The sequence below is a fragment of the Phaethon aethereus genome, assembly GCF_964289735.1.
Source record: "Phaethon aethereus genome assembly, chromosome: 2".
Classification (NCBI taxonomy): domain Eukaryota; kingdom Metazoa; phylum Chordata; class Aves; order Phaethontiformes; family Phaethontidae; genus Phaethon; species Phaethon aethereus.
The window spans coordinates 15,534,972-15,607,060 of record NC_138582.1 but is presented as its reverse complement, the minus strand read 5'-3'; the positions used below and the strand labels follow the sequence as shown (position 1 = coordinate 15,607,060).

Here is a 72,089-nt window from a genome sequence, read left to right as displayed (position 1 = left end):
GAGTGTTTCAATGAGACATGAGCTGGCGAATTCACTTTTAAGTTTTCATTAACTAATTTCATGTGACCTTGGCAACAAAATACCTGTTAAATAATTTCATATGACTATGATGATCAACGCAGAACCAAGATTTGCAGACAGTGAGCTGGTAGAAATTGCTGGACCTAAGGTGGAAACAAAGACGCTCATTCTTCTAGGGGAAAAAAAGGGATACTACTGTGCCATCCCTCTGGTTTTGCAATAAACTTTTCCATTTGTGCTGTGCTGTTTGTGTCCTCTGCACTGGTGATGAGTTAAATTCAACAGACAACAACAACAACATCCTGAACATTTCAAGCAATATTTTATTTTGGTTTAAGTCTATTGAAGTAGATAGTATTAAAGGTGAATGGACGGAAACGAGCGTAATATGCTGAAGAATCAACTCCTTTGAAAGCAGTGATGGAACAGAAATTGCCATTAGAATTACTTCAGTAGCAGGCTGGAAGGAGCGTTGCAGAGACACACAGAACAAACGGAGAGCTCATTACAGGCTGACTGCAGTGAGCCAAGAAGATAGGCTGGTTGGGTATTTCCAGCTCCTGAACTTTAGTCATTCAGGGTACCAGAAGAGTGACTTTTCTGAAGTTGTGTCTATTTTGGTAATGGATCAGAAAGCTAAGCCAAATTATCAGATCTTAGTAGGAAGAAAGTCCACAACCAAATCCCCATTACATCCGCTCAGCCAATGAACCACTTGATGCAATCTGCCTTCACAAAGAAGTGACACCACTTCTGCTATACCGCTTCAACTAGAACAGTTATGACTACTTGATTTGGCTTTGCATCAGTAGTTTCTCATTGTGTCTGTGTTCACAGCCACCCACACATTGCTACTTCCAAAAAGACAGTAGCAACAGAGACAATCTATCTAGTCTCGGGGCTGTTTCGAAGACTGGAGTAGTGAGGAACTGATAGGCACTGCCCAGACAGAATTTGTCTTGGGGTCTTGGCCATGAGAAATGTCATAACGCCATAATACAGGTTTGGGTGATCTATAAGTAAAAAATTTGCATTTTGGCATCTATCCTAGTCACTTTACTGGTCATTTGGGAAAGGATATAGATTAGAATCACCAACTCATTCCTTAGTTAATTCCTTTTCACAGAAGCTGTTGTTTCTCAGCTCATGTATAAAGTAAGCTTTCAGGCTAGAACTTGTTTCAGTTTCACCCTGCTACATTTCTCAGGGCTAAGCTAGGGACTGCAGGGAGTCCAGCAATAGCTTTCTTTCAGCGGTGAGAATAAGAGAAGCTTTGGCACCAACACATCCATCAAAACAGAATTCAGTGATGACAAACATAAAGGGATCCATTATCTGCTTTCCTGTATGTATTACAGACCTTGGACCTCCCTGGTTTTCAAGATCAGAGAGACTAAAATATGTGGCAGGATATGAGGCCGTAAGTACTACTCAAATTCTCCGTGTAGCACTGAAGTAGGGCTGAGGCAGTACCGAATTTTAAGCCAGCTTCCTGGGCAGGTGTGCTTTTCACCCTGGCTAAAGGACATAACATTTGCTTAACTCCTGACAATTGTGGAATGCATTGCTAACCTCACCACAGCCTGCCACAAATGCGAACGGCAACCTACGGCAGCATGACAAACCTTCCTCCGTGTCTAGCTTACAGCCTTCTTCTCCTTCCAGCCACACGCAGCCTGGCAATCATTCAGTCCCTTACTGTCCCTCACCTGCTTTTTGTGAAAACAATATAATTTCCATTACTGGCATCCAAAACCCAACGTTATAAATATAAAAATCAGACGGCTATTCCCTCTTTCTTTATGGGATTTTCCAAGATTGTCTTGGATATATTTAGTATTCATGTGTAATGAGTCAGAGTGTCCACCTGTGGTCTCCATAAACCGATTTTGTAAATAGCATTGACTGATGTGACTCAAAAAAAAAAAAAAGAAAAAGGCCAGTTTCTGTTTTCCAGTTTTAGTCTGAATTCAAACACTGTTTGCAGTTCCAAGAACTCTGTGGGTTTCGTGCTCTGGGTCAGTGGGTGGGGAATACTGGAAAAGGCACACTCCATCCTGTACCCTCGTTCCGGTGGGCTGTAGGTCTGCAGAAAGATGACTTTATTTTATAGCACAGCAAACCACCTTTTCATTTAGAAACTGTTTAATATGCAACCTGTAGATGAGGCCCTGGCATACATACTTTCCTGTGTCCATTCCTCACTTGGAAGTTGTTATTGAAAAACATTGAATTTTGATCCAGTACAAATGAATGCACAAAATGAGCTGTGGCCTGGTTTTTACAGGTGAAAGGATGTAAGTCTCACTGACTTTTCAGTATCACTTTGAAGAATAAGGGACAACAACTTGACTTCAGTGTTGTGTTATCTAAGTTCAATTTAGCCTCGTGCTAATGGAGGTGGCCACACTGTGAAGTGACACCTGAATTGCTCAGTTTGGACTGGAGTCACGGGAGTGTGGTGTGGAGCCCTTTGGGGCTGTAGTACTTGTCCTCAGTCTTCAGACAGCTGAACTGTGGGTCTGAAATGCTCCTGTGTGAATTGAGAGGGAACTTCCAGGCCTTTTTGGTGTAAGGGAGAAGCTTTGGGCAGACAGTAAAAGACTACGAGCAAAGAAGAGGAGGCAGCTTGTGTCCTGTTAATAACTGAAGAATCGTGTTAGCTGAAGCTTAGGTTAACGCCTCCGGCAGATCAATATCTCAAGTTAAAAGCACCATCATGCATAATGTAGGGTTATAATATAGATTTGGGTTTAAAGACAACTATAAAAGGATAACTTAAATCACCTCTGCAATGTGGAAAAGGACCTTCTCCAGAAAAAATATACCTGAAATGGGAACCTGGGTTCTATTTTAAAATCTGGCATTTCTTAAGACATTCTTAAGGCTTTTCTGAAGTTCTTGCCTTAAGAACTGGTTTCATCTGCATCCTTTGTAATCTTTGCACAAAATGAGTAACTAGACAGCTGTCCTATAGTTGCCAAAGGACAGTAGAAAACCAGTTCAGATTAAGGTATTAAAAGGACACGTTTAATTGCATAGGTACATGCATTAGAAGGCTGTAAATGTTCAAAAATACCCGAGGAAATAAAGTAAGAGGATATGCTTGTTGAGTGCTTAAATAGTCTGTTGACACTAGTGGAAGTTTTGGCAAAAGCTAAAGGCTGGCTGGCCCCTTATTAAACAGAACTGAATGAAATAATTGCTGATTATGGCAAGATCAGCTGTGTTTCTTCTAGGTTTTACATGAAATGTGTCGTGTTTGGGGTTTAGAAAGAGAACCCTAACTCACAGCACGTGCAGCAAAAGATCCATTAAGACTCACAGAGCTTTTGAACGTGCTCTGAGTTGCAACCTTAATAACACTGCTTCATTTTCCTTCACCAAAACTTTATGAAATTTACAGTTAGCATGTTTCCATTATGAAAGTCAGGAAACGTGATACCTTGAAGGATTTTTACATTAATGCTTTAGAAACACTCGAACCTGGAGCTCAAAGCAAACTTCAAGGCTTGCAAAACCACTTAGGTTGCAATGTAGAATACAATAAAAGGCAATAGTCTGCATGAGACTCTGCCAACTGAAACAACCAAGCACCACCCAGATCGATTAGGACATGATTCTGCCAGGTGCCAACGAGTCTTGTGAGTCACTGTGTGCTCTCAGCTCTTTGAAATCAACAGAACCAAGTCAAAAGACACTCAGTACTTACTGAGATCAGGTTTCTAACAAATCAGTGAAAGAGTCTTTTCTGCTATATGCTTTGAATAGAAGAAACTCAAACCACCCACTCTCAGACATCAAAATTAATAAAATTGCCAAGGAACCAGCATTTCTCATACCACTATGAATGCAAAGCAAGCAGCTGAACTAGCAGATAACATGAGGCATGTTAATTTGGCATTACAGCAGTATTTGATAGCGAGGCGATGGCTTCTATCAGCTTGATAGAACTTCTTATGATAGAACTTCTATCAGCTTTTCCATTATAAGCCACCATAAAAATCTACTGAAAGCAGATATTTGGTGTGTGGTTTCTGAGCCTCAGAATCATTCTAAAATTTGCATTTGATGAAGTGGTTCCCACTGAAAAGAAATCTAATCAGTTATTATTATGGCGTTCTAGATAAAAATTCAACTGCAGTTTAGGAGAATTAATTTGTGCATTTATTGCCTAGCAAACTTCTGTCCTTAACATTAATTCCAATGTTTATTATTCCATGACTGTAAGAAAGACCTTCCTTATTTTAAAAATAACCTGCAAAGGAGTAGAGTAATTGCTCATTCTTTATGAGTACGTGCTAAGTGCTCCTGATGTAGATACATGTGTCTGACAATTTGCTGCTAGTGTTAAAATACGCACTGGAAATAAAATATAATAACTGACTCAAGCCAAGTATGTCTCCTCTGTGGGAATGAAATCTTCTGCCTATTGTACTTCGTGCTTTTTGGTGCCTGTGATGCTATGTAAAGATTATTTTTATTTCCTGGCATAGCACAAATTTTCAGCAGGATTCTTATTTGGATACGAACCCCAGTAGGTTGGGCACTTTCCAAACGGGAAAGGCAGTTCAGCTTTTGTTTCAATGCTGTCACAAGCTAAAAAGGGACGACTCAGAAATCACTGAAATCGAGCCAGGTCCCCTTGGGCATCAAGCAAAGCCAGTCACCCCTAGAAACACAGCAGCTATGACAACAGTGCCAGCGACATGACACAGACCAAGGGGCAGGAAGCACAGGAGAAAGCACCATAGGCAATTAAAGCAACCAGAACTTTAAGGTATTTACCCAGTTTGTAATATAGCCAAAAGCCAGGATAGATGCTGCTATTCTTGTGACAAGCGTCATCCGATATTTTACGGCACGAGCGGTCAGGACTCAGAGCCTCAGTGCTGGGATTTACCTGCAGGAGATCACCCCAGCAGGGCTTGAGTGACTCAGGGTGAAGAATGTCATCTTCTGAATCACAGTGCCACTTCCTGTGGCACTTTTTGTTTTTCCTCCAGGATTCCCCTGGCTGCCTGATACTAGGTAGACTGTAAGATCTGTGGAAAGCTGAATAGATCTAAGGTCTCGGACCAAGTTTGTGCCCGGTGCAATACAGTCAGCATTGCTGACTTTGCCTCCAGGTTGAAGCTGAACCATTTAATTTCCTGTAGTCCTTATAAAGGTAGGAATGGTCGGTCTAATTTTAAAATATGCCCTTGTTTTTGTTAAGTGTTGCCTAGCCTTCCGGTTCTATAGTCATTTAAGGAGCAGTCAGTGTTTCCATGACAAACTCCTCTTTCAGGGGTTTATCATTGCAATAAAAACATATCCTTATTGCAGAAATATACTCTCTGCACAAATTCTCTGGTGAAAGAAGGTGAGTTTAACTGTCAAAAAGTGCTATACCAGAGCAGGACAAAAGGAAAAGGACTAAAGGTTGGATTCTGAAAAGAATGTCAAATGCATGGTTTTAAGCATCTGAGGAATTTCATTGAGTTCCAGAGCTTTGTTTACATTTTTAATAAGCAAGCACGGGGACCAGAGTAATTAATATTTATTAAAAACAATTAATAAATAACATAAATAAATAAGCAGACACCACACATATGCCTAGCATTCATGCAAGTAAGAGCCACGTCTGCCCATAGAAGAAGGAAGGTCACAATCCTAATAGAGAAAATAGTGCCATCTCAGTTGTGTAATGAATTTCAGTTGTGCTTCGTACCCTCAGCTCTTGTTCAATATAACTATAAGAAACTCAAGCTGTTAAAAAAGAGGATTGTCTCCTACCCTCTGAAGGAGATAGGTTTGATAATGCGATGTCTTACGCATCTTCCTTCTACCTGCTGATAATACCTACCTTACATAGGTACAATAGGAAAAATTAATATATATTACAGTTATTGGAATAAGACTAATGTGTGAAAGAGAGGAACTGAATGATGCTTCTGTAGATAACCAATTCTTCTGCTGAGGCTAGAACTCTAATCCAGCATTTCAGTGGTAGAAATTGTGCATTTTCTCATTAACATGCTCACAAAATGGTATCTCTTTTGTCAGAAGGATTTCCTAACACAACCACATCTGCATGATCCTGTGATGCAGGTAGAAGCAGATTTAAAATGAAGCCTGAAACTACTGTCCTCTGATACACAGAGCTACTTACTAGCATAAGTTTTACTGTGTATATAGTATATTAAAGGAAGAGCTGAAACTCTTACTTATTAAGAGGATAGTTGCAATCCTAATTATATATCTAATGAATATAATAAAATATTGATTTTTTTCTACTGGCTACAAAAATTATATAAGACATATATACTACAAAAATTTAAGCATAACAGATGCTCAGTATTACTTCAAGATGAAACTAAGAGATGGAATACAGAACAGACAGTGAAAAAATATTTCCTGAATTTTAACATCATAACTATAGACCTTGCAAGAACTAGAGATCCAGAGAAATTGATAGAAAAGCAAAGGGAAGCCAATGAAGAAAGAAAGATCCATAGACATTTTGAACATATTTGTAGAGTTTATGCCTCTTCATTTAATTCTTTACTGCAGTTACCACAAAACCACATCAAATATTCAAAGAAACTGCCATACCCAACAGACTTAGTGAGCTGTAGGCCAAAAGCGTATGCCTGTGGAAATCAAAGAAAAAGGTTTTTGACGAGCAAGTGTACCAACATTTTATCATCTCCTCTCCTATTAAATTGAGCTGTAAGTAAGATTGCTATTGTAAGATAAACAATAGCAATCATACCTAAAACAAAAATCCCACTTTCAACAGCATCCATTAAACCACATTTTGACAATTATTTTCTTTTTTTTCTGTGCAGTCTGTCTTAACTATAGAAATATCAGAATACGAACACCCACAGCATTTTAAAATACTACAGCGCACTTTAATTACCCATCCAGATGGTTTTAATATTCACTTCCTGAGTAAAATGAGGTGAAGCGACTGCAGACAGACCTGCTCCTTTCAGCCCTCCTCATAATGCTGCACCTATCAGCTCTCATGCTTCAGTCTCATTCCACAAATTATTTTTTAAAAGTGCTCATATTTAGTGTAAAATCACTCTATAATGTGGAAAAACTGTTACATAATACGGCATGCTGAAACTTACCTTTCTTTTCTTTTTTTTTTCCACCAAGGGAGATGATCCAGTTCTTCATATACTGGAATGGCAGCCTTCTGGGAAAAGTAAAGAGTTTTCACCAGCTCAGCTCCTGACCAAACTGCTCTACAAGTTCAATTTTAGCAGGCTTTGATCAAACTTATGGAAACCTTACTGAAACAATATTTTTCATATGTTTGGCCTGCAAGGTCTGAATTACCACAAAAGTTAGTCGTAATAGTTACTGGCAAATAATTTTGAATAAACTTATAAAAGACCCATAGTATTAAAAAAAAAAAAGGAAAAATAAAAGAACATAACAGAGGTAGCTCTGCTAACTGTTAATGGAAGTACAACTGTTGGGGACAGGGTATGAAGAAGCTCGCTGGGCGCACAGACTATGGTGCTGTGTTTTAACTGTATCAGGATTGACTCATATTTTTTGTTTAACATGTAAGCTTGAGAGGCTGAAGAGTATCAAATTGAAAACAAATTTATCTAAACCTGCTCTTCTTTCCTATCGGACTCACAGATCACTGGACAGTCTACTAGAGGTATCCAGGGAAGTGAGAGTCATCTGAGAAATTTTTATAGGAGCTCTCCAAGATAGAGAGAGATGCCTTAATAGCTAATAAATTTTTTCAGCTCATCTTCTTTTTGGCTAAGGGAAAACAGAAAGTAAGAGCAAAACAGATAATAGAGCTGACAGGAAGGGTTGTTCAAGGCTGAACATATCAACCCGTCCTTGACAGTCTGTGAAATCAGCCAGCTGTGATAGTGGACCAATGATTAAAAAGTATTATTGCCCTCAATTCGGTGGAATAAAAATGTTGGAGGCTTTCCACCTGCACTTCCTAAGGGGATTTCACTTCAGAGACAACTTCACTTTAAATGCTGGCTTGGTAAAAGAAGTCAGGCAGAGATTTTATGCATGTCGTACTTACTACATGCACTGGAAGCAGTGCTACCTCTCCTGCCATGGTATATGTTTCTCCAAGTAAGGAAACCACCTGCTTTCCTCTTGTACCAAACATGCTCGCTGAAGGGACTAAAGACACAATTTGTAAGAGTTGCTTTGAAGTGTAAGGCATCTGGGTAAAGCCTCATCCCTTTTACACAGCAAAAGTTCAATAGCTGGAGTGTTCTGTCCATGTTCTGCGCCCAGTCCCAGGAGTGGAGGTATCCCCAAAATAACACAGACGTGTGCTTATCTTGCGGAAATAACAAATAAACCACCTGAGGATACTCCAGTGAACAAAAAAAACCCCCTCCTAACAGTTTTCCCTAAGGAGGTACTAAGCTGTTTCTTTAATACTCAAACATATCAAAACGGTACTTAGGCACATCTAGTCTGAAAACGCTGTCAAGTGCCACGCTGCTTCAGACACAGAAATATTTTACAGTAATGTCTTCTCACAACTCAAGTCGCTTTTAACCAGTAGTTTACAGCTGCAGACAACAGGAACTCACATGCCTTTGGGCACTTGCGTCAAAAAGCTTTTATTGAGAAGGGGTCAACACACTCAGAGCCAGCAAAGCACTGCTGGTGCAGGAAACTTTGGCATATTTCGTCAGCGTGTTACAATGAACAAGGGCCATTTGGGGAGGGCTGTGCCTTAACAGTTCAGCTGCATCTGTTCACCTCCACTGGCACCGCAATACACAAAACGTAAGAAAAGGATTCTTTGTTGAAAAGGAAAATAAATTAGGGCTGAAAACTTGTAATATATTGTTACTATTTGATTAATCTTAGGGGTAGACATCCGTATGAAAGAGAATCCATAGGAAAGGGGCAATCTGCCATAAAAGCCTATTTGATAACTAAGCAAAACACAAAGGTCTGGGTCTGCTTGTGTCATGCAGCAGGTCAGTGACAAAACCAAAAACAAGGTGTAGGTTTGCCAAGCCTCAGCTCAGCAGCCTGGTGCAAGATCGAAACCATTAAAAAGGTGTCTATCATATTTAGTCTTCTTTACGGTGAAGTTGTTTTTTAAAACCTCTTCATAATTTGTTTTGTGGGCTGGAGGTGTTATCTTCCTATTGATTTTAAAATATCTGCCAGTTTTCTTACAATTCTGCTCTGCTCAAGTACAAAGGCTGAATTTCTGCTTACAGCCCACACATTATTTGCTTTCTCCTTCCTATGCCTTAGAGTTTATACTAGCCTTTGATTTAGGGACTTGAAAAATGACAAGTACATGTGACTGGATGAACTGATCCGTTAAGTGCAGTAATGCTGTATTGGTAGCCCACAGTCCATTCACATCACTGACCCTTTCAGATAATTGGATTCAGTGGAAGTTTTTCTACACTGGTTATCGCTTACCAAAGAAAGAGCATTAAGAGATTGCAACACCGGCAAAATCAAGCTTTCAGAAGTTAAGAAATAACATATTTGCATTTGCCCACATAGCCTAAATTTTGACACTTTGTGTTCAGGCTAGGCGTGAAATGGAGAAGGGCAGGCGTGCAATGTTGCAGAATGAAGGACACATGGGAAACCCCAGGTTTGATACTTCCTAATTTCAAAGGGTTGATTTTGTAAGCAGATCTTAACTGCATATGAATCAGGGCCCTGGGGAAGAAAGAGTCCTTGACGAAGGTAACTGAAGATCGTAGCAGAACACACAAACACTGGGGTGAATTGGGGTTGGCCAGATAGACAAATATCTGGCATTTCCCCACTTCAGTGGACTTGATTTTCCACGTAAAAAAAAGAAGTGTGAGTTTCAAGTGTGTGTTGCTAGTTTATTTTTTAAAGAAAGGCTACTCTGTTCACGTGCAGCCACATCTTCATCATCAATGGGACATCAGTGCTGACTGCTTGTGGTAGCTACGCAGAAGCCAGCTGCCGGAGAAACCAGAACACTCTCAGCTACCAGCCACACACACCTTCTTGCCCATGGAGAAAACTGGTGGAAGAAGGCTGGAGAGGGCTCCCAGAGCGGGGCAAAGGAGGGAGACTCTCCCAGCCCCCTTTCCCCAGAGAGCAGCTCCAGCATCCCCAAAACCTCTCCTCCTGTGCTGGCTGCAGCGGAGCTACCGGCACACCGGCGCCAGCTTCCCTGAGCTCTGGCAGGAGGGGTGGGAAACATCTCTGGAAAAATAATTTTGCGAGACAAAAGAAATATATTTTTTTCTACACTAAGAGCTCCCTCTTTTTTGTCCTGCCCCATACATACAAGCACACTCCTCACACAGCCGTATTTCAAAGCCCTGTTGGAAGCACTGAAGATGTTAAAATTTCTCAGGATGACGTAACAAGAACCTTTTAGGCTGAAATGGGTCAGGGCTGCCAGGCGGGCTGCCACCCCAATGATTAAAGCAATGTAAGATACAGCCTTCCACAGAGCACCAGGTGGGAGAAAAATGTCCTCCTGCATTTCCTCCTTTCCTGCAGTGCATACCCAGTATGGGGTGCCTGTTGCTGGTCCAGATTATCCCAATAAAAGTGCTACCGCTGACTTCAGGATGAGAGGAACACTCGGCAGGTTTCTTATCTGGTCTCCCTGAATGAATCAGAATTTCAAACGCACAAAGCAAATGCCGAGTGTCTGCCACAGCTGTTACAGGAAGAAAAAAAGAATAATGTCACGTAATAGCACATTTCTCTCTCAAGAAGCTTTGATGCCAGGAAACAAAATACCGAAGTACAACTGTTTTTCTAACTTGTTCATCTTTGGGGGTTGCCAGAGGAAGGTCTTTTTTGCCTCCCAGACCACCACAAAGTTGAGGCACGGGGAACAAGTGATCATCCACATGACTCTTCTGTGAAAGTTCTGTATTTTCCAAATGGCCATTTACAGTTACATGTTTATTCATTTTTCCAGTCAGTGAGCATTACAAAAATAAAGGACAGAAAACCAGAGGTTATGCTAATAGTTCCCAAGTGACTATCAAAAGCATGCAGTTTCAGTCTCTGATGCAGATGATAGTAGATTTTCTCAGGAAGCTAAGGGAAGGCACAGCCTGGCTTTGTGAAATTGCATAGAAGATGATAATTTGTAAAATTTGTATCTATAAAGCCACATCAACAATTGATTTTTAGGTCACTCTTTGAATTATTGGTAACATTAATCACATTCTCCAACAGACACCAACTGTAATAGCTGCAGTGAGGTAGTGAGGAATTTTCCATCAGAGCTCAAAAGCCCTTAGGTGAGCAAATACACCTATGACTTAAAAAAAATTCTTTCAGTTGAAGAAACAGTACCAAATTTCTGATCTTCTGACAGTCAGACATACTCTGTAGCTGAGATCTGACATGTAGACTTTTCCTTTTTTATTAGATATTCTGTCTTAAGAAAAAATCAAGTCAAATTAGTAAAATTCTGTTTACTTGACTAAATACTGAGAATGATGGCCCATTTTACTGCTCTCCAGCATCATTCACTGAATCATCCAATATGTAGCCTTGCTCCAGCAGTGGTGGAATAAATTATACCTTGCTTCCTCGCTGAGATGTTGATAATAGATTAGCTGTTCATCAACATTAAATGTAGTGACCCTTCCTTGTGATTTCTCCTTTTTGCAAACCTCAGAAACTTCTGAACGAAATCTAATACAGATTGATGAGCCATGCCAAAATGAAAGCACTCATGGACACAAAGTTGTATTGTTGGGCAAAAGCACAGAATTGTCTTCAATAGAAACTTTTCTGCATGTCTCACTATCATATTGTCCTGTGAGTTCACCCTGTATTTTTTCTGCTTTCCAAAGCAAGTGAAAAACAATCACTTAGAATGGAAGGACCTTTGATATGTCCATTCTTATGTTCTTCTATATATACCTGTTGGCATTGTGAGTTTTTGTCATTCTGTTGAAGTGAACCTGATGAAGAGGTGGACTGGGCTCTTCATATTTAAGCACTTGATTTTCCATGCTATATGTTCACAAAGGATTTAGTACAAAACTCAGGGAAGTTAATGCGAGTTTTTCTATTTTTCCATCACAGATCTTTAACTTTTCATTGTCTTTCTGAACGTTCACCTGCAAAACTGCTTCCTTGCAGTCATGTTTTTTCATTCATTTGCATTCAAGACCCACTGGAGAAGCCCATTCCAGTTCTGTAGCTTCCCTATATTTTTCTCTTTACCCTTTTTCCTCCCTTCCACCAAAAGGTAGCTTGGGATATTCTCTTTTGCTCCCATCTCTGTCCCAATTGCACCATGCATCCTTCCTAAACTCTTGTCACATGCCTGTCTGGTGGGACTAAAAGAGCTACCTGGCTTTCTTATTCTCATTCAGGGTGGAATTTGTTCCCCCACATATAGGTACGAAGTCAAATACTTTGTGGAAATCTATTAGAATCAACTCTCCACTCTGCAGAGTTATGAGATTCCACAGCCGAAGGAAAAATACAGGCACAACTTCTTCTGGACCTGAACTGTTTTGGGGAACAACTGCATAAGCAATACTGTGGCATCATGCCTAAACTCCTTAGCTTTGCTGGACCTAAATTGACTCACATGGGATCATCTTAGCTCTCTCTGCAACCACCGCACTGGTTGATCTGCAGACCAAATTGTCTTCCCATGCATAATGGAAAGATGACTCTGCTTTATCAGGCAAACTGGCTGTCTCATCTAAAAGGTCATTCAGGCAAAATGTAGAGGTTTTGTTGCAAATATCTGAACTCAGTTTTTTTCCCAAGAGGGACATTAAGGAGCATCAAATGAGAACAATCAAGGTCACTAAGGACAGCCAAGCAACATCTCAACCACCTTCCTACATGAAAGACAGTGGTAAGACTAAAGTCTCCAAGTTAAATAGCTGTGGAGTTTGTCAAGAGCACTATATGCTGCAACAAGCTAAAACAGTGGGCCTCAGGACTCTTATTTAATGGAAAGCAAACCAAGAAACATGTGTTGCTGTGTGCTGAAAAATTTCACTGGTAGGAAGTGTAACACTTCAGGTTGAAAGATACTCTCTAACTCTGATATACCATGTCATAAATTGGCTTTTAGGATGTTGGATGTAGAACTAGTTGGTGTTTAGGCCTAGAATCGATTGAAAGTTATAAATACTTCAAATGCAATTGTTTATTTAGACAGGCACACATATTAAATATACTTTACTAAATACGCATTGCAGAAGATCCAACAGGTTACAAAATGAGGGTAACTAGCCACTGGAACAGGGTAGTTGTGTTTTCATTCGAAGTAGTTAAATAAAGATGATGCATCTTCCCATCACCACCAGCAGCTGTGAGCAGGAATTGTTCAGTGAAATTCCAAGGCTTATGTTACGTAGGAGGCCAGCTGGGATCATGGTAATGAACCCTTCTGGTTTTAAAAGCTCTGAATACTATATGTAATCCCTGTAATTAATCTAGCTCCATAGGCTTTTGTTTACGAGTCAGTTATTTTGGCTGTCTGTATCAGGAGAAATAACTAGTTGCAGCCAGTCAGGGTTTATTGAAAGTAGGGAATTACTATTTGGAGTGAAGTCTGTTTCTAAAAAGCCTGCTGTATAAGCCTATGCTCTTTGGAAACACCAAAGCTGATCTCTATGACACATCCTATTTGCCGAAAGTTTACGGTAGATTGACTCATGCAGTTTTATGTTGTGCTCTGTTTAAAATACTATTTTTTTTTGGTTGAGGGTAGCTGTTACAGTGGTTACCTTTTGGTTTGATGGTTTGTTTTTATAGGGCAGAGAAAGTTTACCCAAATTACGAGCAGTTGCCAGTACTGCCTGAAGAAAAATGTCATCCTGACATTGATTTCTTTGGGGAATGAATCATGCAGCTATATAACTTTTAGCAGTGCTGTCTGTCTAGATTTGTGATCTTTTTTCTTTCTTTTACTACAAAGTTTGTCACTTGAAACAATGCGTGCTGTCTCGTTTTAAGCATATTTATAGTTTTCCCTCTGTTTACTAACAGTTCTGTGTGTCACTCGTGTCTGGCATATGCATCATCAGTAGTTCCATTTCAGTATAGAAACCCATAATTTCACTTTATATTTTGTCCATATGCATCATTTTTGTGGCTATGTTTTATCCATGATGGGACATTACAAGGAGGCCTTCTTAATGATAGAAACCATAATGTGTCCCAAATATAGCACAGTATGGATAATTGCAGACAGGAGTTTAGGGGTATTTTTGGTTTTGACAATTAATGACTGCCTGCATGAAAGTTTTAATGCATTGCATCACATAAAAAACCACCAACAGAAAACCAATGGCACATTCCTTTGGAGACTTCCCTTGAGCTCAGCTAATCCAAAGAAAATCAAAACGGCCAAATCTTTAAATCAGCACAAACAGAAAACCTAAGTGATGAATACAGCTTTATGGATTTCTTCAGACCAGATCCTGCTCACACGAAGGAGGAAAGGGCTGAGGAATCCCAGGAGCAGCAAAATCAAAGCAGCAGATGTTTCTAGTCTGGTTCTAATCCCATGTAATTAGAATAACAGATAAACCATAACTTCTCATTTTCTCATCCCTGTTTTCTTTTTAGGACTGCTCGATTCCTTTGTTTCCTAGCTCTGTTACTGCGTGTCCCTGTTACTATTTATTAAGTGCTGGTTGATGCAGATCTTTGGAGGTATAAAGCCATCACGTTTGCCATGATGTTTAGGGGCTCTAGTCAATAAATCTCAGCTCTTGCCTTTTGCCTCCTTGGAAAAGGGCAGCTCAGCATTCAGTTTGTGCCTCCATCACCCTCCTGACCACAGCATGGAGAAACACTCGCTGAACGTGCCTGTCCGTATGGCATAGCATGACGGTGGGTACGGTCATCACATCTGAGGGAGTCGGCACTGAGGACACACTGGTATCTGCACACAGGGAAAACTCGCAATTACTGACTCATTCCCCACCACAGACCATCCTTAAAGGAAAACACATGCTATCTGTGACTCTCTTCCTAATGCTAACAGGCAGTAATTCACTTCCAGATCGATCAAGTCTAAAAATTTAAAGCAAAAAAAGTTATCGAAAAGAGGCCAGTTCCAGCTGAGGAACTGGCATAGGCAGCATTGAGCAGGATGCCAGTCTAAATCCACTTCCAGTGCTCCTCTGTACCCTTGTGAAATTGTCTTCCCAACTCTGTGAGCAGGCACCGCGCCATCCTACCACATGGGTACTACGGTGGGCAGCCGAGCGATCATGCGCACACACTGACTGCGGGCAAGAACGGCACGAATCCAAGCCTAGGGATGCGGATGCAATAGCATGGCTGGAACCTCTGCACAGATTCAACAGTTAATGGACCGTGTCAACAGCATGAATCTGGAATCACCTCCGAGATCAGCCAAACAGCCTCCTCCACTGTGTGAAGTCATTCTTGTCACCAAGAGATCAGGACATATATTCCGCAAGAAAAGAAGAGGGAGGAGAGGAAGGAGAAGAGCAACTGGAGATTTCTTAATGATGGGTTGTGCATTCAAGCTCTGTCTGCCCTTTGCATAGTCCTTATTCTTTTGATTAGGTCATTGGTCTTTGGGAGGAAAACATCTGATCTGTGATGCAGCACTCTGGATGTTTTGCATGGCAAATCTCCTCTGTGCTATAAAGCCAAGGACCAGTTAATATTAGAGGTGATGTCTTGCCATTAACCCAGCTGCTTACAAGTTCAGGTTTGTTCTTAATTGCTTCTGTCTGGTTATGGCCCAAGGGGTAAGACCTCTCTACCACAGCACAGGACAAAAACCTGCCAGGATCTGCTGTTTCCTCCCAGCACATGCTGCTCTGACCAAACTGCACAAACCTAGCAGATTGTGGCAATTTCCTGTCCTTTAGACTGAAAGTGACTGTGAATCCCATAATGAGGTTGGACTCTCCAAAGCCCTTGGAGAAATGACAATGCTACATAATGTTTTACTGACAGTGTTGGACATAGTCCGATGCTGTCCTTGGAACTGATTTAATGTTACTTCTAAACTCATAAATTCTCTTGAACGCTGTCATAAAAGCCCACACATTAAACAAAACCACGCACCAACTTTTGGTGATGAGAAATACTGTGCTGATTTATGACCCTTTCTTCTATATCTATACTTATATTGCTGCAGCCAGAGAGCAGGCAGATTAAAAAGCAAAGCACCCAGGCAGGTGCCACTTCTATGTGGGGGTGAGACAAACAAAAACTTGAAGCTTGGGGGAATCCTGCCTTGAGGAAAAATGCTGAAAACTCAGTGGTTCCCAACAGTTCACATCAACAGCGAAGTAATTACTATTCAGAAATCTTTTTATAAACCCTGCAGCTCATTTTTTTCCTTGCCAGGGGTGGCTCAGCAGTAGTTCCAAGTGATGTGAATTACTCCAAATGGTAGAAGTCACAGCAGTTCTTTTATGCAGTCTGTGCTACTGCTGTACTTTATATGTTAAACTACTATTAAACTAAAACCCAGCCATAATGACACCACATTGTATATCTAAGCAAGTATCCACAATTTAGAGACATGCATATGAAGTGGGGACTGGAATCCAGCCTTCCAGTTCCCAAATCATAGGGCAAAAGCTCCAGAGGTACTAAGAGTAACAGGAATTGAGTAGAAGAATATCTTAATTTTTTCATCTTTCTTCATTACACAAAACTTGAAGTTGTAAAAAGTCTAATTCATTAGCAAGTTAAAAAGAAAAAAACCAAAACAGCCTTCTGAATATGGACCGAGTAAAGGGTTTTTTCCTTTGGTTTTGTTAGGCTGTCAAGCAGAAAATACACCACCACCATCACCCTCTCTCCCCTAGAAAACAGTCTGGCAGACAAAAACTAGGAAGGTGGGAGAATGAGGTTCAAAACTTTCTTTTTCTTGCCAGAAAGACACCCACGCAGGCATGAAACCAACATTTCGAGATGCATTACACAACACTGTGCATCCCCAAACACCAGGGAAGCAACTCAAGAGGTAAGATAGAGTTCACTGAGCAGGGAAGATGTCTTGAAACACATTTGGTACCAGGGTCCAGGCAGTGACTAAGGCCGGGAGCTCTGAGAGCAGCAGCTCAGCCCCTTTGAAGCAGTGAGCAGACACTGTCAGCGCTGATGGTGTTCGAAAAAAAAGAAAGGTCTGGAATGCCTTTTTTAGACTATGCACATATTATCACATACCTATGGGCTAGGAGGGAGGTCTTCAAGCTTCCTCTGGTTTCCTGTGGATCCTTCCTTGTTCATTGTGTTTCCCCCTAACTTCCTCACACCCTTGACTTCCCTTTTTGCTGGATGAGCTCATAAATCTTCCAGGGCAGGTAGCTGCCTCCTGGTTTGTTGGGGTTTCTTTTGCAAAGTGCTGCAGAAAGTGCCAAAAGCTGTTTGGCTCTGGCGCGGTTTAGAAACTGTGCAGCAAAGTTTGAACTAAAGAAAACCAAAAAAAGGAGAAACTAAGTAATTATAAATCTACACAATCTATAAATATGCATGTCCAACCAGAAGGTCAAGCAGGTAATGCAAGGCAAAGCAGCCAAATGCTAGGACCAGAAGACTAAGATCCTGTAGGACTGATAGAGCTTGTACTTTGAAGTTTTGTCATTGCTCTGCACAATAAACAGGTTTCATATAAAATCCACAGGGCAGCACATTACCTAGGTACCACTTACTCATGTGCATGTTTCATCCTGGGCACAAGCTTAGCGTCTGCTATCTCTTTTGACTATGTCTCCCACCCATCACATGGCTTTCTCTGGAGCACCCCACACACTTCACCACTTCATGGAAGGGTTATGAGCATGTTGGCAAGCAAAGCTCAGCTTTGCACTAATACAAGGCTTTGTACCAGGCTCTGTCAGTCTGTGCTTCAAGGTCAGTGACTTTTCTGTTCTCTTAAAAAATGTTAAAGAGAGCAGGATCAACCTTTTTAGGTTTGTCATGGCAGGCAGTTTGCCTGTTCTCTCGGGGCAACTCGTGCACAACTTGGCTGCTAATCTCTACTATAAACTTAGAAAGCAAACTTGAAAGACTGCATGCCAGTTCTATTTCAGTTCACAGCAGTGTGTTTAGGTCTGTTTCTAAATATAAATACTTTCATTAGCCATGCAATCCTCTGTTTAATTGCTTACATGATTTATTTTTTTTCCAGAGAGCAGCCTCAGACCAAGATGGGAAGGACATAGCTGGGCAGGACAGGTATGACTCCAGGCAGAACATTACATTCGGGCCCTGTTTCTGCAGTCCAAAATAACAGCTCTCCAAAGAGCTTCAGGGATGTTCAAATTCCAGAGCCAGAACTAAGCTCTGTGCCTCAAGACACGATGTGATATCTAGGAAGGGAGTCAAGGAGAACTCTAAAAGACAGAAATGCCTGAGATAAGAATGTAAAAATCTGAGGCTGGGTACATGCCCATAATCTCTCATGTGTAAACAAACAGTTAAATTTGTGTCAAGGAGCAGCATGTTCAGTTTTCTGAAGATGACATGTTTCCCAGAAGGAATTACATAAATATTTATGAAAATGAAAAAGGAAATATTTTCCCAGGGTAGGACACTGTTCAGCACTGCATCAGGTCAGCAGAAGCCGGGGTTTATTTTGTCAGTCTTCCCCTGGAACTGAATCATTGCCCTCTTGTTTGCAAAAATCTGTTCTGACACAGGAAGAGGCTGCACTTAGATAAACACAGTTACAAACCACACTGAGTATTTCACTTTCTATCGCATCTTTGAATGCATATGTGAATGCCTTACTTTTTTGGACAGCTTCTCCAAGAGATTGTATGGAATAGGTGTCTGTCTCAGGCCTCTCAGGAAGGCACCTTCAAGTAGAATTAAAAGCCTGCAGATTATCTGTCAGAGAATTATTCACAATGAAAGTATTCACAATAAAAGTGCTTATAACACATTGACTGTGAAGCAGTAAATTCTTGCAAACTGCAAAAGTTAGAAATGCAAAGTTGTAATGCAGTGCTACCTGAGTGAGTAGAAGTTACACACAAGTGAGGTCCCACAAAGAACGGGCTGCAGTGTTCAATACCTCACCTTATAAAGTGTCCAGCAGCTCTCTGAGCCTGTGGTCTGAAACCCAAGCTCCTTCTGAGATTTTGGCGCTGACCAGTTCTGCTCCCTGGGCACCAGCAATCTCCAAATCCCTCCTGCTTCACAGCAGACATTTCCAGCGGGAATCTGGGTCAGCTCTTCTGTTTGGGGCTAAAAGCTGAGGGGGATAGGACTGGGAAAGGAGAGGTCGGAGTATCCCAAGAAGGGGTAGTAAGCTCTAAAGCAGACCTAGGGTTCTCCTGGAGCACCATCCCTGTGTCAGACCAGGGGATGTTCACATCCCACTCTCAAGGTACCCAACTCAACGGAGAGTCAAACTCAGTAGCAGGAAACCAGGGAGATCATAGTTGATAAGGGAACATACATTTCTACACTGCTGAGGCTGATGAAGCCCCTCAAATATCCAACAAGGATTACCTAAAAATCATTAGAGTCCTACAAGGTCTGTTTACTGATCATAGAAGCAAGGAGATTTTGTCCTTGGTTTGGTTCTTTTTGTCAGTTATTTGCAGGCATATTAAGGTCTAGTCATTGTTTATATCTTACTCAGAGGAACAACAACTGGTGCAGACTGTGTTTACAGGCTCGAGTAGTCATTGCATGGTGTCAAAACCAAAAATGACGTTTTACAAAATAGCCCTAGGATTACTTTCCTCCCTACAAACCACATGTTACTGCTTTTCCATCCTCTCTAAGCTTTGCCACCATGATTGATGTATGACAGGCTGAAACACTCCAAATCGCCATGATCTCTGACACCAGGAGAACTGAAAACATGTAGGATCCCAAAGCAGAGAAATATTGTACTTTTTTCTTTTTTTTTACTTCAGATGGCCCCAGATTTATTCAGTATAGTAAGATACAGAAGAGGAAGGTTCTCTTTAATACTAAATTTGGGTTAGAAAGGATGCCAGCGGACTCTCAGCACTCCTGGTTGAATCAGCCCATGGTTATAAGCAGGACATATTAACCTGGAGTCCAACCACAACTACAAATTATTAAAATTGGCTGTAGATCTGGCTACCTTTTGACAAACACTACTTCAGGATGTTGAAACAGTCTATTGACATTTAACTACTAACATCTGAAGAATAAGCGAGTGAAAGTAACACAAACTAACAAGGAAGTACTTGGACGCACTACACAAAGGCTACCTGACTGCTGCTCAGCAAAAAGCAACAAAATCTTTTGTGTCTTCTCAGAGTTTCCTTGTAATGCCCTAGGAAATGTTTGCTTTATGTCTTTTACGTCTGGACAACACTGCTTAGTTTGTTTTTCTCTTTTTCCTACAGACATTTCTCTAAGCCCAATTCAGTGAGAATTAACATGCACAATAGGCAACGTGCCTCATTAAATCTTCATCAGCAATGAAGCTGCTTGAAGATTTTTCAGTGCAACTGGTTTGATAAATACCGATTTGCCAAAACCCGATGTTTTTGTGCTAGTATATCACTTTTGATAGATTGCCTGTTAAGGCAGGTTTCCTAGCTCCAGGACAGGATTTCTGGTCCAACATACAGGAAGACATAAGTGATTAGCAGACAGCCTTGTAATAAGGCAATATAACCTTAAGGCTCTAGTGCAAACACTGGTTTGAATTAGGCAGAGAAAGAATTTGAATCTGGATCTACATTTTAAGTAAGTGCCTTCATTACCAAGCTCTTGGATATATTACACTTAATTTCTCACTTTGTGTTTAGGGTTTTTGTGACTTTCATGGAGGCGAAAAAAAAAGTAGCGTCTTGATTTATTTTCTAATATGGAATGAGAACATTTGAAAATGATCACAGCAATTGTAGCATTGGAAAAATGTTCCCTGCTTAGTCCTGGTCAACGACTGAAGTGGTTAAACAAATGGCTTCCTCTCTCACTTATACTTACCCCTCTTTATCCCTTATAAATAACAAAGAAGTCACTGTAAGTCTCTTAGTACTGTGGAACAGATAGCATCATTCACATCACTTTGGCAACATTTCCCAAAATGCCTCCTCCAAAGCTAAGTGCACTAGCTTCCCACTCCTACGCTCTCTATTCTTGCTCTTACATTGACCTTCTGCTCACAAAATGGAAAGTGAAGAGAAGAAAAAGATAAATAAAAAAGATTTACAGTGTACAAGTCAGAGGCACAGTGCCTAACGCAAATCACAGAGGAACAAGTTTATTCCTGGTACAACTTTATCCATCTATAATCCCGGCTTTCTCTTTCCTCTCCCTCTGGCTGTGGTGTATCTGTTATCAAGGCCACATTTGAAGGTGCTCGATAAAATTCTTTAGGACAGAGATGACTATTTATTTCTGAAAAGTACTGTATACAGTTTAACAAAAAAGAAAAGTATTTTGAAAAGTGGAGCAGTCTATGACCGGGCTAGAAAGAAAGAAGAGTGTCTTGACCCCTCTTGGGACTTTGGCCAACATTTCATGCCAGAACAAAGCTTGAAATCAAAGCCTTTCTTCAGCCTTTAAGAGAAGGTATTCACTTTTTACATCAGTGCTGATACTCTTTGCATCTACCGAAAGGCTAAAACACCGTAGGGCTAAGGAACTAATACGCTCTTAAAAAATGAGGAAAGCATCTAAAAAACTATTATCATAGGAAATACATTTTTTGCCTAGAATGGAAAGCAAACGTGTGCTCTCACATGGTAGGCAGTTCAAAAGCATAGTTCAGCTCTTCAAGTAGCTGTGTCCTTCATTGTGTAAGAAACCAGAAGTTAACAAAATTACTGGAAAGATTACAGATACTCATCTCCCCTTTCTGTTCTGATGAGCTACCTCGAATGGTCTGTGGTCTCTGGTTACTGTGCTCTCATTAAGAGAAAGCTAAGGTTTTTTTCTAGGAAGGGTTTCCACACAGGTGGATATCTGTCACAGCTCCTTCCAAGAGCATATATAGCGGTTTTGCACACTACCTGTTCCTCCATCCAGGAGGCCTCCTAGACCTGGTTTCAAAGTCCCAGCATCCAACTGAAAATCTGAGAGCTACCTGATGCAGATAGGAACCAGCAGCTTCCTGGACAACCCAAAGATGATGTTGTACTGGCGCCGATGCTATACCACTGTCCTGATGTATGGTCTCTCCCATTTAACAAGGAGAAGAGAAAGGCAGTATGGGAGGAGGTATTACAGTCATTCAAGCACGTCCTACTCTGTGGCTTCAGTCCTGAAGTCTGCCCTTCTGTACTGTGTCTACCAACATCATCTGGGCTTGGACCAACCATTGTGGAGCAACCTGTAAGCACAAAACCATCATTTGTGTGTTTCTGGCTCAAACACCCATTGACAACATCAACTTTTCATTCCCTGTTCTGGGGGTTACAGGTACATGGCACCCAAAAGGTGTGAAATAGCACCAGCAACTTCCACCCACAGCAGACTGGCAGCTTGTCCGCTGTCACAAACAGTCTCCTTGGAGAAAAGCTTTTGTGGAAAAGTCTCTCTACATGTTATATGGAGTCTGCATTACTCTTCCAGCACACAACCAGCCACAAGTATCCTATAACTAATTAGTACTCACTTGGATACAATACCAAAGTCTTTTGTCTCTTGGGTAGGTGAAAAGCTGAGCATGAAGAGTCAGTGCTGCAAGAAAAAAAAAAATTACAAAAGAGATATCCCCATATATTGAAGAAGTTTTCCATGGCAAAAGCAGCTAAACATCTCACAGATAGGAGATAAATTTGAATAAACAGCTGTCAGTGTTAAATAAATATCCTGGATAATGTGCAGGACAGAAATAACTACAGCATCGTCAAACTCCTTTTCTTCACTTTATTTAGCTGTTCTTGCATGTAGCTCCCAATCTTTGCACTGCTTCAGTGAGTGGAGAATTTATTTTTGAATCAGCTGCATTTGTTAAGACTGCAACAACGAAAGGCATTTCCTGAGAAGCTGCAAGGATGAGCAGCAAGAAAGAACAACAGCTAAAGAAATACGGGACCCTAGCAGTGCTTTTTATCTTCCAAGTTCAGATTTTTGGTTTTGATGTTGACAATCGACCTACAACAGATGTCTGCTCGACACACACAATTTTGCCTGGACCAAAAGGTGAGGAATATCAGGTTGCTAATGCTGAGACCAGTACTGATAAAGGCTGATTTTTAAAAATAGAGACATGGAGGGCTTGGGGCATGGGCTGGGGATGTGAATTATTGCGGACTGTACAAACATCTAGAAAGTGGAACTGTGATGGGGGAGAATGATGAAGCAAGGAGATTTGAATTTGCTTTGCTTTTGTCTCAGGAACACTGTCTCATAGTCTCATATAATTTAGACATGTCCTTTTGCATCTTTCTCCAGCCGCATAAATCTTCTCTTACTTGTATTCATCACACAACCAGTACAGCTAGCAGACATAAATTGACTGACTTTGTCTAAAAGTAAGCACCCACTGTGAACCGTTAAGGGTTCACTTTGCATCTATAGGTAGGGAGAGACACAATATTTAAAATGACTGAACTGTCATTATTTTCAAATGCTTACTTGTAAACACAGCTCTGCTGCATTCATCAGACATGACCAGAAGCTCCCGTTGAATTAAACAGGACCTTCACTACAGATCTCGACAAGAACTAGATCACCTCTGGCACGTGCAGCTCTTTTATCTTTAAAACACTTTGCAAATATCTGAAACCAAATTTTCTGCATTAACTTACTTTTTGTGTAATGCAACTAATGTCAATGGAATTGCCTGGAGGGTACCTCAGCCAAAAATTAGGTCCATGACGTACAAGTCTGTCTTGCAGTGACAGATCTAAAATATATATCCCACACCACAGTGATTGCAGTTCGAACTATTGCTTTCTTTTTAGTAATTCATTGTATTTTTCTATAGGCTACAGATTGAGAGAAAAAAAGGCAACTGATTTAAATTTTAAGCAGAAAAAAGATTATCAAGTCAAAAGCACCGCTACAGACTCATTTGTTTTTATGACGGGTTATTCAAATGCACGTTGCTTAAAGGACCATTTTTAATCAGCAAGTTAATATCTTTATGATTACAACCCAAGCTTAAACTTTTGCTGCCACAACATAAATGCAGAGAGATGTAATGATCCCCGAGGGAGCTAGTGGGAGTTTGTTTGGTTAGTATCTGAATAATGGCAGGCTGGAGAACAAAGTTTGACAGCATTGTGTTTAACAAGTCACAAGGCTAATGAGGTGGTCTGGTGGCAACACAAGATTAGCTGGGACTCCAGCTGGTTTCTGTGGTCTAGCTTGTATAGGGAGCATTTAAAGGTTAGATATTACGGTTCTTTGCAAGTGTGATACTGAGAAAGTCAGGATTTAGTCATTACCAGTCCTGCTGCCTCTTGGCTGACACCAAGACACAAGAGGAGCCAAACAGTATATTGGCAGGATCCTCACTTCTTTTTCAAAATTAGATTACCATGCCTAAGATCTGTGATTGGTAAAAGCAGTATTGAGCAAATCACCTCCAAATTACTGGCTCGCATCCACTGCGGGTCATCAGATACATTTTGCAGTCTATGTGCTATGATCCTGTAGCCTCATTTCAGTTCCTACCAGAGCTGAGCTCATCCAGGGCAGTTACAAGCAGCTCTCAATGGCACTGACTGCCAGTCAGCTAGGCAACTAAAGGCTGAGCAGGCTGGGTGTGCGAACTACCCTGTTACTCCTCAGGCATCCCTCGTAGTCAAGGATGGAACATGCTGACCTAATATGGCAGAAGAGTCTGTCCCGCTGCCAGTTTTCCTCTATCCATCTTGTGTCTACAGACCCAGAGCACACGATCCCCAGCCTATGACCACACCACAGCCATAGGCAACACTTCGCTGCTCAAACTTTAACCCTGGCAACGGACAATTGACTTTTGTTGCTGTAAGTTTTATTTTCTGTGCTGTGTTGTGCCTCTTTGTCCACCATTCTCCTGAAAATGGTTTTGACCCACCTCGCACAAGTTTCACCCCCTCAGCCCCACCTGCTCAGCATCTTTGGCTATGGTAGAACACAGTGGTGCTCCCACAAGATGGAGGTGCTGAGCTCACACAGTACATTGTCCAGCTTTTTCTACCACCACAGGCCATATTCCCATTGTGGCAACTTCCTCCTTCCACATGAACATGGGAGTGTCTAATGGGACAGAGCACCTCGACGTGCAAGGAATTAGAAGGCACTCAGTAGCTGTAAGACTTTCTACACGGTCCCACCTCACCCATCCCAGTGCAAGGCACAAATTGCCCTCTAGGCTAGATCCTGTCTGTGGGCTACAAGTGGGATGGTCCCTGGTGCTATGCAGCAGCAATACCGCTGTTCCCATCACACAGCACAAAGGAGAGCAGGAAGCTGAGGGATACGTGAGGTTGTCTGGAGAGCCTTAGAACTTACAACCCTTTATTTCTTTCACTATTGGAGGTTGCCTTACTCACTTCATCATCTAGACATTCACAGTTGCTACAGGAGCAAGCACCCGACCTCTCCGCATGTTCACCCTGAAAATCACCTGTTCAAAAAGGCTCATTAGTGTTGAGAAAATTGGTCACTTCTTGTACAAGCCACATGTAACTTTTCCAAGTTAGTTTGTACAAGCCAAATTCTTCCCCTTCAGAAATATACTCTTTGTTATGCTCATACCTGAGAAGTCACAAGAGAAGTATGATATGAGTGATGGGATGAAAAGAAAGGGTAATTCCAGGCTGATTATCAGGAAAGTCTTCAAACCAGTTGTGACAGTCCCATCAGCTCCCAAAAAGCATGAGGCAAAACCAGAGGCCTTTGTGTATAACACAAAGAGCTCGAAAATACTCTGGAAGGATGCAGTCTCCCAGGAACAGAGGAATGCAGTAAACGCCCTGTAAGCCTTTTGCGCTTTCTGTTGCAGTGACAGAAGTCAGTCTGAATTAAACTGCTCAGCATTAGGAACGAAGAGGAGTTTAAGTCTGACCTCTGGTGGCTGCAGTCCCCTCCATCTATCTACTGCTTTTCCATTGCTGGTGCAAGCAAATGAAAGTTGAAGCCTGCGTGTAAAGAATTATGCAAAGAAATTTACTCAGTAGGCACTCCAGTGAAAGGAACAAAAAGAATAAGATAAAAGCAAAAGCTGGCACTCCTGTCCCAGTTTCCTTTTCTTGGCAATGTTCAGGTCTCTTCTCAAAAAGGGGATGCTTTTTTATGAACATAGTCCTAGTGCAATGGCTGTCTTGTTCTGCCTTCTTGAAAAAGCAAGTACACCTTCTTGAAGTACACAGCAAGCTGGCTTATGTAGCAGTTAAAAATAGAAATGTGGGAGGCATTTCTAGGACCCTTATTGAAATATCCTGGGAAACCAAAAATGAAAAAAAACCCTTTGCTTTGGATCGAAACAGATTTTCAGTATTTGTAACTAGTGATTTTTGGTGTTTGACCTGAGATGTTTAGGAACAACTTGGTCTTAGCTGGACTGCTTTGGCACAGGACCTCTGAAAACTGACGTTAGGTAACGCTTATCCATAGCTGAGTAACTAGGGCCATAAAAGCCAAGTTCTGTATTCCATCGACTTCTTGGGTCCAAACAGAACCAGATCAAGCACAAACAAAACAACGAATTTCCCAGGGCAGCCAAGTGCTTGGCCTAGCAAAATTAGTCACGGCCCTGGCGCTTACTTCCCACCCTTCCAAGCCTGGAAGCAGGCTGGCTGTTGCAGCTGCTGAGAGAGGAGCTGGGACCATGGGGAGGCAGCAGTCAGTGCAGGGAGAGCAAGCGCACCACTTGTTGGTCCATGCCCTGCGCTCGCCCTTCTGCCCCATCTTCTAGCCTGCTCTCTCCTGGAGACCGCAAAGTTTTGTTTAACCTGCAAAGGAAGTTCCAAGTGGGCTGTTGACATAGGTGAGATGGGATCTGACCTGGTCTGAGTAAATCAATAAGCAACAACATGAGGGCAGAAATAAGCAGAGGGCCCAAAATTTTGACTCCTAAATTCCCATTAAAAGCTTGAGCAAGGGGAGAAGCTGACTTCGTACAGATCTCTGGGAGCTCAGTGCTTCAGAAGACTGGCTCTAGGTTTTGCTATCTGTCCCAGGTCCCAGCTCATTTCTTTTGAAATCCAGACACAGGAACTTCAAAGGTCTGAGTCAGATCCAGGTTGAGAAACTGGAACGAGATGAAATCTGAAGAATACCGGGAGTTTCCCATACCAATTTAGATGTAAAGTGTTTCCTTATCATTATTTCTGACAAATGATGCTTACAAACTCTATGACATTGGCTGGCGCCTCAAAATAGCATTTACTGTGGTCTCCAGTATAGCTGTCCGTCTCTCAGCTTTAATTTCACTTAGGCAATTGTACTCCTGGAAAATCTCAGACTCTGTCAGAAACCAGATATGCTGTTATCCACATTTCCTTACAAAAATATAAAATGCCTTACCACATCCTATAGCCTGTTCAAACCTATAACTAAACTTCCCTCATAGTGCCTCACATTTGATCCGAAAAACCCTTTAATTTCAACACATAATTCTATTTTTCATGTGTTTTAGACTTTCTCATTTTAGCTTATGTTAGGTTTCTGAAGTTTATCAGCCTGAGCTACAAAGCAGGTATGTGGGGACTTAAATACATAAATTCAAAAGAGATTGAATCTGTATTTCTTACCAATGTCTGTCTAATTCCTCACTAAAGTCACTGTAATCCATGGGTCTCTGAGATCATGTCAGAATGGCATGGGAATAGACTGGGAAAATTAAATTGGGAAGACCAAATGAAAAGAGAATCAGGACTAATTTAAATTAATTCAGTGTTATTAAAGAAATAGTGTATGTCCCAGTCATGCACAAATGGCCACACTTTTAAATAATACAGGTCAGCAGAGCTTCACTGAGCCTACTGAAGGCTTGGGTCTGGCTCATGCAATGCAATAGGAGAAGAGGGTATTTCTGCTGAAGCCAATGGACGTTTATAAGAGGAAAGTGGAAAAGCAAGCAGAGAATCCAGTTTATCCTTGAAGATTCTTTCCATTTCACCAGGGAAGGTGACTGGGCCCCTTTTGTCTAATTTGGACCTGGATGAAAAAAGACGACATGTCCAAGAACTTATGAGCAAAATGCTTCATTTCTGACGGTGGAATCTGTGGAGCCCTGGCATGTTCCTGCAGGGCACCTGGCAGAGTGGCTATGGGTGCAGTTGCACACTACAGCTGCACTTGTCAGGTTTTTTGCCAAAAGGGGAAGCCCAACATCTTCTTCATCTCCCACTCTGACCATGTGGTCCTTCCCTCACCTTGTGCTGGCTCAGCTGTTTACTCATCAGACTTTCCACTGAGCTGATTCAGCTCACTTACTAAAAACGGGTATTTGCCTTATTGATATTCCTCTGCTTAGGGAGTTGAAATCTTTCAACACAGGGTCAGAAGAGTGGCCAACATCAGGCAGAAAGGAGGGAGGCGTGCAGGTCAGTGCTGGGGGCTGAAAGAGGGGGAGGACAGGGAACAAGGACATCATGTCAGATAGGCAGAAGTCAAGAAATCCTGTCCTCACTAGCCATATATAGCTTGAAAGCAAGAATCCCCACTGCTATGGGAAATTTGCTAAGGAACTAAAAAACACTGAAAGTGAAATTAGAGGAAATCTTGAGGCTTTCGTAGCTATGATGTGCTCGTACACTGGAAAGCCAAACTAGGCTGTATTTGCTTATTTCTTGGAGTCTGTGACTCCCTCTGGTGACAAAACCTCTCAATAGAGATTGTGCATGAGCAAGTGCTGCAAAGGTTCACCGCGCTCAGGGTCACTCAGTGTCCGTAGGCTGCAGAGCTAATCCTGTGGCTCTCTGCAAGGCTCTTCCAGGAGCGCAAGGCATTCAGTTGCTCCCGGAGGAGTCTCAAGGCTTCAGAATTATGCACGTGTTCTTACCCCATTAATTTAACACCCAGGACAGGCAGAATCACCTGTACTGTTCACACCCTGTCTGTGGAGGTGGGAGGGTCCCTATGCCAACTCAGGTGGAACTATGGGCACGAAACACGGAGCTCAGCATGTGTCATGCATGATCAGAAGATAAAACCACGTTAAGAGATTACATACGAAAGCCTTTGTGGTGGGACATTACCTATGCCCAGGAATGCTAAATGCATCCAAGGCAAGCAGTGCAAAGCATCCAGTCACGTGCATACTAATCAAGATTAACCATCCTTCCTCCCCTCACAGCAAATCAGTCGTGCCCCCAGGGCTTCTCAAGGACTTTTCGGCTGGTGGTGGGCTTTTCTCGGTTCAGAGTATCTGATGTAGGAGGACAACTGTACTGGAGCTCAGCATAAGTGGTGTTTCTATCATTTGAAAGGGTAGGAGGAGTGTGGAGGAAGGTATACCTGCAAAAGAGAGGTTGACAGAGCATTAACATTTCTGTAGTATTTTTGGCCAGGAGACAGGAACTGGAGCTGACCTGAGGCCATGACTTGCCAGCACACCTGGCGAAGTATCTTAGTAAAATCCTGCGTGGACCTGGGGAGTCTCTCAGCAGAGGTCTGAGTGAAAAGGCTACCTGCTCACAGGGAAACACATGCCCAAGCCCAGCTAGGAGTCTCCTCCCGGCTTTAGCCATTAGGCAGCCTGCAGACGTGCTCTCACCCTGATGCTGGGTTGCCTCTATAGGTAAGAGTGGGCTCTGTAATGCCCAGGGATTACACCCTGATTCTCCAAGAACCAGGGTCAGCCCTTGATCACAAGAGTTGGAGAGTCACTAAACATATGTGAACAATTTAACCTGAAAACTTCATCCATTTGTGAATACAAACCAGATAAATTGCCTACAAAAGATTCAGCAGGGAAATCTAAGTCATTTGAAGGTCAGTAAATTCTTACTGATTAAATTCTTACCAAATGTAACCTCTCAACATTGTGTTATTTAAGTGAAATTCCTAAAAATGCAGAGCCCCTTTCAACTGCCTAAAAATTCTGCTGATTATTAGACCTTCAGCATTTTCCTGACTTGTTTATAGAAGGAAGGACTGGGGTTCCCTCTCAATTACAATTAAAATTTTCTAATGGTTACAAAAGTCATTTACTGCTTATGGTTTCTGCTTTCCTTCTGTCTTGCACAGTCCCAAGCTGGAAGAATCTAGTAATTTATTGTTCCATGTGTTTACTTTAATAGTCTGGTATTTTAAATCTGTGACACAAAAGAAGTGAATCAGCTTGAGGGAATACTAACAAGGTTGAGAAATGGCTTTGCTTCAGCTACTGTCTCAAGTGTTTCACCCATGTTTCAAATGCCAGTGCAGTGCATTATCTGATGTCCTTGCAACCACAGTTTTAAGGTGACAATCTGCTAATTAGGATAAAACTTAACCTGACGCTCTCCCAAGTGTAAAGCAGTACAAAGGAGAGGTTAACCTCTAGGTACAGACATATGAGGTCAGGGATCAGACAGGGGGAAGGACTGTAAGAAAACTCATGTTGCACAAAGCACAGTAGTACAAAATTCAAAACCCCAGTCCAGAGTACTGCCAGGATTTAGATTCAGTTTTCTGGCAGATTGAAAAAAAAGTGGCTAATACAGTGGGATGGCCTGTCCACATGAAGTCCCACAGGAAAGGGAAAGATGGTCATTATAAATTAGAAACAAAGCCACCTCAATCCCTGCCCAAAACAGTCAACCAACCTCCCATAATCCTTCCTACCTCGTTGCAAATCATAGCGGGACCACAAGGGGGGAGCATAACCCAAGAGTTCACGTTTCTTGCCAAAATTTGAGATAGCTGCACACAACACCTAAAGGAGGACGCAATGCATTTATAATTATAACATCATATTATCAAACACTGGGCTTAATCCAGTCTTAAATTAACAATGAGATGGTACCGCTAATTAATACTCTTTGCTTCTACCCTTGCTTTGTAATGGCCTACCCATTCTCAGCTGCAATATGGGGAGAAAAGCAGGATTTCCCTCCCTTACAGATAGGCAAATTATTATCCTTCCCATTTTCCTAGGTAGGGAAACTAAGGCAGACTGTGGGAGGCTGCTTTCCACCAAGATGAAACAGGTGATAGATCTTACTTCCCTCTCCCTTAGGCTTTTGGAGGGCTTGAGCAAAAATTGTGCCTACATAAGGTGTTAGCAATAAAAGTGGAGACGCTCCCTAATCTCTCAAAATCTTCAGAACAAACTTTCCCACAACTTCTACCCCTTTCATCTGTTGTCTCTCAGTCTGATGGACCATACAGGGCAACATAGCTTCATCTCCAGCAGCCCTGTGTGTGACAAATTTGCTCCAAGGTCTCTCAGAGAAAAATCATTGCAGTTTTTAGTGGCTTAAAATGTTGAAACTGAGATTAGAAGAAAACACCTTCAGAAAACAATCACAGCTTCTCCACTGGTGTCGTGGTTTAGCCCCAGCCGGCAACCAAGCACCACGCAGCCACTCGCTCACTCCCCCACGGTGGGATGGGAGAGAGAATCGGAAGAGTAAAAATGAGGAAATTCATGGTTTGAGATAAAAACAGTTTAATAAGTAAAGCAAAAGCCACGCACACAAGCAAAGCAAAACAAGGAACTCATTCACTCCTCCCCACGGACAGGCAGGTGCTCAGCCATCTCCAGGGAAGCAGGGCTCCATCAGACGTCATAGTTTCTTGGGAAGACAGACGCCATCACTCCAAACATCCCTCCACTCCTTCCTCCTTCTTCGTCCCAGCTTTATATGCCGAGCATGACGTTATGTGGTATGGAATATCCCTTTGGCCAGCCTGGGTCAGCTGTCCTGGCTGTGCCCCCTCCCAGCTTCCCATATACCCCCAGCCTTCTCGCTGGCAGCCCAGCACGAGAAGCTGGACTGTCCTTGACCACTTAGCAACAACTCAAAACATCAACACGTTATCAACATTTTCTCATCCCAAATCCAAAACATAGCCTCACACTAGCTTCTGTGAAGAAAATTAACTCTAGCCCAGCTGAAACCAGGACAACTGGTATATTGACTTTCTTTTCTGGGCTCTAGATTAACTGTCTAAACAGTGTTTCTTACCTCCCCAAAAAAAGAAAAAAAAAAGCATCCTTCTCACACAGAGGTCTTCCTTCTGCAGAAAACAAGTCTCTCTAGAGCCTTTAACCTAATGGAGCAGTCTGCAAGCCATAGGGCATGTAACTAGCTGGCCTGAGAGAGGTAATGTGAACTGCCAGGGTGAAGGGTGATCTCCTGGTTTGGAAGGTCAGCAGGAATCTGGTTTGCTCTCCTGTGTGACACATGCCAAAGCAACTTCCTCAGCAGTTTCTACACCAGACTCAGAGTTACAGTGTATCTTACACAAAGGAATTCATTGCATGGGGAAAGGTTGGATGTGAAACATTTCTTCACACATTTCTTCCCCCATATGGGTTTGCACACCATGATCAGATCCGCTCTTAACCTACTCCTGGAATTTCATTTCACAAGCCCTTTGTCAGCCTCTGGGAATCTCTTCTGAATTTCTGAACTACTGAGAAGTGACTTTTACAGTTTTCTCAAGGGTTTCATAGATGGGTTTGGAAAGTTTGGTTTCTTGGTTTCTCGATTGTAAGTGTTGTTAGCACTGAGGTCAACAGCAAAATTAAACTGTACATTCTCTGGCTCTTCTGTCTGATGATCTCTAGATAGGAACTCCATACAAGCAGGCATCCTTCCATCAGCTCCAGGCTCAGACTCACAGCTTCAACTGGATATTTAAGGAGCTTGGCTTTTGCAAATATATAATGACTTTTCCAGTATTTTTTAAGAACCAGTGAAAATAAAGATGTTTAAAATTTCTATTGCTGGCTGTTTATAACCTTTTCCCTTCCTACTTTGTCCTGTAGAGGCTGGTATTAAAAACAAAGCACCTGAGTGAGCCAGCACACACACCCCATCACGTTTCCTCCTTGATCCTCCCTCCAGCAAATGCTTCCTCCCTTTAACGCAGACAGAAGTTCAGCCCTTTATCTTCCTCAGCTTGGACCACTGACCACCACCCCCAAAGGGCACGCTGACTGACAGGGTGGGTGCCCTCCACAAGAGAGTCCCAACACTGGAGGTTTTTTTGGTATACAGTACTCAGCCCAGTCCATGTAACTGAATGGAAAGGAGCCAAACAGCTAATATATTTTATATGCTGCAATTAATCTGCACCACTTCTCATCTCTCATCACCCCACAGAACAGCCCATGATATGCTGCCTATGGCTACAGAAGTAGGAGAACATAAATCAGAAATGAGTGGGCAGTATTTTTCAGAAAATGAGAATATGATCCAATGAAACAATCAGTCTGAAAGCAACCATGGGAAGCTACTTTCTCCCTCAGCACGTAATTAAATCATTGACCTCTTTGCCACAGGGTATTACAGAGGCCAAAAAAAAAAAAAGGGTTTAAAAGGCACAGGACTAATCTGTGCAGGGAAGAATCACTAGTGGCTATTCATGAGTAGTCTGGAGGCAGCGCTTGGCTCAGGCAAGCCTTTTAAACCACTGCTCATGGGAGGCTGGAAGTGGCTGCCCAGGTCACAGTCAGCACACCCAGTTCCCTGAGCACCTTCTGCCGGGGCTGGAGGCACCATCCTCAGTGAGACAGGTTATTGGTCTTGTCACATTATGCTCTTCTGTCCTCACTTCTCTTTTGCTGACATCCAGACAGACTTCTCTCCCTTGGCTCTCCGTGTGCTGAACTGCAGCCTCTCCTCCTGCTCTGGGCTGCAGGCACAGGCATGACTGGCTGCCACTCAAACGTGAGAACCTGGCTTGGCCAAGAGACTGTGGCACTGCTTCCCACCGCGCAGCAAGGCTCATTGCAGACAAGGGTAGGGAGCAGGGGGAGAGGCTTTGGAAAGCTGCCCGTATTCAGTGCCGGTCATTTGGCGCAGGGGGGTGCAGGGGTCGGCGTCCCCCCGGCTAGCATTTGTCTGAAAAAAAAAAAAAGAGGAATGATGTTCTTGGGATTTGGTTCAAAACTAAGAATTAGAAGACAAGAAAATCAACCGTAGTTGTGCCTCAAATTCCCTGCATAACATCAAGTGAAATTGAATGCTACCGAAGGAAGGAGATAATATTTCTTTCCTACTAATTGCTGTCTTGTTCTTTCACACTGTAAGCTGCTCAGTGACTGTCTCTTAATAGTAAGAGTAGTTATGCAGTACTATACAGGAACCTGTATAATAGGGTCTTGATCTCATCTGGAGAACTCTCTGCACTACTGTAATAAATGCAATGATTTTACCTCTTACATACTCCGTGTATGACATGTTCAAAATAAAGCATTGGAGTAATTGCAAAACACATTTGTTATATCAACATATAAATGTCACCTGTAAAAAACTGAAGGCAAGACTCCTGCTATACTAAGTGCTACGGTCTATGTTAAGATCTATTTCAACATATTTACATTCTTCTCATTCCAAAAGCATCTGCATACTTTGAACAGAGAGTCACTACGAACAGAGTCACTAGGAACAATTAATAAATTCCTATTGTCTCTCCTGGCAGTTCTCCTGCGTGTGTACAGGTTTCCCAACAGAGAAAGACTGGATTGTTTATTTGCATTATGGCCAACAGGGCTTAAAGGGTAGGAACAGAAGTTGGTGTTATGTAATTCTTACGTTGGAACAGCCTCTCCAAAAGGTAAAGTTTTTAGCTCTTCCTCATGATGGTCAGATTCACTAGATCTTCTCTGGAAATTTAACCCAAGGCTACTGTACCTGCAATATGAAATAAAAATAAATCAGTAGAAAACAAACTGTGAACTTTACTTTCTGAGGACGTGTAGTTGCACTTACTGTACTGAGAGAAATGTACCATGACGCTTTCTTTTCTGTTTTTTGGAAGGAGATGAAGGTGAAAAAGGAGATAGAGGAGAAGTGGGCAAACAAGGGAAGGTTGGCCCAAGAGGACCAAAAGGTATTTATGACAGTTTGTTGGCCATTACTGGTATGTGAATATCATTACACACAACTGTACTGGTGCATACGATCGGTGATGTTTAATGCTTTTCATTCCTGTTGCACCAGTGGATTTCACAATCCTGTCAAACATTAATCAGTGAACCTAACAATACTCAGAGAGCTTGATGCAATGCCTACCGATATGTAAGACAGCTATGTATAGCAATAAATTTAAACAGTCATGTAATAAAACAGTACATTTACTGCTGCTCTCCCAGTAGATCCAGAAGACCCAGATCATATGTGTAATCATTACCCAGATCATATATATAATCAGAAAGATTACTGTTCTTTTAATGAAATGATGCTTTAGTTGAAACTGAATTTTGAGTTACTTCTAGTGATCAGGACACTCAGCAAAATTTGGTCTCAGTTGTCCCTACTTTGCAGAAAAGCAAACTGAGGCATACACTGAGAAACCAAGTTCCTCTGCTCAAACGGCACCTGAGCTGAGAACAAGGAGTCACAGATGTTTCAGGACTTGGCCCTATTAAACATATCCCATACCCACACAGAGTGGGAGCTGGGCAGAGCATTTGGAAGCACCAGATGTGATGGGCTCAGCCTTGTTTACAGACATTAACTCAAAAGCTTAATTTATCATTAGAGGTTAATGGTAATGCATATCCATGGTTTTTCTTCCTTGATGGTGATTTAAGACTAATCAGGAAAGTTTTGACTTTTATAGAAACTTTAAAATCACCCTGTTGTTATTGTTATAATAGAAAACCTTTTCCATTTTTAAATGCATTCATATGACTTTGCTTCTTACCTTAAAAAGATCAAGTAAGATACAAGGGAATCAAGTAACCAACCATTTATGAAGCATCTTAGTGATGTTAAATCCAGTGTGCAAACTAAGAGTCTCTAAATTGGGCTGTCATCATTAGCCAGCTATTTAGAACTTAAACTATTAATCAATTAAAAAGGCATCTGTTATTTTGGTGCTATGAGGACTGGGAAAGCATATACAGCAAAACTAGTAGCTCCCTATTTGCAGTCCTGCTTTGAGAAGGATTCCCTGCAAGGCCGCAAGGACTTTACCTCAAGGAAGATGGAAAGGCTTTTGTTTGGGGTAGAAAAAAAAACAAACAAACCCCAAATAAAACCTGTTGTTGGCCTGATTTGGCTGTGAAGTAATATCATATTTGAATAGTCACTAGCAGTTTTAGTTTGTATTTTCTGTAAGAAGACAGGACGTTTCTGGACATTTGAACAGGCAGTTCTACTAAGGTGCCTTGCAATGCCCTACTGTTGTAGCCTACAGCAGCAGAGTTCTGTGCTGTCCTCCTCCAACCATGCTCAGGGCTCCACTCATTTCAAATTTGCCACACGTACGGACTGGCCACACTCAGGAAAAATAGCAGCAGTAGAGACCTAACTAATGCCTTGGGAAAGAAATGACAGAAAACATCCATACTCTTTTCCTCCTTATTTCTTCTCTTAGGAAACAAAGGACCTGTGGGGGATGCTGGTGACCAGGGAATGCTTGGGAAAATTGGTCCAATTGGTGGAAAGGGTAAGCTCTGGTCTGGGAATTTTCTTGTTTTTTCCCTCAAGGTAAATATGTGTTTTGTGACAGATCCAGGTATGGAGTAATATCAAATAACAGCTGTGACCAATGCTCTCCAAGTGAAGTTATGCATAAAGACTGGTGACAAGAGCTACCTGAATAACTTACGTTTTATTTCCCATGTGCAATATATCAGACTTACTTGGCTAAAATAATTTGCTTTATGAGTTAAGAAATCAATTCTCTTCGATGTTAAAAGAGGAAGGGAGAAATCTGCCCCTCACTAAGTAAATCCTCTGAGAGCTCTGAAAGAGAAAGCCAAATTTGGGCCTCTGCTTTGGATGCTGAAGGCCTAAATCTATATTCTGCTCCTGCTCAGGATGCCACATCTTGTCACCTGCACTGCTGTGGCAGATGTGAGGAAGCGATGCACAGGGTAGCTCGGTAAGGAAACCGTTTTAGGCATTTTAAGAAAACACTCACATACCCAGGGACAACTGCTCCTTGCAAATCAAGGTAGACTCCAAGTCTGCCTGGACAATAATTTCATGAAATTATGCTCTAGTTGCCTGAGAAGAGGCTCAGACATTCCTTTCTGGTATTCCTAAAGAGCTACTTAAGAAGGAATATAACTTCTGCCACAAGGAGACCTGCCTTGAAAGCTGAGCTGGGACTCCACCATCCCCAGGGGAAGTCTGTGGTCTCTAACCAGCGCATCGACCCAGGCATGCAGGTGAATGGGTGGAGCAACCTCTCCAGGGATCTTCTGAAGCCAATGTTTTTTCATAAACCTTTGATGGCCACTAGCCAGCCTCAGTATCAGAGAAGAACAAAAGAATTTGTCCCAAGGGACTAATTTTCAGAAGTACCTAGACACAGATAGCTATCTCCTAAGATGTCTTCAATCACCAAAGGAGACTAGAATTTAAGAAACCCACAAATTGCTTCTCTTTATCTCTAAGTAAACCAATGCTCTGAACCTTTAAATCAAGCTGTCCCTCACCCTGAATGTACAATTTATTGTCCCCTTCTAGTTTTTCTCATTTTCTTTCTTTATTTGCAGAAGCAAAGGTCACTAAGTCACTGTTTAAATCTGCCATTAAACATTCAAGTTCTTAATGAAGCAACCCTGAACTTTCAGCTTATAAGTGTGCAGTGTCAAGCAAGGCTAATTAAAATGACAGCCAGCTCCTAATTTCTTTAAGAAAACATAACCACATAATGGAAAAAGCACATCAAAACATGGCCATCAATAAGGTAGAGCAAGCATTAGTATTTTTTGACCTCTGAAGGTTTTAATTCATAAAAGAAGAGCTGACATGAATTTCAGATGAAGTCCAGCTGTTCCTGATCCAAAGTACAGCTAAGATTTTTTAAAAAGCTCATCACCTCCACTTACATAGTAGCACAGCATTTGGAGAAGTATTTCTATCATTTTTATGATTTACAGAAGAAGAGGAAAGCAGTTCGATGAAAATAAATCACGTTTCCATGAACTATATCTGAAATGACACATTGCTCCTTGCTGACCTCATTTCGTGCAGGTGCTAACTGCTGCCCGCACACGTCATCTGTTGCGCCCCTGAATTCAGTGGCTTATGCACATGAGCCTCGTCTGGTGCCTCATCCTGACATGGAGCTACTGAACCCAGGGAAGGGCTCTGTCCTGCAAGGCAACGAGAAAACCCTGGTCTCAACTCTTGCAGATTTCTTGAGTGCTTTCAGCCGTTCAGTATCGTAGTGCAGTTTGTATTTAAAGTAAGTGGTACCAGGAACCAGCAGCACACAAGATGCCTGTGTTATCAGTGAGTTAGCTATTAAAGGGTTCTCCTTATTTCCATACACCAGAATTAATCACGGTTTGTTTGACTTGGCACATCTACCAGTACAGTACATCAGGGCTTCCTATCAGAAGCACACCGTTAATATATTATGAAACAGTTTTTTCAAATATGCTCCCCTGACATGTGCACTGTCTGAGATCTGAGAATATATTTTCCTCTTTATTCAGGTGACAAAGGAGCCAAAGGCTTATCAGGGATGTCTGGAAAAAAGGGGAAAGCAGGTATGCTATGCACCTTTCTCTGCCGAATGCCTTTGATTTCAGGGTTGGTTTGTCTGGAGTTTCACAAAATTTTGAGGACCATGGACAAACTTGAGAACAGGTGAAATGAACAGGAAGAGACTGCAAAAGCTTCGTTTAGCAAAATGAAGGCTGGGTATGGCCAACATACCCAAAATATGGAGAAGTTACCTAAATTAATGGGCAATGTTTGAGATCATAAAAATTAACACAGGCCAGGAGTATATTTATACTAGAAAGTAGGAGAAGGTTTCTGAATACAAAAGGAATTAAGTCCTTTGAGAGTTTCCTAACAGGAGCATGAGGACAAAAAACATAAGCGATTTTAGATAGAGCATAATCTGTTGTCAAATGAATGCAAGCAGCTACTTACAGGAGAATAATTTGGATCTGATGACCCTGAAGGTTCTTCTCAGTTCTAATAACCTTGAATGTTTTCCCACCTTGAATGTACAGCTGTGTTTATTTTTAGGAGATTTCATATGTAATGCCAGTTTGGTTCTTAATGGGAAACCATCGGCAACGAATTTGCTTCCCGAGAATAACAGAGGAACAAAGAAAAATTTACATCAAGCCAAATTTCAGTTTACCAACAAAAATATAACTGAGACTTCAGTGCTTGAAAGCTGTTGATTATTTGAGTTGGCATAAACTATTTCTGCTGTATCACAGCTGCATGCAGCCGTTCACTAACATGGTCTTTTTGCCAAAGTTTTGCCAGTCCCACCTCTATGCACACTCACAAAACTCCTTCACGGAGAAAGCAGCAATTCCCCATTTCATGGATGCTGTTATTTCTGTTAGAAGACCTGGGAACCAGTGCTGTGGATATAAAGGTAGACCTCTTGGCATTCAAATGTAACTCTGTAGTGATCACCGTGACAAACCACATCTCTGCAGCTAGATGGAATCAATGGGACAGAGGATGTGCAAATCCTACAGTGATACGAGTGGAAAGAAGATGGCAAACTCTTCCATCCATGTTTTTAAAAGCAGAGATTTTCAAGACAGTTAGCAAGTGTGCAGAGTGCGAAAATATTAAGTGCTTTTTCCAACAGAAGTATGGCCAGCAGGGCAGGTTGAGAATGGCTCTCCACAAGTGGAGGCCAAGTCTTCAGAAAGTTTGGAAGAGGGCTACAAATGACCCGCCATGCACACACACAAATGCTTCTGAACAGATAAATCCTCTATCCTTTGTATTGCATCAGGCACGGTCTGTGACTGTGGAAGATACCGCAGAGTTGTTGGACAACTGAATATCAATGTTGCTCGGCTTAACACGTCCATCAAGTTTGTAAAGAACGGTAAGGATCATTATGTATCTGATGTGATCTATTTGGGTCCTATAACATTTATCATTGCTGTTCTTCTACCTTTGCTGCTCTATGGCATCATCCATAGATAACCCAGAGAGAAGGACCCACGGTGTGAGGCACTCCGAAAACACACAGAAAAGGGACAGTCTTGCACCTGTAAGGATATAAGCAGCAGATGACTAGAAGCAAAAACAACACAAAAATGATCAACAGCACAACAGAAAGAATCATGAAAAGCACAAGGCACAGCTTGCTAACCGCCTCTGGGCTGTCAGTCTACTCAGGCTCCATGGCCACTCAGGCAATGAAAGGAAAAAGTTTGTGCCAATCTGCTCCAGAAAGGCAGGAGGAGCAATAGGAACCTCTTGATCTTTCTGCTGCACAGGAAGGCTGCAGACACGGTACTCCTAGTGCTCCCCTCAGTGCAAGCATCATTCTCCTGTAGCAAGGGACCAACACGTGGGCTGCAAGAAGCCATGTTTGCAGGCAGTGCTGTCAGGTGGACAGTGCAAACTGCCGCCACTGAAAAGAGGGAAGGACATTTCCTGGCACAGCAGAGATTTTGAGAAAAGTCCACCACTGCTTCTAGGACTAGGTCTGTATCAGTAAATTAAATGTGTTTGAGACTGTTCTCTGGCAATGTGGGCAACCGTCACAGAACAGCCCTTATCTATATTATTAAATCCTACAAAACTGAATGCCATATTATCAGGAGTGTCCCACTACTAACTGCTAAACTGCACCTGGGGTAACTCCTGAATTGTTCTGGAGAGTGTTAGTTGCCTCAGGCCAAAGATCTGCTCAGAACCATTCCAGTAATCCATCAGCAGGGACAATCAACTTCCAGCTACCCAGGCTCGCTCCTCGGCACTGCTTAATTCACTAGGATATACGCTGGTTAGGAAGTTTGCCTTTTAAAGCTGCTGAGCAGCCACAGTTTTCTTCCTAGTTCATGCCACTTGGCCAGCAGCACATTGCCAGTTGCTACAGCAGCTCTGAATATCAGGCTGTATTTAAAATGTCTTATTTTCACAGTCACGTTGACTCTCCTCTACATGGGAAGGGCCTGAAAAGCTGTCTATACCCCTGTATTTCTACCTCAGGGCACTCTTTCACAAGCTGTATTCAAAAATATGCAAAGGGACAGGGGTGATCCAGAGTTAGACATTGCTCTTTGTCCATTTAGCATGCCTTAATCTGATTAGTACTAGAGATCCGTGAAGTAAAACTTAAGTGTCACAGGAGACACATGCCAATCAGAACAGAATAGTTCTTGTCCTAGTGTGTGCAAGGTGCTTGTCACTCCCATTAGTAGCATCAGTGACTGATCACATCCACACCGTTCATCACAAATTCAGTGGTGCGAATGCTTTTCCTCTCTCCATTTTATTAATTCTAATATAAAAATCATCTCATTGTTATATTGGAACAGAAGCACCTTCAATATCTGTTGAAATGCCATTGTACAAATTTTTTTCCCCCTTTATAGTTATAGCAGGCATCAGGGAGACAGATGAGAAATTCTATTACATCGTGAAAGAAGAGAAGAATTACAGAGAAGCCTTGATCCACTGCAGGGACAGAGGAGGAACACTGGCCATGCCTAAAGATGAGGTAACCAACGCCCTGATTGCTGACTACATCTCCAACAGCGGCCTCTTCCGAGCCTTCATTGGGTTGAACGACATGGAAAAAGAAGGACAGTTTGTGTATGCAGACAACAGCCCGCTGCAGAACTACAGTAACTGGAAGGAAGGGGAGCCTCACGACCCCGCCGGCCGCGAGGACTGTGTGGAAATGCTCAGCACGGGAGAGTGGAACGACTCCGAGTGCCAAGTCACCATCTACTTCGTCTGTGAATTCCTCAAGAAGAGGAAATAAAAGTGCTGCAGAACATGCCTGGCACCTGCTGTACAAACAGTAATCCCTCCTTATTCATCCACGGTAGGAAGTGCAGACAACCAGGGATAGGGCTCAATCCCGCCTTCGCCTCACGGCGTTAAGCAAGAGTAACTACTGTTATGATGGCAGTGACCATGAAGTCAGCACAGGTCTGCCCAGGGCATCCAGCCAGTTCTGAATTTTTCTTTCATTTCTATGTGTAATTTTGGGTGGGCATTTCTACATGTAATTTAGAGGCAAATCAGAGCACACAGAGGTGAATATGATTTCTCTTATGCCAAAAATAGTAAACTCACTGCTATATTACTTACTGATGTGCTTCACAAAGTCCACAGATGGAAAGAGTGTAATCTTTACTCATCTTCGACATGCAAAGGAAGTCCCAGTAATTTCCCTGGTGAATTCGGAGCTGGAAGAACAAATTTGTAGTTTCTCTTGAAAATATCCTTCTGTTGTCAGACTCATAGAGTAATTTAAGTTGGAAGGGATCTCTGGAGGTCATCCGGTTGAATCTTCCATGCAAAGCAGGGACAACTTCAAACTCAGATTAGAAGTCGTTATACCCTCCTTAACTGGGCTGCGCAATCATATTGCCTGATATGTGGGGGGGACCCACTTATCTCTGCTTCCCACTCCATCATCCATCAGGCTGGTCTGAGGTGTGAGGAATTAATTTAGCAACAGTACTTCCGCATGCAAGTCAACCTGAGAATAGATGGAGTACTTCTAGCCTCTCATGTCGCCAAACATCTGTGAAAAATAGAGAAAAGTCTAGCACAAAGAGAACAGTGCAAAGGAAGCAACACCATTGCTGTAGGCTGTAAACAGGCACATGAACTTTCAGTTGTAACAATGTGCGTTGCTCATTTAACAAGTGATTCTAGGAACGTGTTAACTCCCTAACTCAGTAGCCAGTGACGTTTGATGTCTAATGCTAAAATCACCTGTGCCTTTGCGACACAGGGAGCAGCTATAGAACAGGCTTTATCCTCCAAGAATCCAAATTCAGGTGTGGTTGAGCAACTTTGTCATGCACTTCAGCGGGACTCTCCACAAATGATGAGCGGGAAATGTGAAGGCTTTGCTGTCAGTGCCTGGCTACTCATATCTCCATGTCAGTACGCCCACAATGGATCGTATTTTCCTACTTTTGATGATACTGGAGGAGCATTTTTCTTCAGACACAGCAACCATTTTGCCTTCAGAAGTGAGCCTGTTCTTAGACGTAGTTCACCTTTCCTCACAGTAGAAGGCATCAGGAGAAACTCCAGAGCCCCTGCAGTGAAGGTCTACAGATTGTCTTTCACTCTTGACACTAAAAATGAAGGAATGATATCTGGAGGCTGAGGAGAATGCAAGGCACCAGTCAGAGTGCCGCAAGTGTAGCCTGTAGGTCACTCTGAGAACCAGGTGCACATAGTCTTCCTCTAGGTATATGAAGAGCTGGACAAGCCATCAGCCAGTAATGCAGAGGGTCAGCTCCAAGTCTCCCTTCTGTTGCTGTGTACAGCTCTGCAATGGCAGCTAGATGTGGTGGGTTGACCTTGGCGGGATGCCAGGTGTCACCAAGCTACTCTATCACTCCCCTCCTCAGCGGGACGGGGGGGGAGAAATTAAGATGGAAAAAAACATGTGGATCAAGATAAAGGTGGTTTAATAAAACAAAAGCAAAGGCCGCGAGCGGAATCAAAGTAAAACAAAAGATTTATTCTCTACTTCCCATTGGCAGGCAATGTCCAGCCACTTCCTGGGAAACAGGGCTTCAGGATGCACAGTGGTTGCTCTGGAAGACAAATGTCGTAATAACGAATGCCCTGGCTCCTCCTTCTTTCTCTTAGCTTTTATTGCTGAGCTGACATCGTATGATATGGAATATCCTTTTGGTCAGTTCAGATCAGCTGTCCTGGCTATGTGCCCTCCCAAGATCTTGCCCACCTCCAGCCTACTGGTGAGGGGGAATGTTGCAGAGACAGCCTTGGTGCTGCGTGAGCACTGCTCAGCAGTAGCCAAAACACTGGTGTGTTCTCAACACCCTTCTGGCTACCAATGCAAAGCACAGCACTATGAGGGCTGCTATGGGGAAAATTAACTCCACCTCAGCCAGACCCAGTACGCTAGACAACAATCATACTTCCTCAACCTCACCCCCAACAGGAAAATCCTTCAAACCATTTAGCTAGTTGTTAGTTTGACTCCAAGCTCATCTCTCAGAAATGACCAACGCAGGAGCATCCCAGGAGACCCTGTGACTCAGAACCATTCTTGTAATCATTTCTCTGCCACTTGTTCCTCCAGAAAACCACTTGTTTCTACCAGAAGTAAATTATCTGTGCTGCTACACACCCTCCAGGGAACTATTCAGACCCGTAAATGAAGGGGTGGGACCACATTTCTTTTCATTGCTCCCCTGCTATGCTATGAGAGTATTTGGGAAAACAGGTTCACCTAGCACTACATAACTCATCCTGAATTGTTCCCTTCCTGGGAATTGATATTCCCCAAAATTAAGCAGAATTACACTTTTTAGGATCTGTAGTAATAAACTCGTTAAGCTAAACACTTTGGTTTTAGAATCATTGATGGGTAATAATAAAGAATTAATGACTAACTCAAGGCAAAGTTTCTTGAGGAAAAGTAATACCTTTTAGAAGTTCAAGCCCAGGGCTCCTAACCTCACTCACAGAACATCAGTTCTTACTAGTCATGCAGAAGTGGCATAGCAACATCCCTTATGGATAGGCACAACCACACTGATACCTTCTCCGGCCCTTTACTTCTGACCCAAAAGGTCACCAAAACATTCTTGCCAGACTGGGGGTCCAAATTCTGGAACCCTCTGGCCATACTGAAACCACTGGCTGACAAAATCCAGAGGTGTCCTTAATGCTACAATCGTCATGAACAGGCCATTTTCCTTTTCTTTAGGAGGAAACTTAGAGCTGGGAGAAGGTGGAAGAGGAGGAATACTTTGCTGCAGGACCAAGCTCTGCCTGAGATTGGACCAGGCACTCTCCTTCATGTACAAAATCAGGGAATACATATCTGAATTGAAACTCTGGTCTCTTTTAGCAGATCATGAGATACAAGTTATCCTCCCTCTATGGCAAGGAATGATTGTCACAGTCTCTGGCTGCATCGCTGAGAGAAGCAAGTGAGGAACTTCTGTTGGGTTTCTGCAATGGAAAGGCTGGAACCGTCTGTTTCCTCCATCCTCCACCTCTCCTACCACACGAGCTTCATCCTTTCTTAGATAGAAGAAATAAACAAAACCAACCCTTTTACCCACTATGTATGCATGTAACATTGGGCAAGGCTATACTAGTTGGGACAAGCAGACCTGGGGTGGCTGTTCATTTTCTAACTACAGAAGAGGGACAGGAGAGGAGCACAGCACAGATGTTCAACCTAGCCAGATGTAAGTGAGATCAGGTGCTCATGCAACTCATTCCTGGGTCCCAGTTAATAAATTTTGCCAAGAAGCCTAACTCACAGGCCAAGCCAAATAAAGAAGGCTATCCCGCACAGGAAACCTGGCAAGTAGGTCCACACAGCTCTGCACCATGCCATGCAGACACAAGCTTGAGCTTGCACTAACTCAAATATTATGGCTGTGTTTTGCAGAAAAAATATTCTTGTTATAATTAGGAATTTGGGCTATATCACTGGTTTCACTGCTAGCCAACGAAAATTCACTGTGGTGGGTAAAGTGCCTTTGGTTTCTACAGGAAGTGGATGGAGCCAGGAGCACAGGAAATGGTGTCTAACTATTCAGGATTTATGGTCTGTTAGAGCTCAGCACTTAAACCGTTTTACCCAGTCCCAATATTATGTTTTTCCCATGTTTTTCTTTTCATTTTTCCCAGTCTGAACTTTTCTTGTTTCAATTTATGCCTGCTGTTTCTTGTCCACCCACCTGTCACCACTGTCAAGAGCCTGGCTTTGTCTTCTCAAAGACCCCTCATAGGTCCTTGTCAGGCTGCTGTGAGGTCCACCTGAAGCCACCCCTTCTCCCAGATGAACTAATTTGCTTTCCTTAACTCCTCCTCACACGGCTCCCAGCTTCAACCATCTTGGGAGCTCTCAGATGCTCCAATTTTTCAATGCCTTTCTTGTATGAGGGGCTCAACAGGACATAATGCCTAGATGTGGTCTAACAGGTGCTGAGCAGGAGGATAATCCCTTCCCTCAAGCTCCTGGCTGGGCTCCCTATAGCTGTTAGCCGCCTTTGCTGCCAGGGCATGCTCCTGATGCAGCGTGCTGTCTGCCAGAACTCCCCAGGGCCTTCGCAGTAAGGCTGGTCAGCTCCAGCCTGTATTGGTGCAAGGATTTGGCCTTCCCAGACAAAGGGAATTTGTCCTTGCTGAATTTCATAAAGTTTGTGTTGGCCAATTCCTCCAGCCTGCCTAGGTCTCTCTGTGTGGCTGTCCTGCCCATCAGTGTATCCACTGTTCCCTCCAAGTTGGTGTCATCTGCAAATGTGATGAAAGACGGCTTCATCACCTCCTCCAGGTAATTGATAAAGATGTTAAACTGGACAGCCCCAATATATAGACCCCTGTAGCACTCTATTAGTCCTCCGTGTGGAGTACAACCCATTAACCACTCTCCCCTGAGCCCAACCATCCAACCAGTGTTTCCTCATCTGGTTGTCCACCCACCCAGACCATAATGTCCTAATTCAGATGCAAGATTATGTTGGAGACAGTGTCAGAAGACTTGCTGAAGTTGAGATAAATTATATCCATTGCTTTCTCCTCATCCACAAATCCAGTCATTTTACCATAGAACACAGTCAGGCTGGTCAGGCATAATACACTTACGGGTAAGAATCAGAGACCAAGGCAACAAAGGAAACTTTGTGGTTGGTGTCTACTACAGGCCGCCAAGGGGAGTCTATTGATGAAGATTTCTGACTCCAGCTACAGAAGGTATCGTGCATCACGCTCGCAGGCTCTCGTCCTGCTGAGGGTCTTCAATCATGCTGACACCTGCTGGAAAAGTAGCGTGGCAAGCTGGAGGCAATCCAGGAAACTCCTGGAATGCATTAAGGATAACTTCTTAAGGCAGGTCATGGACAGCCCTACCAGAGGGGATGCCATACTGGATCTTTTGATCACCAACACAAGTGAGCTAATTGGTGACGTCAAGATTGGAGGCAGCCTGGGCTGCAGTGATCATGCACTGGTGGAGTTCACAGTCCTGAGGGATATGGGGCAGGCGGAGACTAAAGTCAGGAACCTGAATTTTAGGAAAGCAAACTTCCAGCTCTTCAAGGAGTTAGTCAACAGGACCCCCTAGGAAACTGCCCTCAGGAACAAGGGAGCACAACAGAGCTGGCAGACCTTTAAGGACGCTTCCCAGAGAGTGCAAGAGCTCTTGATCCCCAGGTGTAAGAAATGAGGTCAGGAACGCCAGAGGCCGGCATGGCTGAGTGGAGACCTGATGGGCAAACTGAAGGGCAAGAAGGAAGAGCAGAGGCAGTGGAACCAGGGACAGGTACCCTGGGAAGAGTACAGGGACGCTGCCCAGTTGTGTAGGAATGGGGTCAGAAGGGTGAAGGTGCGGCTGGAGCTGAACTTGGCAAGGGACGCAAAGAATAATAAGAAGGGCTTCTACAGGTATGTCAGCCAGAAAAGGAACGTCAAAGAAAATGTACTCCCCTGATAAGCAAGACGGACAGATTGGTAACAACGAATGAGGAGAAGGCTGAGGTACTCAATGACTTCTTTGCCTGGCAGTGTCTCTTCCCACACCTCTCAAGTGCATGGACTGCAAAGACGGGGACTGGAGGAGCAAAGTCCCTCCCACTGTAAGAGAAGATCAGGTTCAAGACCACCTGAGGAACGCGAACATGCACAAGTCTATGAGACCTGATGAGATGCATCCCAGAGTCCTGAGGGAATGGGCTGATGTAGTTGCCAAGCCACTCTCCATGATATTTCCAAAGTTATGGCAGTCAGGTGTAGTCCCTGGAGAATGGGAAAAGGGAAACACTGCACCCATTTTTAAAAAGGGTAGCAAGGAGGGCCCTGGGAACTACTGATCTGTCAGCCTCACCTCTGTGCCTGGGAAAATCATGGAACAGATTCTCCCAGAAGCTCTGCTAAGGCACATGGAAGACAGGGAGGTGATTCAAGACAGCCAGCATGGCTCCCCCAAGGGCAAGTCCTGCCTGACCAATCTAGCGGCCTTCTAGGATGGAGTGACTATATCAGCGGACAAGGGAAGAGCTACCGATGTCATCTATCCGGACTTCTGTAAGGGCTTTGACATAGTCCCCCACAACATCCTTCTCTCTACACTGGAGAGATGGATCTGATGGGTGGACGAGGAATTGGTTGGATAGTCACACCCAGAGAGTAGTGGTCATTGGCTCAATGTCCAGATGGAGATCGGTGAGGAGTGGTGTCCCTCAGGGGTCCATATTGGGACCAGTACTCTTTCATATCTTCATCAATGACACAGACAGTGGGATCAAGTGGACCCTCAGCAAATTTGCAGACAACACCAAGCTGAGTGGTGTGGTTGACACACCTGAGGGACAGGATGCAATCCACAGGGACCTGGACAAGCTCAAGGAATGGGCCCACGTGAACCTTGTGAGGTTCAACAAGGCCAAGTGCAGGGTCCTGCACCTGGGTCGAGGCAACCCCCGGCATCAGTACAGGCTGGGGGATGAAGGGATTGAGAGCAGCCCTGCCGAGAAGGACTTGGGGTCCTGGTTCATGAAAAGCTGGGCATGAGCCGGCAATAGGTGCTTGCAGCTGAGAAGGCCAACCATATCCTGGGCTGCATCCAAAGCAGCGTGGCCAGCAGGACGAGGGAGGGGATTCTGCCCCTCTACTGCACTCTGGTAAGACTCCACCTGGAGTCCTGCATCCAGCTCTGGAGCCCTCAGCACAAGAAAGACATGGACCTGTTGGAGCAGGTCCAGAGGAGGCCACAGAAATGATCAGAGGGATGGAAGAACTGTCCTGTGAGGACAGGCTGAGAGAGTTGGGGTTGTTCATCCTGGAGAAGAGCAGGCTCCGGGGAGACCTTACTGCAGCCTTTTCAGGACTTAAAGGGGGCCTATGGGAAAGATGGGGACAGACTTTTTATCAGGGCCTGTTGCGATAGGACAAGGGGTAGCAGTTTTAAACTAAAAGAGGGTAGATTTAGACTGGACATAAAGAAGAAAATTTTTTTACAATGAGGGTGGTGAAGCAGTGGCTCAGGTTGCCCAGAGAGGTGGTAGATGCCCCATCCCTGGAAACATTCAAGGTCAGGTTAGATGGGGCTCTGAGCAACCTGATCTACTTGAAGATGTCCCTGCTCACTGCAGGGGGGTTGGACTAGATGACCTTTAACGGTCCCTTCCAACTCAAACTACTCTATGATTCTATGACATACCTTTGGTTGATCCATGCTGACTGTTCCAAATGAGCTCCTCCTCATTCATATGCCCAGAAATGTACTTCAAGAGGACTCACACCATTAAGTTCCATGGGGACCAAAATGATGCTGATCGGCTTATAGTTCCCTAGATTGTCTTTTTGGCCTCTTTGAAGGCTACAACATTTATCTCTTTTCAGTTATTAGGAACTTTCTATGATCTCCATAACCTTTTAAAGGCGGTAGAGTGGCCTTGCAGAGACATCAACCAGTTCTCTCAGCACCTTGGATGTGGTCTGTCTGGTCCCATGGAGCTTTCCCGTCAAACTCTCTCAAGTAATCCCTGACTCAAACCTCAGCTACTGCCAGTAGTTCTCCTTCAACCCTTGCCCTAAGCACAGTGGAACTGGATAGCTTGTTGGTATAGATGACAAAGAGATCGTTGAATACATCAGCTTTATATGTGTCTGCTGTCACTCCATCACCTCCTCCATTCATCAATGGTTCCATGCTTTCCTTGATCGGCCTTTTTATACTAATGTAGCAGTGGAAGCTCTTCTTGTTTATGGAATCATAGAATCATAGAATATTTTGGGTTGGAAGGGACCATCATCTGCTGGGGAGAGCAGGAGCATCACCTCCCTCAACCTGCTGGCCACACTTCTTTTGATGCCGCCCAGGATATGGTTGGCTTTCTGGGCTGCGAGCACACATTGTCAACTCATGTCCAACTTTTCATCCACCATTATCCCCAAGTCCTCTCCACAGGGCTGCTCTCAATGACTGTTGCTCTTCCCGTGCAAGTCTCAATTGCATTTAAGCTTTATATTTCCTGAAGCTACCTCTACATACTCAGGCAATTCTTCCACTGCAGCCTGTCCCTGCTTCCAACTCCTCTATACTGACATTTTGCATTGGAGCTCCACCAAGCTCACTGTTTAGCCACACCAGTCTATGGATATATCTGCTTGTAGATATACAGTGAACACAGGACAGATGCCCAAGATCTTGCTAGTTCATAGCAGGAATAACTCAGTGTTCTTCCTGCTCTTGGAGAGACAGGATTTTATGATCTCCTATATTCTGAAGATTGTCACCTCAATCAGTGCAAGCATTAAGTCCTGCTCTCCCCAGGTTTGGAATGCACATAAGATACAGATACCCATGGTAAATATTATGTTTTTAAAACTAACTCTGTCACAGAATCAATATATCCCATTAAGAATATATTTTCCTCAAACATTTCAGTCTCACACAGGCATTAAGCAGATCCACTTCTTTCACTGCCTTTAATCTGTTCAATCACTTAAAAAAAAAAAAATTAGCACATAGAGCAATTGTGTGCCACATTCTTGACCACAACCACAAATATATATATATATGCATCTCTATTTAGTTTCACATATAGTCTTAAATAGTACATTGTATCTGTAGTTCAAATGGCTGAAATGGTTATTAAGAGATGCAATTTGACACTGTGTATGATGACAAAAATAGTAAATGTATCACAGAGAGAGGGATTAATTTATGGTTATTTGGAAAGCATTGCTCTAGATTGTCTTGCTTTAATACGTTTGCAAAGGTACAAAAGCCATGAGTTGCCATTTCTTTTTTTCTTCTCTCTTTTCCTATTTTTTAAAGTCATATGCAACCTACTCAACGTTTGTGAGAAAGAATGAGCAAGATCAAAGCAATAGCTTAATCTGGGTTGCTTTTATGCTTGTGTGGTAAGGGAAAACAGCAAATGGTGGAAGAATTCTCTGCCTACCTGCTGCACGCATCGCACCTGAGTGCAGCTCTGGGGCCCCACCTGCGCCTGGACTGGAAAGGTTTCTCCGTGCAGATGTTTCAACACAGGGAGGAAAAGTTTTTTGATTTTCATTAGGTGGGTGGGACCAGGAACTTGCATCGCCCTGTTGTGCAGACAGCAGTAGCAGCCTACCGAAGCATAGTCGCTGTCAACACAAAAATCTCCATGGCTGGGAAGTGTGTGTGATCATATGCATTTCTGAGTTCTGAATCCCTAAGATTCTTGTAACATCCTCAGTGCTATGCTTAAATCCCATGGAAGTCCTGTGCCTAATCAAGTGCAGATCTACAGATGCTGGGGCAGTAAAAGGGCAGATGCCAATTATTACTTTGGTCTTATTGTTGCAGACATAGTTCAATCCTTAAGGGTACAACAAATATAAGTAATGTCTTTATGGAAACAGATTTCAGTCATGAATCCCCTGTTCATTTTTCCTATTACTAGATGTTTCAAGCCTTTGCTATCTTATTAACCTCTCAGCACTGAATAGTCTAGCAAGAGATGCTAATTTTCCCAACTTCAAACAATAGAAGTCTTTATATCAGTTTCCCCACAACATTCCCTGAGCACGTGGGGCACTCTACCATGTGGAGGGTGGAAGGTGCAACAATGATGATCGGTCAGTCAGTAGAAGATTAAGTAAAAGTGTGCAGAAAAATGTGAATACTGAGTTGGCGGATGCTTAGCATGTAAACTGAGGAATTTATTTCCCACTGTGAGCCAGTTTATAGGTCTTGAAAATGCTTTAAAGCTGTCAGAGGAAATCTAAAAGGTTGTCAGTAGATCCAAAAAGAAATCTCAATTCAATAGCTCAGGAATCCCAGAGCTTTCTGCAAGTTCACATATGCAAGACAGAGCTTTCTTAAGACCTGAAGAAGTAGAAATACATTTTCTGCAAAACCAAGGATAATGACAAGCCTTTCCTCGTGAAAGGTACACTTTTTCCATTCTACTTTCTTAGAACTGAACATTGTCCAGTGTAGGCACATACCAGTTGGATCCATTAAAGGTTAAGCAAGGAATGTATATGATTGCACTGCACTGTTTTCTCCTTGGACAGGACAGTGTGTGATAGATGGTAGTGATCATGTACACCATGCCACTAAAAGACTCTCATAAAAGAGAAAATAAGAGAATAGCAATCATAATAATAACAATAATAATAATAATAGGAGAATAAGTCTACTTCAAAACTATCCAAGTAGCCGTGAGAGTTTGGGAAGCAGAAGAGGGAAGGTTATGGAATAAAGATAGGAATCCTCCCCAGTTGCTCTAACAACATATAACTCATTAACTTCTGAGGATTCAGGCTGTGGTTTCTCCCAACACACAAGGATCTGATTCGTAATTTGGCGATGTTACGCTGCATATGCTATCATCAGTTCTAGATTCATTCCCTTCTGGTCGTTGCAGACACATAATTTTTTCTGCATGGAGAAGGGTATTAGCCATCTGCTTGTATGGTCAGCAAATAATGGGAAGTAGGAGAGATTTCGAAAAGGTTGAAAAGAGCCCCTCAGAAGCACAGCCCTGCATTGGTCCATCCAGAAGACGAATTCTGGGGGAAGGCGCTGGAGAAGGCCTTGGAGGAATACAACACAAACCTACACTGCGAAAGCTGTTTTCATTTTTTTGCTAATAAGGTTAGCAAAAACCTGAAAACAAAGGTTTTCTAGAGAAGAAACTGGGACATGTAAAGATGTCCCTGGAAGGAAAGAGGTTGTTTAGGTTTCAGTGAAAGTCTGCCATTCAGTATTTGGCACTCAAAATGTGGGTAGATGTGGTTTCCACTGATCACCTGAACAACTGCTTCTGTGGGGCTGGAAGGACTCTCAGCAGAAGACAATCAGTTTAGTGTGGGGGAAGCTGGAGAGACAATCAGTTTAGTGTGGGGGAAGCTGTGCCTGCCATAGATCCAAGAAAGAAGGAAAGTCTTATATTTGCTTTGCTTTTACCTTCGCACAGATCACGTGAGACTGTGACTCAGCTTCAGAGATACCACTCACACTACTGACCGGCATGAGAGTCTGACAAGCTCAGAAGTCTCTGGAAGGAAGCTAGGGCAGGCTGATACAGCTTCAAGTCTGGATGGGTTTGCTCTAGGAACTTCTTCTGCTAGGCTTTGACAGAAAGGAAAACACAGACTTGAAGGGCAAAGAAAAAGAGCATAATAACATTTTTCATTCACTACGTCAAGCATGCTTGGAACCAAGTACGTATCTATATAGCACACCTTAGTCTCTTCAAGTTACATTGAGTCAGTCCCTTCAATCAACCAGCTCAGGCTTTTATTAGACTCATTTTAAGCAGCCTTTATATTTACTTCCAAATCACCGTAGAAAACACTGAACTAGTTTGGTACAGGGATTTCTCTCACCTAACTTAGTTATCTACAAGGTTGATGTCCACATCAGGCCCAGCCACCATAAACTTCCCTTGCAGTCAAGAAGGAGACACAAATGATTCCTGTGATCTATTTTCAGATACCTGCTCTAGGACAAAACAAGTTGTTCCCCAAATGTGGCTATTTCTTTCCTGTTTGTAGTGGGGGGATCTAGCCAGGTAGCTCAGGGATACACATAGGCACTCAGTCAGCTGAATCCCACCCTGGTTTCCTTCACTGTGCACCAGAAACCCAAAAGGGCTTCATGTGAGGTTAATTATTTCTTTCCCAGTATAGCTAGACGTAGAAGTGTATGAATACAATGTTAGTCCTGTACAACAGATTACATCTTCAAAGTACACTATAAACACTAACTCTACAGCAATTAGACTATCCTATTAGTAAAATAATGCACAGAATACTGACCTATTTATTCTTTTCCTATTATGTAAAACTAATGAGCTGTGTTTTTTGATCACTGATTCATCCTTCTTCCAAATACCTGTGGATTAAAATTTAAGCTACTTAAATAGCTCCACAAAATTACTGGTAGGCAGAAAATGGCAAGGCAAGTATTTGAAAAGCACTGCTACAGACTGTAAACACTCAGAAGGATATGTGAACATAAAGTTCCATCCCAAATCAGATTCCAGAGTAGAAGAAGAATTTTGTTTAAAGGTGCAGGGAGGCTGATATTTTAAGTTCATTTGGTTTTATTTTTTAATTCCTGCCTTGTAAATAAACTACAAAATTTTCCTGGTAGCTAATTCATCATCCCTTTCCCTCCCCTCATCCAGCATCTCTGAGAACAATGTGCAAGTCCATAGGAGTGAGTTACTGCAAAGGATGAAAACACTCACTACATCACAGGAGCATGTACAAGAAGTGGAAAAATGTCAGGAAACAAAGTACAAAGACACTAAGGAACACAAGAAACTATTAGCAGCTTTGAGTGAATTAAAATATTCATTAACATTATCTGTGTGAGTAAATTATGTGGTTGTCACTTTGAAAATCATGAAGAGAAAGTGAGATAGTTAGTCTTTACTTATTTTTCATACCCTAAACCACATCTTAGCAGTATGTCTCAGCGTTGAGTACAGCACAAACCACTTCACCTTCCTTAATGATTCATAAGTTAAAAGATGCTAGTGGAACCACACATTGTTTTTTATACAGAAATTGCATACACACTATGTGTAATACTTACTTCTTCACGAAGGTTGCCAGGCTAACAGGAATGCAGTTTAACTGGTTTAGGATTTATGAAAGAAAGGAAAAAAACCTTCAAACCTGTTTGCTTTCCTATGAATCAAAACCTACTCGATCAAATGCTTAAACTTATCAAAACATTGTGAAAGAACCTGAGGCTGGGTTCAGTAGGAATTAAGTAGTTGAGACAGGCCTGAAGAAATATATTCACAGTAATTCCCTCATTATAAATACTTGTCAGTTGATTGCATTTGCAGCTGAGATTCCTCCAGCCTCTTCCCCAACAAGGGAATCCCTTATGCAGGTGGAAGTAACCACAGATTTTCCCAAATTCATGGCCTTTCAGAATAAAGATATTGTTCTCTAACTTTGTGTTATGCTAACTTTTGATATTGCTGCCAGCACTTGGTGAAACAGAAACAGTTGCTGTTTGGAACTTGCCATAGAATCATACAACAGTTTGGATGGAAGGGACTTTTAAAGGTCATCTAGTCCACCCCCCCTGCAATGAGCAGGGACATCTTCAACTCAACCAGTGTTTCACCACCCTCATTGTGAAAAATATCTTCCTTATATCTAGTCTGAATCTACTCTCTTTTAGTTTAAAACTATTACCCCTCGTCCTATTGCAACAGGCCCCGCTAAAAAGTCTGTACCCATTTTTCTTAGAAGCCCCCTTAAAGTACTGGAAGGAGCCTTCCCTTCTCCAGGATGAACAACCCCAACTCTCTCAGCCTGTCCTCACAGGACAGTTCTTCCATCCCTCTGATCATTTCTGTGGCCTCCTCTGGACCCGCTCCAACAGGTCCATGTCTCTCCTGTGCTGAGGGCTCCAGAGCCGGACGCAGGACTCCAGGTGGGGTCTCACCAGAGAGCAGTAGAGGGGCAGAATCCCCTCCCTCGTCCTGCTGGCCACGCTGCTTTGGGTGCAGCCCAGGAGTCGGTTGGCCTTCTGGGCTGCAAGCGCCCATTGCCAGCTCACGTCCAGCTGTTTATCCACCATCACTATCAGGGCTGGTTTTCAAGGGATGTAAGCACATCAGCAGGCAGCATTTCTCAATCTGATGTCAGAAAATTGTGCATTAGAAATAGGGTTCATGTTCTGTAAGGGGCACCCAGCTCCTGCAAACACCCAAGTGCCCTGTGGGAGTTTATCATTGCAGAGGACAGGCAAGCTCATAATCTAATGTTCAAGGTTATAGAACATGTTTTTGTGCTTACTCTAAGTAACAAAAAATGAGACAAATGCTGATATATTGTGACCCATTCATCTCTACTGAGACCCTTGGAATCCTCCAGGATGTAAAACACTGTAAACTTTACTCAGGAAAATCCACTCTAGATACTAATTTCCCTAAAATCACCTATACATAAGAACATTCAAACATCTCTTTATGAACAATTTGAATTTCATAATGAAATCAATATTCTTTCAGTACAAACAGATCACTGTGATGATCTGGTTTTTCCCCTTACTTCATATGGGCACAGCAGCACAGAGTGTCTAGAGGTGCAGAAGCATGGCTCAGACCATGTGAAGGCTTCTGGGAGCTGCATCAGCATTTCTTATCTAAAAGAAAATTCTTAATAAAGTCTTTCCACCTATCATCTTAAAAGAGGAACAGCATCCATGTACTGTACATTCCATAAAGAAGATAGAACATAGCAGTGTATTTGTCTCATAAGTTTTGTGTTTAGTTTTAAATTGATCTATTAGTACTGAAAATTAATTAATTTCAGCACAAGCCTAGTCAGTCAAAGAGAAAAAAGGCACAGTTTTGCCTTGATCTGACCCACTCTGTACCTCACTTTCACCAGCTTTGATGCAAAGGAGGCAGAGGGAAACCATGGCTGGGGGAACAGGACCACTTCATCTGGCAGCAGCTCAGTTACACTGGTTTATGTGCAGCTTGACCTACCACGAGAAAGTTTGTAAACACCAGAGGCACTGGATTCTTGGAGGCTGGGGTCAAAGACAGTTTTGAGATGAGGCATAGTCAGTAAAAGGATTACAGGTCTGTCAGTGATTTGGCTGTTGAAGAGCTTCCTCTCAGCCTTATAACTCCAGTAGTTGCTGTCAGTAGCAACAGATGCCAGTAGAATAAGATCCTGCTATTTTAAGCAAACTGAAAATAACTACAAATATAGAGGTTACTTATGACTCACTTAATGATGCTTGTACTTACATTCAAAGAGCTCCTTACCATCCTACCAACAGTCACCGGATGAGGCTTAATTATGTGTATACATGCTAACACTAAGATAAATCCTTTTTATTTACAATTGAATAAACTCAGAGTGCTTGAAATCTATAGGCTCACTCCTTTTGCAGCAGTGTTTTTATGCTATTTCAAAACATTACAGAGCTTTTTTATACAAGCATATTTAATATGTCTCCCTGCGTCTCCTTCCTGAATTCATTCACAAAATGAAGCCACCATTGTCATTTGCTTAATTATCCTTTGACTTCTATTGGATTTTTAGCCAGGAATTCGCTCAATAGAACAAACAGTCCCCAAAAAGCAAACAAACTGCCACTGAGGAAAAAAAGTGACTCCCTGTCAGCACTAATAGTTCATCAAAACAATAGATACATACTCCTGACCAACGAGAGATAAGATTGGAGGCCAACATGTTATGATTAAAGGTGAGTACGTCAAGCCTTGACTGATGACAAAGCGAGAAGAGCCCTGTGCTACCAGCAGTACCAATGGCACAGCACTGCGTCCTGCATTGGCAGCATTTAGACCGCACGTCCTTCCACCCATGCTGCTGAATTTGGGCTCCTCTGCAATGAGCGGAACTGTTCCTCTTTTACACCACGGAGCAGGGGGGGACAGGGGAGAAAAAACATAAAGTGCTGCTGCTCTGCAGTCCATCTACTGGTTTCCCTGGGCAATTGGGTCTTAAACAACCAGTGTCATTTAGCCATCCCTCATCTACAAGAATGTTACGCTCCAGTTTGTACCTCTGAGACTTCTCCATTCCCTGCTGGGGATGATCCATGCACACCATTTTTCCTGCTGGCTCACCGATGCCAAAAGCAGCACATTGATTTCTTGAAACATTTTCCTTACTTAGTAAGAAAATGCTCACACTTGGAAACTGGCTTTGCTCTGCTCTGTCATGTCCCTCCCTACCCACCCAGCCTCCCACACCATGTGAGTTCAGGATCCTCCTCTCTGCTACGATATTGCATTTTTACCTTTGCTGCACCCTCACACATCCAAGAGGAATTCCTCAGTGTAAATGAAAGGAGAATTAGTCCTCTGACTGCACGTTACACTGTACTGCTAGAGAACTGCAGTGCCACCAAGTCAAACAAATTAAGTGTTGCCATCCTTAGGAACATGGAAACGATGTTATTGGAAGACCTCATTCCCTTCTCAGGAACACCAGCCTGCTCCACCAAGGAGGGTCTCTGGCTTGACACCAGCCTCTTGGCTGTGTGGTGCCTGCGTGAAAGGACCCTCAAACTCCCTGAACCAGCCAGCTAAGGGTTCCCTGCTTTAAAAGGCATCCTGGGACCGTGGAGAGCCAAAGTAGCCAGGTCAGCACCTTTCCTCTCACAGCTCTGGGCACAGAAGACGCTTCTGCGGGAAGAGGCCATATCCAGAGTACCACCACAACCTTACGAGCCAGCCAGAAATCACTGCTTAGAGCAGCTCTGAGAGCTCTTTAAGCTGCTCTGGGGACTGATTCGGTAATCAGCCATCCCTGGGACTGGTGGACCAAACAGGTGGCACATTTGTCTTCATCTCCTCTTTCTGGCAGGCATCCCAAGCTCAGTTTAACTGGATCAAGAGAGTGATTTCAGCAGTTATTTTTCCCTTAGTTTGATGATAAAAAAAGGGGCAGCATGCAATCAAAAGCCTGGCCGTGCCTGTTAAAATAAAAACTGTCATGCTGTCTCCCAAGGAACCTCAACAGTGTGGTGGTATTTGCACACTAATTCATAATATGCATTGGTCCAACCATGACACTGAAGTTCTGTTACCACTGAGTAAACACCCTATACACTGAGTAAACACCCTATACAAAGGGTTTCGTTATCAGTCATCTCATGAAAACCAGTTTTATGACTATTTAATTTCACTGGCTGAAGGGGAATGACTCCTGAGTTTACACCAGTATGAGATCAAAATCCTGCATGCAATTTCCAGGAGCATGTTAAATTGATTAAGACAGTCTGTGTTCTTTCTTAAGAAAGAGCAGCTTTGCAAATCTAAAAGAAACACAGAGGGCTTTTGGGGGTAACTTCCTCGAAATCAAGAAAGTAACTGGAGAAAGAAGCAGATCCTGATACTATCAGAAAAACCTTCTCAGCTCCACTCTGGCTTAGGGAGATCTGTTTGCGCAGATCTGCCTGTGCGTAAACAGAGCCACATGGGCAGAGAATGGGGTTACTGTCATTTATTGTTTTTAACCTTTCCACCCCTTTGGGCATTCTGGCTGACCACCCTTGTGCACACTGCAACGCAAGACCTGAGATTAGCAGAGTTACATCTGCTTCCAGAGGTGCTTCCGATAACGCACTCAGATAAGGTGTTAAGGGCCATGAATTCTTATATTGGCATTACTTTCACCTATTACTCTAGCATCCTTAAAAATATTCAGCTCTTCCAGAAGTGTCATGCCATACTTCACAAAAGGTAGTCTGAATCTTGCTACATAGGACTCCTGTGTAAGTAATTTCCAGCATGATGTATGTCTATGTTTTTTCAAAATATTAATTTATCTCTTCTAATCCCTAAAGCTTATATGTGATGGTTAATAGCTGACTACAGATTTTCATAATTTAATGCAGTTCTCTAATGGCTGGTCACTTGGGGGAGAGTAAGAATTACAGTATTCAGAACCAGATAATTTAATTCCCATATATGTTAAAGACATGCACATATTACATCACTATACTTGGAACTAAAATAATAATTTTTACCATCTGAAAATGATAGCAACTGGTTTTGTAGTTCTGTGACAATGCCAACTTTATGTTAGACTGCCATAAGCATAAGAACAAGAAGGGGAAAGAGTTTGGACTTTATGTAACAGTTATTTAAGAAGTTCTTAATCCTTTTGGTTGTATAGACAGACCCTCCTATGTACAGTGAATCAATACACTTCTGTCTGCTTGTTGACTCTGGTGGACTCGAAGCAGCATCATTAGTTTACCTCGTAACATGCCAAGATGCAATTAGTTACGAAAAAATGCTAGTAAAAAGCAGTCCAACACAAACATGTGTTTTTGCCATGGAAACTTAAAAACGCAATCCTCATACTAATCTCTTAAAGAATCCAAATTTTTAAAGATTCAAACAGTATATGAATCAGTATATAAAGAATCCCACATGGCATTGTAGCGCATCCTGCCCAAACACAGTAAAAATAAATTAAACAGCTACCTTCATTTAAATGATTAGGATTTAGGAAAAAGTACTGCCATAAATTGATTGTGTATACAAGGAAACCTAGACTTTATTGTGAAAACCTACTAAAATTCAAGAAAATCAGTGTTAAAAGGAATGTGCAGGTTAAAATTAATGGTATTTACAAGCAAGAAAAAAAGACTGCACATGGTATGTAATCATCAGTAAAATCCAGTGCTGCTGGCGTTCACACAGATTAATTGCGTGGCTGGATAATAAAACTGGAAATGTTTATGACCAAGTGTTATTTGTTCTTCCTCTGTATATGATAAGGATAATCACATTTCTTGTTCCAAATCATAAACTGATCAACCCAGTTTTCCACCCACTCAGATTTCTCCCTCTACAGGGCAAGCTCAACAGATTTAGGGCCAGACTGTGAAATTAATTGGACATGTGGTCTCCAGAATGCAACCCCAAGAACAAACCACCTACACCTAATCACTTAGACACAAGTCTGAATCCCATTCCCTTCCAAAACACACACAAATCAGGACCTGTAGGCATGTGCCTTCAGAGCCTGGAGCCCCTTCCTGAAGATAAATTGATGGGACACAAGGTTTGCTTTTAAAATAGGTACAGAGGAGGAATATTGCCTCATCAGATAACCAATGGGGTAAAGCACTCAGAAAAGAGGGGAGGCCAGGCTCAGTGCCTTCCTTAGCCTAATGGGGATTCAATCCCACATCTCCCACTTCTTAAGAGTGCAAGAGGTATCCAGCTACAAGGGGTGTAGGGATGAGGAGAGAGCACAAGAAGGAATATCCCTCCTTTAGAAGCCATGATTTCAAAGCTAAGCAGCTATCACCGCATTTTAGGAGTGTCCTAAACCTATTTATGTACTAGGTATGCTGGAAGCCCGGATGAGTTGTGTTTAGAGGAGACAACTGCTCCCCACCTAGAGCTTGGATTGGGGTGAGGAAGACAGGCGTCTCAGGCTGAGTCATTTCTTGTCATTGCAAAAGCACAACTGAGATACAATATGCATCTAAAAATAAAGAAACACAACATTAACACCCTAGTTGGTTCAATCTCTGGAGCCTGCTGCATAGACTTACATGAAACCTTCTTAAAATTCAACCTTTAAAATCGCAGCTGTGTATGTTGAGAATAAACACTCAGAAACACTGCGTGGGATAACACTGGTGAAACTGTTCTTCATCATCCCACCGACAGGACACCCCATCCTAAGCCACACAAGGAGAAATAACAGAACTGCCACATCCTTCATCTGGGGAAGGTATACTAAGAAGCATGAGAAAATGAAGTGTAGCGGTCTGATGAACATGTACCTTTCTAGACCCTCACCCTCCCAAAACTTTTACAGCAATCAAACATTTTCTCTTCAAGTAGTTGTGCACGGTTGAGTCAGACTGAACGAAAAAGACACGTGAAACGTTTTTGGTTATTCTGAATGGACAACCTAGGCGGTCCCTTAAAAAAAAGTGCAATCTCGTCATTTTGAAGCCTGAAATATCTGTAACCAGAAGGTAAATAACAACCTTTTGCGAACCGGCATTAGGAAACAACGCCCTAAGTCTGGCTGGATCTGACTCGGGACTTGCGATCGAGGAGCGCTGCGCCCCACTGCAAGCACGCACAGCGCTCCCGGGGACGTCGACAGCCGCCGGCCGGCCGCGGCACGGCTCCGGAGCGGGGCGGCACGGCTCCGGGGCGGGGCGGCCCGGCCCGAGGCGCAGCGACCCCCCGCCCGTTCGACCACCGGCCACGGCCCTCGGCCGGGACAAACCGCCCCGCCTGCCCAGGGCGGGCGCGGCGAAGCGGGGCAGGGCCCCGCCGCCCGGCCCCGGGCGAGGCGAGGCGGCGGGGCGGATCCGGCGGCGGGGCGGGCAGGAGGGCGGCGGCCGGGGCGGTGCGCACAGGCTCGGCCGCACCTGCTCCCTCCGCCGCCTCCTCCTCTCCCATCTGGCCGCGGCTCGGCCGTCCCCACCGCGCTCGGTGGCAGCAGCAGCAGCCGCCGCCTCCACAGCAACATGTTGCCCAGGGGAGCCTCGTCCATGCCGCCGCCTCCCAACCCCGCTGCCTACTTCCCGCCCCCCCGGGTCACTTTGCCCTCCGGCCTGGAGATCCTGCGCACCTACTCGGGAGCCGTCATCTTCCTGGAGATCGTGAGTGCGGGGGGGGGGGACACACGACGACGGGCGGCCGCCGGCTTCCCCGCGCTTCTCCCTCCCGTCCGCGCCCCGCTGCCCTGGGCCCGCCTCCTTCCCGCGCAGGTGGCGGCGCCCGGAGCCGAGGGGGACGCGCCTCCGCCCGGGGCCGGCCGAGCTGCAGCCCCGCGTCGCCCGCGCCCCTCACCTGCCATTTTGTGAGCGGGAAAGGTGCGGGAGGCCGCGGGGAGCCGCCGGGCTGCTCCGCTCCGGCGTGTGGGACGCGGGGCTGTGCCAGGAAGGGCAGCGGGACGCGTCCCCCCTCCCTCCGGCCTGCCCCGGCGTGCTGCTCACCTCGGCCCGGCGCTGCGGCACCGGCGGGCCCGTGGAGATGGGTTTCACCGGCGTTGTTAAAGTTGTCGAGGACGTTGAGCCACGCAGGGTCCCACACCCCGTAACCCACCGTGGAGAGTTGTACTGGTTTGTGCCTGTGTGCGCGTTACGGGTGCTGTGCAACTCCTACCAGTGTGTTTAATTTCACGTGTGCGTAAGGTCTTGCCGGTGTACAGCAGGCTGAGGACCTTTGAGCCAAGGCTGAGTGTGAGGCTCTGCAGAGCTGTGGCACTGATTAGTAGGAGAAACAAACAAAACAAAACAAAAACCTTGGCAGAACTCATCTGAGATTGAACAATCAAGTTTTTTTTAAACTGAAAGAGGGTAGATTTAGACTAGATACAAGGAAGAAATTTTCCGCTATGAGAGGGGTGAAGCAGTGGCCCAGGTTGCCCAGAGAGGTGGGAGATGCCCCATCCTTGGAAACATTCAAGGTCAGGTTGGACGGGGCTCTGAGCAACCTGATGGAGTTGAAGATGTCCCTGCTCATTGCAGGCCTTTGAAAGTCCCTTCCAACCCAAACTATTCTATGATTCAATGATTTATTTATTATTTTTTTTCTTTGTGTCAGAGCTGAGTACTGCTTGGGTCTTAGTCTGTGAGATGGATCCTACCCTGCAAGCTATAAAACTGTACCCGAGCAAAGAGCTCAGAGCACGAGTCCAGGTGCTAAATCAGGCCCTGAGTCAGTAGGGACAAAAGGTTAATTAGGTTGGCCAACCTGTAATACATCTGATAGCCCAGCTGAAGTGGACAGTGTAGTATGAGGGAAATGGCATTAACAGTGGGCACTGAGATTAGCAGTCTCGACAGTAGATTTCTAAATTTATTTTTAAAGAAGCCTACAAGGTTGCACATTCAAAATACTGAAAACATTTCCTGTGTCTTTACCTTTTGTTTAACAGACACTTTTTGCTATCCCTTCTGCTTCCTCACTGGCCATCACAATCTGGTCTCCGAGTAGCAGGTTTGCACCTGCAGTCTTGTGAAACTAGAGAAAGTTTGGTTCTTCACAGCAGCTAAAAAAGGAACCCTAGAGAACAACGTGAAGGCTAATACATAACAAGTCCCTTGGGAGTTTTGAACTGAGATTAGCAATGCATCTTTACATACATGCTGCTGCAATATAACACAAGAAAGGAACCAACAAATTTTATAGCAGGCATCTTTTGAAAGGTATCTGGCATCCAACCTTGATTCAAAAGAAAGGTCTCTGGGTCTGAAAATGTGGTTTGAAACTGAAACTGACTTTGTCATTGTAAATCTGTAGGGCTTAAGCAGGAAAGCAGTAACTTGCTTGGAAATTGATTGTAGCTGTCACTGCACAGCAGGCTGGATTATGAAATTAATTCTTTCCATAATAAATGAACGTACTGCAGATGGCAATTACCATTTTCTCCAGTTATCCTTTTTTTATAAAGAGGCGGGATTTGCTGTGAGAGATAGTACCCTTCTTTTGGTCAAGAGTTGATTAAACCAGGCAAGCCTTAGAGTACGTAAATTCTCCATCAGCCCATCATAGCACAGCATCCCCACGGCTCATTCAGTGTGATCAGTATGCCGAAAAGAAAATTGGCGGTGCTGAATTCTTCCCAGGTTGTGATAATTCACAACATAATTTACAACTTGCCTTATTCTGCATTCTAGTTTTCTCTTTCACTTTATCGCTTAATGTGTTCTCTTTCAGCATTTTATTACAAATGAGTTGAAAAGGAGGATGCGGTTTAATCTCTTTTCTGTATCTCCTCTGATTAGGACTACAAAACTAAACCTTATGTGATTGAATCCGCATCTGATGTACATCCTTGTCATGCTAACTTTAGTATATATAGATTTGTATATGTATGTGTGAACCGTGTTTTCACATTTCTTGTATTTCCCTCAAAATGGAAATAAGGGTAAAATTTGCAGCAGCAGCACTCAAAAGTCACCTGGGTTCATAAATCCCATTTTCAAGACTACTTTAAGATCTTTTAAGAATTTCAGAGTGGCTTTGTCTTACTGCCACTTAGTGCCTATCATTTCTGAGAATGGCACTTGGGCTCACTGAGTACTTTTGAAGTGTTTCCTCTTGGTTCCTAAAAGTAATCTGAGGACGTGTTGATGTGTGATATTAGTTCTTAGGCAGAAAGAACTGAATAAAAGTTATCTCTTGGTTGACTGTATGTGTTCCTTTCCCTGCAGCTGTTTGGAACAATAGTCTGGATTTTGGTAGCTTCTACCCGAATTCCACTGCCGCTGCTGCAGGGATGGGTAATGTTTGTAGCGGTGACTGCGTGGTTCTTGTCCATTGTGTTCCTGTGTGTGTTCCTCTTCGGTTATGCAAATAGAATTGCTGTCAACTGGAACCAGACGGTAAGATTTTTTTTCTTTATTTAAGGATTCCCTTTGTTTTATAAACTGAAAATCTTTTAATGAGAAGTACTGATCCTAAGTCTTAATGTCTGGCCTTCTGTTTTAGCAGAAGGTTTTTCAAAACAGAGGAATTCAAAACTGGAAAAAGAAAGAGTAGGGCTACAAGGATGACAGAGAAAATACAGGACCTGTTTTATGATGGCAGCTGAAAAAGGCCAGGTTTTGAAACTGATTGAAGAAGTATAGTTGTCTTCTATGAGCGCATAAAATGCATGAGTGGCAGGAAGAGGACTAGTTTAACAAGGCATGACAACAAATTGGTTTAAATGGCCAGAAATAATTGTGGACTGGAATTCGGAAAATATTTTCTGACTATTAGAGAAGTGGTAGTAATACCCTGTGAATAATGGGGGGTAGAGAGGTACATCTAATATTGTAAAGGAAGTGATACATTTGTGAACACATTGTGTGATGTGGTTGTCTGAGATATCACAGACTGGACTAAAGCACCCAGGAAGTCTCCTCCGGTTCTGAAGAAAGTCTTCAGCTGACTTTTGGGTCAATTCCTTAAAGCTAGGGCAGCACTAGTGAGTGGCTGTCAAAGACAGCATAACCAGCAGTGTCTTGACATCTTTTTAGGACACTTAACATTTGTCTTTCTTAGAGGAAGCCTGGTGAGACATCATTATTCTCTGCTCAGCTTTCCTTAATTGTGAAGACAAGACTTGATTCTTGCTGTAATGGATTGCTATGGCTTGTGCCAGTAGTTCTCACAGACTGTACCTTCCTATTAAAAAAGGGAAGCTGTTGACTCCAGTTTTTACCAACCACATGGATACCTCCGGTTATTGACAGCTAATTTATGTACTCCTTTGTTGTCAGTAACTGTTTTTTACTTGGAGTTTTTAGTGCTCAAGTACTTGAGCACGAGATGGTATCACACTCTCTCATATTACTAGAAGTAAAGCCAAAACTGTGATCAGAATGGGAATTTCCAAGAAATCTTCCAAAAGGACCAGAACTTATAAAGTATTGAAGTATGGCTGTTTGTAACTGCTGATCATCTTCACCTTCCTCCTGTGCAGCTTAATTTTCTTACTGACACTTTTCTTTTAGCTGGAATTGTGTGCTTCAGTATCAACATCTGTGGTTATTTATCTGTTCAAGTTTTTCATGGACAGCCCCATAAAACAAAAAGTATTTCAAGCAAATCATAGAGCTTTGTGAGTTTGGGGCTCTAACTGATAACTTCAGAGCCCATCAGTGGTAACAGACTGGATTCTATTAAAACAAACTTTAGCACTTTGATAGCATATACACATACATACAGTGTCAGCTTTCCAGCATGGTACAGGCAGTAATTAGGCTAATAATGAGTTACAATTACAGAGGTCTTTACAGGGATTTATACTGCGACATCCTCACAAGTTATGATGCAACAAAGCCCTTGAGCGTGTGCATAACTTCAGTAAATTAATAGTGTCCTGGGTTTCATTGAAACTGTTTGCCAATTTACAATCACGCACCATTTAAGAGTTGCTGGGTGAGGGCATAGCCTTTTATAGATTGAAAATGCTATACAAATGTTCATCTTATAACAACTGTGTAAGCGTGTCTTACACATTGGCTACTTCATGCTGGCAGTGATTTGTTGTACTGTTAATCTTGTCCCCTTCTATATGATAAAATACTGAAAAACTTTCTATGTGGGGAAATTGCTACGAGTTGTATAAAAGCTGCATCTGGGGGACTCTATAACAGTCTAAAAACATATCATAACTAAGTTAACATCTTAAATAAATGCAGAGTGAATTAGTTTATCTCTAACATTGTAGCTGAAATCCATCCCTTTCCAGCTGTCGAAAAAATAACATTAAACAGATCATTTGACCACTACTTTTGGGTACTCAGATGTTCTATAACCTCTTTAACAGCACTTCACAAGGATTTTTTACCTTCTGTTGCAAATAAGTAATTACTATAAGCACTAAAACTATTTTTATTACTATAAAATAAAAAGGCATACCTGTTTGTTTTAGGTTGGCATGTATTTAGATAAATACATGTGTTTTGCTATTTCATAAATTAAATATATAATAGAACTCAGAAGCTACAGGTCATTAAATAAGGTATAAAATGGGAGGAGTCATGGCTTAGTTATATTGGAGTACTATAGCTTCATGTAGAGATTCATGAACAAATGTGGTTCAAGACTCCAGGAGTTTAAATGTAAGTTTGAAAAATAGCATGGGATTCTGACAGCTTTGTATTTGGTAATACCTTATCACTGATACTAATATAGATACTTATGAGATGCTATACAGTGAAAAGATGAGGGAAAATATGGATCTTATGGAGGTACATCACTGTGCGTCACTGTATTAAACCAGATGGTATGACAAATACTGTCCTTTACAGCCTGACTCACAACACACTCATTAACAAAATTAGATGTGAACTAACATATCACGCAGATCTGGTAGTGTTTTACATACACTTTGTAAGAGGTTTCAATGATTATGCAAGTGTGGAGGCAAGGGAGAGTTAGGCACCATGCTAACAATTACTAAAAACCAAAAAACCCTCCCTTGTAAGATCTTGGGTTTTTTGGTCCCAGAAACCATAACCATATGAATGTGAAACCTTACTGATGCTACATAGCTTCACTGTAATTGCTGGCAGGAGAAGGAAATTAGAGGGTTTGGCAGGAGAATGAAGGAAATGAAAGAGTTTGTCTTCTGAAAATACCTCTCCTGTATGCAGTCAGCACTGTCTTCCTCATGGAGCTACTTGTTCTCCTTCATGAGCAGTGGTGCCAAAAGTGTACAGCTGGTAACACTGACATAGTGGCACACCAGGTACTTAGCAGCCCAAGAAAAAATGGATGTCCTTGCTTGCCCATGGGTTTACACAGACCTTTCAATTTGCTGGAATCCTGTGCTATGAAATGGGTATGTCAGGCCATGACACGGGGTCCAGTATCTGTCACACCATGAACACGCACCTGCATGCAGTCTGACATGGTGCGCGTAGGCGGTAGCATGAAAGATGCATATGTCTGGCTGCCAGCTCAAGTGAGCAGGGGGAAGCCACAACAGTAAGGGTCTGGTGGGGAGAAGTGCCTCCCCCAGCCACAGCAGAGCTCTGCAGCTTCTCTGATGCTTCAGCGCTCTCATGCTGGAGTGGGTCCCTACTATTTTTCTCTATGAGGTAGAGATGTTACTGCAAAGTGGAGACTGAGGGAACGTGTCTTATGCCCAAAGCTTGAGATCTGGCAAGCCTAGCACATAAAGGCTGTCCAGCTAGGTCAGGAAGCCACCCTCTGCCCCCTTATCTTCTCAGTTCTGTTGATGTCAGTGGGGTCTCCTGGTGATACTCCAAGAAGAAGTAATTGTTTTTAAAAAAACAAAACCAAAAAAACCCAACAACCCAGCCAGGATGGAAAACCAGAAGTTGGGAATTACTGCAGCTGTTTTGCCAGAACTTGGATTGCCAGTAATTAGCAGACATTAAGAAATGGAGTACCCTCTATGACCTAACCTTAAATGATCAAATGATTCTTAATTAAGAAGAAATTATTTCCTGGTTAAAGTGGAATGGGAAATTGTAGTAGCAGCTTATATCATAACTTAGCAAAATTGACTAGGTTGTGATATAAGTAGCTTTAGCTGCTATTAAATGTGGAACAACTGAGGAGTTTGAAAAGAAAATTCTTTCAATAAAAAGAAAATCTCACATCTATGAAGAAACAATTCTCTAAACAGGGAAATGTAGCACATTCTTACTTTGATATCTGTTGTGGTTTAACCCCAGCCAGTAACTCAGCACCACGCAGCCACTCGCTCACTCCCCCCTGGTGGGACGGGGAAGAGAATTGGAAGAGTAAAAGTGAGAAAACTCGTGCATTGAGACAAAGACAGTTTAACAGGGAAAGCAAAAGCCGCGCACACAAGCAAAGCAAAGAATACATTCCCCACTTCCCATGGGCAGGCAGGTGTTCAGCCATCTCCAGGGAAGCAGGGCTCCATCTCGCATAACGGTTACTTGGGAAGACAAACGCCATCACTCTGAACGACCCCCCTTCCTTCTTCTCCCCCCAGCTTTATATGCTGAGCATGATGTTGTATGGTATGGAATATCCCTTTGGTCCATTGGGGTCAGCTGTCCCAGCTGTGCCCCCTCCCAGCTTCTTGTGTACCCCCAGCCTGCTCGCTGGTGGGGTGGGGCGAAGAGCAGAAACATCCTTGACTCTGTAAGCACTGCTCAGCAATAATGGAAACATTCCTGTGTTATCAGCACTGTTTTCAGTACAAATCCAAAACGTAGCCCCATACTAGGCACTATGAAGAAAACCCACTCTATCCCAGCCAAAAGCAGCACAATATCAGTCAGTCAGTAGGTAAGGATGTTGCACAGTAATTTCTAGCAGATATGAATGCTGTCTGCTGTTGTGATGGACTCCCACAAAACCTGCATTTTCACCCTTGTCATACTGGTAGTCCATTGCACTCAAGTGAATTAAAAGTGCATACAGAATTCATTAGTGCTGGAGATAGACTGTATAACATGGGTATCATCAATATACTTGTGTATAATTTTAAAAAATGTGTCTATGGCTTTTGCAGACTTGCATAGCTATAGGAACAAAGTATATGTTGTATGGACTCAGGAACTGAGTGCAGTGCAAATGTCAGCTTTGCAGACTCAGCAACAGAAGGAGATGTTGGAAGAATATTTTAGACATTTTAAAACTGTACTGGAACATGTCTTGGATCTTGCTGTGTGGAACACTGGACTCTGAAATACAACCCGCAAAGAGATTTAGGCACCAGAGCTGCTTTTTCATGCGCTCCAGTAATAGAATCCAGAAATGAGAGTTAGATATGTACACCTTGTGTTCAGCTAGCATTCACCACAGAGGAGGGAATCGCATAGAGAAGGCCAGCAGAGAAGCATATTTAAAGTAAACCCAAACTCCCATCCTCTCAAGTCTCAGGCTTTTTATTCCACAGTATCATGAAGTACTTCCAAATTACAAATTGGTTGGATGGTCACACCCAGAGGGTGGTGGTCAGCAGCTCAATGTCCAGATGGAAATTGGTGACAAGGTGTCCCTCAGGGGTCCATATTGGGACCAGTACTCTGTAATATCTTCATCATGACATAGACAGTAGGATCAAGTGCACCCTCAGCAAGTTTGCAGATGGCACCAAGCTGAGTGGTGCATTTGACACACCTGAGGGACAGGATGCCATCCAGAGGGACCTGGACAAGCTCGAGGAATGGGCCCACATGAACCTCATGAGGTTCAACAAGGCCAAGTGCAGGGTCCTGCACCTGGGTCAGGGCAACCCCTGGTATCAGTACAGGCTGGGGGATGAAGGGATTGAAAGCAGCCCTGCCGAGAAGGACTTGGGGTTACTGGTGGAAGAAAAGCTGGACATGAGCTGGCAATGTGCGCTCGCAGCCTGGAATGCCAACCATATCCTGGACTGCATCCAAAGCAGCGTGGCCAGCAGGTCGAGGGAGGGGATTCTGCCCCTCTACTGCGCTCTGATGAGACCCCACCTGGAGTCCTGCGTCCAGCTCTGGAGCCCTCAGCACAGCAAAAACATGGACCTGCTGGAGCGGGTCCAGAGGAGGCCACAAAAATGATCAGAGGGATGGAACACCTCTGCTGTGAGGACAGGCTGAGACACTTGGGGTTGTTCAGCCTGGAGAAGAGAAGGCTCTGGGGAGACCTTATTGTAGCCTTCCAGTACTTAACAGGGGGCTTGTAAGAAAGATGGGGACAGACTTTTTATCGGGGCCTGTAGCGATAGGACAAGGAGTGATGGTTTTAAACTAAAAGAATGTAGATTTAGACTATACCCGAGGAAGAAATTTTTTACAATGAAGGTGGTGAAACCCTGGCCCAGGTTTCCCAGAGAGGTGGTAGATGCCCCATCCCTGGCAACGTTCAAGGTCAGGCTGGACGGGGCTCTGAGCAACCCAATCTAGTTGAAGATGTCCCTGCTCACTGCAGGGGGGTTGGACTAGATGACCTTTAAAGGTCCCTTCCAACCCAAAGATTCTATGATTCTACTGTATTTTGGTAGAGCCAAGTCAGAGAGAGTTGAGGAAATACCTTAGTTCTTGGATTCTGATTGTATCGAGAAGTAAACTGTAGCTGTGTCAAGGCTGAGGTGTTTCTGGGCATTTACGGAAGCAAAGTTTCAGCAGGGAGGGGCAACTTCTGGACCTTAGGTTATAGCTGAGAAGGGATTTGGGGAACTGCAAGCTTGTATTGTACTGCTGAAATTGTGATAAAGTTGGCCTGTATTTCCCTTCTTTTTTATCTAAGCTGTATGAAGGGAGAGTTCTGTAAACTGTTATAGCTTTAAAGTGATCTAAAAGTCAGCGTATGTACATGTAGATGAGCACGTGCCTCTTAATTTGAAAGAATGCAGGTTTTGGGGAGAGTTGCCCTTTATCACTAATTATGTTAGTTAGTTGCTTATAATTGCAAGCAGCCGTGAAAATATGCCCAGGTTAAGCTCTTAGATGGATTTAACACTGCTTATCGAAAGTTGTTGTTATCAGTGCTCGTTTCATGTTTCAGTGTTGGGTTTCATTTGTACTGAGACTAGAAGAATTAGGTATGTATTGCAGCCCAGACTGATTCTGTTATTTGCTTTTCAGGATTTTCTTTTCCATGGGGCTACTTTTGTCTTTTATTTTGGAGCTTTTCTACTGCAAGCAGCAACTACATCTCTGCATCACTTTCCCCGCAAATTCAATTCCACCTCACAAGAAAAGATTCTAGCTGATCATGAATATAACATAAGCATAGCAGCTTCGGTATGTATTTCATATATTTGTATCTGGGGAACAGAAATCTGTTGTAAGCCCTTGTAGCCAACCGTTCAACTTGGGAACTTCACAGAATAGAAGGAGGAGCTGTGAGAGAAAGGATTGTCTTTGAGAGCAGCAAATAGTGTCTAACAGTGATGTGCAAAAAATATTGGAATAAGCTAATGCTAATGTGATAGGTGCTCAGTTGCTACTCTTCGCTGTAGCGTTTTAAGTACATGATCAGTACAGCTTATAATTTTTAGATGAGATATTTTGTAAAAGCAATGTTGGTTATTAGAATAGGAAAAAAAAAGGTAATAACTGAGCCTTCATCAAAGTGTCAGGGGTGAATTTCATGCCTGTCCTCAAACTTTCAGTTGCTTTTTTTATACCATTTAGATAGTCATGAACATGCCATGGGGAAAAATACC

General features: G+C 43.0%; 2 protein-coding genes across 2 annotated transcripts in view; both read left to right on the top strand.

The window, feature by feature from the left end:
• Positions 1-22,970: 22,970 nt before the first annotated feature.
• COLEC10 (collectin subfamily member 10) lies at positions 22,971-41,739 on the top strand (the record flags this gene model as incomplete). The annotated part of the gene is made up of 6 exons (XM_081996935.1): positions 22,971-23,118; positions 34,831-34,902; positions 36,394-36,465; positions 38,471-38,524; positions 39,751-39,846; positions 41,348-41,739. 6 exons carry the CDS (start codon positions 22,971-22,973, stop codon positions 41,737-41,739), a joined length of 834 nt encoding a protein of 277 aa, XP_081853061.1.
• A 20,055-nt stretch (positions 41,740-61,794) lies between these two features.
• Positions 61,795-72,089, top strand: part of MAL2 (mal, T cell differentiation protein 2) — a 12,607-nt gene continuing 2,312 nt past the window's right edge. The window contains exons 1-3 of the mRNA XM_082015251.1: positions 61,795-62,094; positions 64,654-64,824; positions 71,506-71,664. Of these exons, the coding sequence (XP_081871377.1) occupies positions 61,960-62,094; positions 64,654-64,824; positions 71,506-71,664 (465 nt within the window). The 5' untranslated portion in view covers positions 61,795-61,959. The remainder of the gene's footprint in view (positions 62,095-64,653; positions 64,825-71,505; positions 71,665-72,089) is intronic.